The sequence below is a fragment of the Salvelinus namaycush genome, chromosome 24 (assembly GCF_016432855.1).
Source record: "Salvelinus namaycush isolate Seneca chromosome 24, SaNama_1.0, whole genome shotgun sequence".
NCBI classification, from domain to species: domain Eukaryota; kingdom Metazoa; phylum Chordata; class Actinopteri; order Salmoniformes; family Salmonidae; genus Salvelinus; species Salvelinus namaycush.
Window position 1 is genome coordinate 27,969,224 of NC_052330.1, and position 72,089 is coordinate 28,041,312.

Consider the following 72,089-nt stretch of genomic DNA (forward strand, 5'->3'; position numbering starts at 1 on the left):
TTTGTACACCACCGGTCAATTTAAAACGTTCAAAAGACAGTTCACAGAATTGTAAATGTAAAGAAATGTAGCCAATTTATTTATTACTAAATTTAGCTAACAGATAGTTAATCCAGAGATTCTTACCTTTGCCTCAATTTGGTTAGTCTAGTCCAGATCATCATGGCATTTGTAGTTCTTTATGATAGCAACATTAGCAACTAATTAGCATTTAATTTTGGGGGATTAAATAGAGGCGAATATATTGATAAAAGTCACCTTGTCCTAGAGAGATTTACACTTATCAAAACCTCACACCAGGGTTAGCCTACATGAAAGACAGCCCTTATTTTAAGTGTTTCTAAAATCCCCTATAGGAAAAATGAATGGTGGAAAAACAATTGGAACCATTTCCTTATTTGACCTCTAGGTTTTATGGGTATTATGACTCATACTGTGGTACTCTATAGGGGTAGAGAATGGGACAACAGTCTGACTGGTCTTACAGTATAAAGGAGAATAACTAGGAGAGAAGGTTCATCATCATCATCATCATCATCATCACCGCCATCCTACTACAGGAGTAAAGATCACAAAAGGAATTGTTTTTGCCACTCTGTGTCACTTAAATATAACCTGACAGTTTTTATTTAAAGCTGCTTTTTTGAACAATAGATTTCTGTTAGATACAGAGCCCCAAATACAGACAAGAAAAACCCCTCATGAAAAATAAATTACTAAAATCACACTGTGTCCCAATCCAAATAAACATTTGGTTGATCTGTTTATTTCTTATGGCACATACTGCCTTTTCTGTCATTTTCTTGCCAACAAAGCACAAAGTCCACCAACTTACTGAGAACACGTTATATGAAAGTCATCACTTTTTCCCCTCAACGCTTCCCTTGCTAAATTCCAAACCAGCCACTACTCCCTAGGCACTCTTGTAGATAGGAGGAATGAGTATGGTTGAACAATCTTCACCTTGCCATCCACAAGAGTTGGGAAGACAGGACAAACCGATCTGGAACATGGGGTGTATTCATTAGTCGGATTCCTTTGCAACGGAAAACACTTATTTCAATCGGAAAACGTTTTGCAAAAGAAACAAGAGTTTCTATTGGACACATGCAGGTAGGTCCCTCCACGTTTGTTTCCGTCTGCTCTGTTTGTTTCCGTTTAGTTGCTGCAGTAAACGGAATCCGACTAATTAATACACCCCAGGATAGGAGTTGATTTGGAATTCATGTTTTGTTGACACAAACCACAGATGAAGCGCCTTTCATTCGCCCGCTCACTCACAGGAACCAACCAGAGTGCTTGGCTCAGTCACAGGACCCAACCAGAGTGCTTGTTTCTCCAAACGCTACTTGCCAAGCTCAGTTTGTAAGGCTGAAAGGTATGTTAACATAATAACAGAGAAAGGCAAATCATTTTTCAGAGTAAAAGATGTACGTTCTATAAGTTTCAGTAACTTGCAGGGAATGACTATGTAAATACACAAGTATTAACATCCAGTCTTTTAAATTATGTAAACATATACATCTTTCGTTGAGGTCAGTACATTGATCCTCTTCATATAAAAACGTTACTGAAGCATGGAGCGGATGTTTTTTGGAGTGGACTCGTCGTGCAGGTGTTTGGTGGTGAACCTGAAAGACAAAGCAGGATGAAGGCATAGGGCTGAAACACCTAGCTGGCGGTTGTTTTTAACCTTTACCAAAATAAGCCAATTTAATAAAGGTTTTTTAAAAGATATACAGCAGTGCCTTGGGATTGTTTGCTGTATTGCTGTGGGAGCTATCCAGAGAGCACCCTCTACCATTCAGTAATATTGGAAGCTAAGGAGCACTCCTACCACAATACCATTTATAAATCATCTGGCATTTCAACTGAATAAGGTGAGACATCAGAGAAGTACCGTCTCATCAAAGAAGTACCGTCTCATCAGAGAAGTACTAAACTAAAGCGAGGATAGAGACTTACTTGAGGGCGTTCAGGAGACCTTCAACATTATCTGCTGGCTGTTCTTTGAGGACCTTTATGCATCCCTTCATCTGATGAAAAACACAAAAATGCACAATTAGAATACACGTGTAAAACATTCAGACATCCACACACATTTTCCATTGGCATGACTTAGACAAAACAGCGAGGTACACATGATGCTAACGTCAGGCTTTCAGTAGCCACTGTATGTGTTGAAGATGTAGTTTATTATTCCATACGGGATGGGAATTTGTTTCCTGCTTTAACCAACTCCTCAGTACTGGGATTTGAACTGGGAGCCTTCTGTAACCTCGAGGTTACCGTCCCCTGTAAACAGCCCAGTAGTATCAGTATAGGTGAGAGAGGAGGTTCTCACGTCTATCTTGGAGGACTTGTTGAAGGCTCCGTTGGGATGGACGTGGTCGTACAGGATGATGACTCCAACCATCACTCTCATACAGAACAGCAGCGTGTCCTCACTGTTGAACCGGCACGTGTAGTCTCTGGAGGGAGAGAAATACGCACACACACACACGCCAATTCACAGTACACGTTGAACAGTTGTTTATAGCGTGGCATTGATAGACAGACTCACTCTGGATATAGTCACTCTGCTAAAGGTCTACAGGTAAAGTAAATCAAGTCAACTCACGGTGTCTCCAGCATGACTTTACAGACACTGGCCATTGTACTGAGAACGTCAGTGGTGTTCTCCAGGGGTAATGTCTTGTTCTGGAGATATAACAAGGTAACACAAACCATCATCAGACTGAAAATGATGAAGAAATGAGGGAACCAGACTTAACTTACAACGATCAACTATTTTCACAGAGCAGCTAACAATAAGAAGGACGTCTCTTACCTCTGTTACGAAGTTTGTCGTAGCTGTGCTTAAAGTTTTCAGCATGGGCGTCGCCTCGGCGTAGAACAGTGACATTCTGTTGGCCATCTCATTGTTGACCTCTCTCTCTATATCCAACTAAAGACAAAACAGGAAGAGGGTCAACATCTGATCCATCTTTAGCTTCAAGGCAGAGGAGAGTGGATGTCAACAGAGGACTGCTAACCAGGCCAAACACAGACAAGCTATTTTGTCACATTCAGACTAAAACAGACATGACTAGGGTCACAAAATTCTGGTAACTTTCCAAAAATTACCAGGTTTTTCAGAAATTCCTGTTGGAAGATTGGTAAAGTTAGATGATTTTTTGCAACCCTAGACCGACATAACAGTTCCCTCTGACTCACATTCATGTTGTTTATCCTGTTTCGGCTGATGGTCCTCCTGTAATAACTGAAGTCATTCTGGATGGCAGGAATTCTCATCTGAAAGTTAAGAGGACATTCATTTAGTTCCAACAGACAACATGGGAACTGTTATTTGTCAAGAGGAAATAAAATAGGTGCTAACTTTGCACTTGTGTACAGAAATTAACAGTTTGAAATGACGTGTGTATGTGTGTCTGACCTTGAGTTCGTCGAAGCGCAGGGTAAAGTGAAGGATCTCAGCAAACTGTTTGGCCAGAGCCTGCTCCTTCTCTAGGTGCTGGGTGGGGGTGTACGGGGGGCATGTCAGGGACTCCAGCAGGCTCTGAAGGGCCCTCTCTACAGGAGAAGAAACACAGTTAATACATTACAAACACAAGTTAAGATTTAAACACGCCAGGATCTCCAGCAGGCTATGGAGGGCCCTCTTCAAACACCTGAAGAAGGAAAATTTTAAGGTTGTAAACATTTTTATTAAAAAAAAAATACATGTTTCATGTCTCCAATGTGAAAAAGATTACATACAAAAAATATATAATATACTAATAATAGTATACCAACATTTGGTTGATTGGCTTTTGATAGTAATTAAAATGTCATCCCCCTCCGGGCTAAGTGCTTCTACGTGGAGGGATAAAGGTTAAACTTACCTAGTCTCAGCGAGAAGCCGTACAACTTTTTGAGTCGTATGACTAAGGGACAGACTGAGTTCCAGGCTCTCTCCTGTAGGATCATGTCATTGGGGTTCTGAATGGCCTGGGCGGAAACAGTGACAGACGCCATGGTTAAATATACATCATCTATATGGAATATAAAAAAAATGGGTAATGGAAACAATTCTGAGATGCCTGGTATGAACTCATCAATTGAGCTTTACATTTATAGGTTTGTTTGAGTGCACGCACATTTGTGAGTGTGAATATGCATAGCCTGTGCCTACGACTGTGTGCGTGAAAGCATATCCAGTAGATATACATACCTCTCGTATCTCCTGTCCGGCTCCCTTGTAGGCCTGTAGGCCAGAGAGGATGCTCTCAGATTCCTGGAGCACCGCATTCACCTGGTTCCATACATCTCTCTCACAGTCTGTGGGCTGTGCATCTGACACACACCACAACAACAGTTAGCCTGGCTAGCTAGCAGGCTGCATATAGACAACACAACAGTTAGCCTGGCTAGCTAGCAGGCTACATATAAACACAACAACACTGTACTGAACATTAAACTCATACACATTCTGACCATTTGGTTTTCAATGATTATGTGATACAAACTGTCCTTTAACAGGAATTGGGAACTATGTGTATGCCTATATTTGGTTGTCAAAAAACAATCATGCATAGGGCATTTTCTTACACAGTAATACAACTTCTAAGGCTTAGAATCGCAGCAACAAATAGCATGATACAATATACTTTGGTGAGGGAATTGTAAAACATTCAGCAAGCACGACATTAACATGAATATCTCTAGGTTCAAAGATAATCTAAGCACGAGGGGAAAGGCTACTCTGTGGTAAACAGAAGAGCAGCATGGCATCTGCCAGTATAATAGCAGCACGACCTGCTGCTCCCTACAAGGCTACAGAAGGCAGTGGCTTATAGCTCTGCCCTTTAGACGGCAAACTCTTAATCATACTCAAGGCATTTTCATATTAGAAGCTGCAGCTAACACACATACAGTCAGTCAGTTACCTACATTATTTCCCGACAGACTAAACATAGAACATCAGTTGATGTCAAAATACTATGAGTGTGGAGAGTAAATGCAGTGTAAAACAATCCCTTTCTCTATGGAAGAAAAACAAGTGATGGCGCTATGACAACGAGAGTGAATTAGGCTACTACTAAGGAATATGCTTGGCGTGCGTGGAATAGGCTACTACACTGCTCAAAAAAATAAAGGGAACACTTAAACAACACAATGTAACTCCAAGTCAATCACACTTCTGTGAAATCAAACTGTCCACTTAGGAAGCAACACTGATTGACAATACATTTCACATGCTGTTGTGCAAATGGAATAGACAAAAGGTGGAAATTATAGGCAATTAGCAAGACACCCCCAATAAAGGAGTGGTTCTGCAGGTGGTGACCACAGACCACTTCTCAGTTCCTATGCTTCCTGGCTGATGTTTTGGTCACTTTTGAATGCTGGCGGTGCTTTCACTCTAGTGGTAGCATGAGACGGAGTCTACAACCCACAGAAGTGGCTCAGGTAGTGCAGCTCATCCAGGATGGCACATCAATGCGAGCTGTGGCAAGAAGGTTTGCTGTGTCTGTCAGCGTAGTGTCCAGAGCATGGAGGCGCTACCAGGAGACAGGCCAGTACATCAGGAGACGTGGAGGAGGCCGTAGGAGGGCAACAACCCAGCAGCAGGACCGCTACCTCCGCCTTTGTGCAAGGAGGAGCAGGTGGAGCACTGCCAGAGCCCTGCAAAATGACCTCCAGCAGGCCACAAATGTGCATGTGTCTGCTCAAACGGTCAGAAACAGACTCCATGAGGGTGGTATGAGGGCCCGACATCCACAGGTGGGGGTTGTGCTTACAGCCCAACACCGTGCAGGACGTTTGGCATTTGCCAGAGAACACCAAGATTGGCAAATTCGCCACTGGCGCCCTGTGCTCTTCACAGATGAAAGCAGGTTCACATTGAGCACGTGACAGACGTGACAGAGTCTGGAGACGCCGTGGAGAACGTTCTGCTGCCTGGCGGTGGGTCAGTCATGGTGTGGTGTGGCATTTCTTTGTGGGGCCGCACAGCCCTCCATGTGCTCGCCAGAGGTAGCCTGACTGCCATTAGGTACCGAGATGAGACCCTCAGACCCCTTGTGAGACCATATGCTGGTGCGGTTGGCCCTGGGTTTCTCCTAATGCAAGACAATGCTAGACCTCATGTGGCTGGAGTGTGTCAGCAGTTCCTGCAAGAGGAAGGCATTGATGCTATGGACTGGCCCGCCCGTTCCCCAGACCTGAATCCAATTGAGCACATCTGGGACATCATGTCTCGCTCCATCCACCAACGCCACGTTGCACCACAGACTGTCCAGGAGTTGGCGGATGCTTTAGTCCAGGTCTGGGAGGAGATCCCTCAGGAGACCATCCGCCACCTCATCAGGAGCATGCCCAGGCGTTGTAGGGAGGTCATACAGGCACGTGGAGGCCACACACACTACTGAGCCTAATTTTTACTTGTTTTAAGGACATTACATCAAAGTTGGATCAGCCTGTAGTGTGGTTTTCCACTTTAATTTTGAGTGTGACTCCAAATCCAGACCTCCATGGGTTGATAAATTTGATTTCCATTGATAATTTGTGTGTGATTTTGTTGTCAGCACATTCAACTATGTAAAGGAAAAAGTATTTAATAAGAATATTTCATTCATTCAGATCTAGGATGTGTTATTTTAGTGTTCCCTTTATTTTTTTGAGCAGTGTACTAAGGAATATGCTTGGTGTGAGTGGAATAGGCTACTACTAAGGAATATGCTTGGCGTGAGTGGAATAGGCTACTACTAAGGAATATGCTTGGCGTGAGTGGAATAGGTTACTACTAAGGAATATGCTTGGTGTGAGTGGAATAGGCTACTACTAAGGAATATGCTTGGTGTGAGTGCTTCCCCCATTTCTCTGTGTCATTTTTTAAGCCAAGAGTATATTTTATTATGTTAACAGTTCAGCTGCTGTCTCTAGCCTATATCATGTGTAGGAAGAGTGCAAGGCAATGAAGCAACGGACATACAGCCTAGCCACATCCAGATGTTACATGAGTTACGAACACTATGTTAGCTCTAACGACATCTGGACCTAGTTCTGCTTTCTACTCCAGGACAACTAAAATCAGGAAAAGCACAGCACTGAAAGGTCAGGACATCATCAGGACATATTCAACGTCAAATAGGATAACATCAGTTTTAGTTTTTTTGTTGATAATGCATAATTTGCTGCCATTAGACATGAGGAAATGGTGCACGCAACAACAAAAAAACTGCTTGAAACAGATGTCTCTTGATTAGACGATAGACAATAGGCAAGCAATGGGCTGTTCTAGGAGCATAGACTATGAAGCATGCAGGTAGCTTAGTAACAGGGTCAGAATTAATTCCAGTTCAATTCGGCCAAATAAAAAATTATCCTAATTGAAAATAACCGTTACTTCTCGGTTGTGCAATTGGAAGCGTATTGAAATGGAACTGTCCCCAAACCCTGGTTAGTAAAGGAGCTCTACAGAAGTAAAGCTCTAGAGAAGGAAGAACAACACAGGCCAGGCAAAAGCAGTGCTCACTTTCAAAGTCAAGGAAAAAGTTTGGTCCCTGCTCAAGTTCAGTGCAAGTGAGCACTTTTAACAGATTCCCCATTTGGTTTCTGAAAGAGAGGAAAGCCAGAGAAAAAAAGAGAGAGAAAGAGGTGTGGTGTGTTAGAGAGATAGAGACAGGTACAGACAGACACCTACACAGCTTTATGTCCAGAGGGGACCCATAGATATAAACCACTGACTAGGGGAAGCGTTTCATGGTCACACCTTCAGTCAAACTCCCGCACACTCCTCCTTCAGACTTACTTTCAAAGTCCAGGAAAAAATGTGGATAGTTCTCTATTTCCCTTGTAAGGACTTTTAGAAGATTACCCATTCCAGCAAACCTGATCAAAAATGATAAAAACACAAATAAACACTATTAGATACATTTAAATATATTCACAAATGCAATGTGTCAAATGATTCAAGAGAACAACTACAGTAGAAATAACATTCAAGGATTAAAAAGAGAATGCATTTATTTGTAATCCCCTTTGAATACATTTCACAATAGCACACCAACAAAAGGTTATTTCAACTTGTTTCTCCCTTTTAGAGAGACTTGGATACTTTCACTTTATTGTCACTGTGGGTGACTACATCTCAGAGGCAGGACCGGTAATATTGGATCCCTCACAGAGACACTCTGCTAAAGGCTGCTGTCAAACATTCAGTCCACTAACATTCTCCAACCCAGGGTTTCACAAACTTTGTCCTTGGGACACGTTTTGGTTTTTGCCCTAGGACTACACAGCTGATTCAAATAAATCAACTAATCATCATGCTTTGATAGTTTGCATGAGCTGTGTAGTGCCCTGGGGTCCCAAGGACAGAGTTTGGGAAATCCTGCTCTCACCAGCGCGTGTCAACGTTCCACTATTAGGTTCTCTCAGTGCGCGTGTCAACGTTCCACTATTAGGTTCTCTCAGTGCGCGTGTCAACGTTCCACTATTAGGTTCTCTCAGTGCGCGTGTCAACGTTCCACTATTAGGTTCTCAGTGCGTGTGGTAACGTTCCAGTATTAACCGAGGGTGTCCTCTACACAACATCAAGATATAGGCCTAGTGATGTGATTTAGCTAGTCTAAATTGTGTGGTTAGGTGTTCATGGAATGCATGTACAAGGCCTGTGTAATGGAATAGCAGTGGCTCCTCCATGTCTCACAGTGTGTGTGTGGCTGTGCATGTGTATTTAAAGGCCTAAGGAAATGAAACAGAGGGTAGAATCACATTATTCTGATCAAGTCTTTAGAAGATAAAGTCCTTTAAGATCCCAGAAAGGGCTAGTTAAGTCTTAAACGCCGGTTGAACTACTCTTTAAACCGTTTCATTGGAGGCAACAAGACGGTAGTAATTTCCAGAGGATAGGCTACCTTAAGCAATGCTTAGCGGGTGGTCACTATAACACATAATTACACAGCGGCCTAGCTACATCAGAGGCTAGTGAACATGATTACTGCTTTAAGAGGGTGATCTGATGCGGTCCCTGCTGGACCAAACAGAACGGGGAGAGTAAATGAGTGCCAGATCTAGCGAGATGATCACAATTGGCCTATTGGCTGTGTGTCTACTTATGCCGGTGTTTTGATTGGTCCATAAGCTAAGGGTGTCAGTAAAACAGATATAATTTTCTATATTGTACCTATCCAGGTGTTGAATTCTAGAGAATTTACACAGTACAGTCACATATTAATGCTGCTCTTTACAGATTCCTGACCGTTAGATTGGTGATACAAAGAGAAAGGGTTAGTCTGCTCAGCATATGATCATCACAGCACACGTCTCCCTCATTTCTTACGGTTAGATCTTTACAGTGGTAGGCTAACACTTACACAGAACGCACACCTACACTGCCTTCAGAAACTATTCACACCCTTTGACTTATTTCACATGTTGTTATGTTACAGCCTGAATTCAAAATGGATTAAAACATGTTTAATCCTCACGCATCCAAATACAATATTGCATATTGACAAACTGAAAACATGTTTCTTAATTTTTTCAAATGTATTGAAAATTAAATATGTTGTTTACAGAAGTATTCACACCCCCGAGGGTCAATACTTTGTAGAAGCACCTTGGGCGGCAATTAAAGATTTGAGTCGTCTTGGGTATGTCTGGATCAGTTTTGAACATCTGGATTTGGGGATTTTTCAATGGGATTCAAATCTGGGTTTCGGCTTGGCCACTCAGACGTTCACATTCTTGTTTTGAAGCCATTCCAGCTGTGATTTGGCTGTATGCTTGGGGTCATTGCCCTGTTGGAACATAAATCTTTGTTTGCACTCTGAAACAGGTTCTCATCAAGGATTTGGCTCCATTCATTGTTCCCTCTATCCTTACCAGTCTCCCAGTCTCTACCTCCGAAAAGCATCCCCATACCATGATGCTGCCAACGCCATGCTTCTTGGTAGGGATGGTATTAGATGGATGATGAGCTGTGGCCTGGTTTTCTCCAGAATAGTTATTCGCATTCAGGCCAAAGTTTGTCTCATAAGACCACAGAATCTTTCACATACTTCTCCCATCTCAGCCAAGGAACTCTGTATTTCTGTCAGAGTGGTAATTGGGTTCTTGGTCAACTCCCTGACTAAGGTCCTTCTTGCCTGGTTGCTCAGTCGCCCAGAGTCTGGGTCGTTACATATTTTTTCAATTTCCCACTGTGCTCTTGGAAACTTTCATCACTCTGGAAATGGATTCATCCCATTCCCCAGATATATCCCTAATCACAATTCTATCTAGGAGATCTATGGACAGTTCCTTGGACTATAGTTTCTGCTATGACATACACTCAACTGTGGACCTTATATAGACAGGTGTGTTTTTCTAAATCATGTCCAAACAATTGAATTGGTCACAGGTGAACTCCAATCAAGCTGTAGTGACATCAAGGATGACCAAAGGAAATTGGATGCACCTGAGCTCAATTTGGAGTGTCATAGCAAAGCGGTGTGAGTACTTATGTCAAGAGTTCTCTCTATTCATTTCTTTCAATATATTTGCCAAAAGAAATTCACTTTTTTTTTTTCACAAACATGTTTTCACTTTGTCATTATGAGGTAGTGTGTGTAGATGGGTGCATTCAGGCTGTAACAACACAATGTGGAATAAGTCAAGGGGTCTGGATACTTTCTGAAGTCAGTCAACCGGTCAATACTCCATTTGCCATCTTTAGCCCCTCACATATTCCTGGGAATGTAATCCACAGAAAATATGGTAATAAAAAGCAAAATTCACATATCTGCATGAGAGCCATCACACTACAATTCAAAAACAGAGCACCACTTTTGCTGCTAGGGGGTGGTGTTGCATCATGGTGCTTATTCCCAGTACAATCCAGTCCTTCTGTGAATAGGGCAGGCTATACTAGAGTATACCACTAGGTTTGCTTCTCTCCACCATCCACACCTTCATTCATCCAATCATGGTCTCAGTTGTAGAGATTCCTGAGAACATGATTAGAGGAATCAGTCGTGTTAGTGCCGGGCTGGAACAAAAGCCCGTACCCTCTGTTTCCTCTCTGGGAATAGAGTTGGAGAGCCCTGCAGTCATCCCAGCGAGGCCTGGTAAAGAGGCAGAGGAGGACGTGGAACACAATGGGGTTTCTGCCTTGGCTTGGCTGGCTGGTTATCAGTTAGACGGTGGATATTCCCTAGCGTTTCCTGTCTCAGTCTCATGTGTCGCACAGACAAATGAAGAGTCAACAAGTCCAGGGCCAGTCTAAACAAGCACAAGCTAATAATTCAGAGAAGGAGAGGGGAATAGTGGGTATCACCATAGTAACAACAATGTGCTGACTAGCTGTATTATTAGTGTACTATTAATCACCTTTATGGTGCCTAGTTTCTCGTTTGTCACATGAACAGGATATAGCAGGTGTAAAACAGTACAGTGAAATGCTTACTTGCAAGCTCTTTCCCAACAATGCAGAATAAAAGTGTTAAAATAGATTCTTATCTAATGAGAATCCAATAAAGTTACATACAGGTCAGTGGCTGTACCATTATTCCAATGTGCAGGGATACTGGAGTGGCGGAGGAAGGTGTACATATAAACAGGGGTAAAAAGAGGCTGGTAGCACAATAAATACCAATGGAAATTGGCCTCAAAATGACCTGAAATGTTCTGCATAGAAGGCCTAATGTCAGGAACACTGAAAAATCCAGGAATATGACATGTTTAAACACACACTCTCCCTCCCCCTCCCTCTGCCGTGAGCTGACAGTAATAATGAATGACGACTCCTTGGCGGTCAGGATGTGTCTGTGGTAGTCTTCAGAAGACCTCCTGCTACCAGACTAGGCCTTCCCAGTGTAACCCTAAGAAGCCTCTCACTGACAGAATGGTACATATGTAGAGTAGGGGGATTCAGAACGGCTTGGTTCCACTTTCATAACTATTTATCTGCGTGTTTGAACCTGAAAACCAATGATTGAATCTCTCTGATTCCTGTCTTGGACTGGGTCAACCTGGAAACATAATACCTCAATAAAGAGGTCTTATTTCACCAGCTTTATGAAAAGAGCCATTGTGTAACATCATAACCTATATTTTAAAGTTAAGTATTTTAGAAAGGCAGAAATTAATACTGCTTTAAGTCTGTTTAAATGTAAAGTCTAAATGGTTGTTTTACTTCAGTGAGTTGTTGTCCTCAGTAAAGAGGTGCTGAATACGTTCCACAATACTTTCCTGTTGTGGAAACGGGGATAAATGCTTCACGCATTGTGCTTTGTAATTAAACTCGCTCAGTGCAATTAAAGTCCAAACGAGCAGCATGCTAAAACGGCATATCTCGCTGCGTTAAGATCTGAAACAACCTCCATTAGGGAAAAGAGTCCAGAGAAAACAACACAAACCACAACATATTCTGCTCTGGGTTGAAACCAGGAAATCATTTTGGTGTACATACTTCATAACGGTCTTAAGTTACTAACTAAACCCTGAAAGGTGGTTGCACAGACCAACATTAAGTCCTACTCCCATGTTGTGTTATAAAACTGAGGATGTGCAACAGTAAACTTGTGCAATAAGAACCTAGATTTATATTCTACTGTTGCAAAACTGCTCTACTGAACCAGACCCTGGCCTTAAACATTACATGGACTCTGAAGTGGGTTTTACTGCAGGAGTAAGCTTCACCTGGGTCTGATCAACCACCTCATAAACATGTTTCGGTCTTCATTACCCTAAAGCTGTGACAACATGGCAACAGACTGAAAGAGAAAGTCCTGTATTTTAAATAACAAATAGAGGCTAATCTTAGACATGGTAAGTACCATGTTATCATGATAACCACAGTAGCATTGTTACAGGGTTGTTAGGCATCACTGAATGAGTAAAGTGCGGTGGTGTGGTTAGGGCCAGGTTTCACCAAGCCTCAGAGTAGCAGTGCTAATCTAGGACACTTTCTGAAAGGCACAACGGATCCTAGATCTACTTCTCTGACACTATGAATCTAGGCATGTCTACACAATGTGATGAAGAAATGTGTTACTGTACCGTATCTGGAGGAGGACGTTGCTTCCCTTCTAGAGCACCCACTTCTTCTTGGTTTCTGAAAAACAATCCAGAACACTCCATCTCATTGTCTTGCCGTGTACAGAGCTCGGAACATCTAAAAGTAAGCACTGTCAATGAGCGTTAGATCAACAGTGAAGGGTACGTATGACCACATATTGTTCTCGTTGTGCCTCTGACTAGGTGTGTATGTCTGTGTGTACCAACAACGAACAGTACTAGGATTCCGTTTCTCAACTTTCTCCTGGGTTGAACACGTACCTAAATTATTCAGGAGTGAAAGTCATAGCGCCATTCTAAAACAACAAAGCGGCAGGCGGAAGGACGATAATTAATAACGCATCTCTCGGCTGTCCCATGTTAACTGGGCTATTAAATATCCAGCAGAGACATCTTCCAAGTTCTAACCCCCTGAAAACCCAGACCGCAGGGCAGGAGCACACGTGCCCACACACACACGACAAGGCCTATCACCACTACAGGGACTGCCACAGAGCAATGACTCAAATGTGTAGAGCAACAATGTCACTCTGTATTTGTCCCACATACTGCAGGCCTGTATGGCTTACTGTAAAAAGAGGCATGGCATAGGCTTACTGTAAAAAGACACTTCAAAACAAAAGGTCCTGTGTTGCGTAGGGCAGTGCTGATACCAGTATCGCAATATTTTTTACATGGCAAAAAGGAAAACATGAAGCAGACACGTTTGTCCTTTAAAAACCTTCTGTATGTAAAATTGTGTGCTATAGATTGGAAAATAAATCAAATGTGACTCTGGATGACAACATGACGTTTGTTTTCAACATTAGGGCTGTTATCCTGAATAAGTTAAATCCGCTTTGTGTTGTGTTCTTGTTTCCTTGCCACGATACTAACGGGCATCGTGATACTGGTCCCAGCCCTAGTGTTATGACAGTGTTGTGCATCTAGACTAGTAACACACAGCAGTAATGTGCCAGGAAAGATCAAGATTCTGATTTCCATGACTGTCTTGTTCACCATCAGATCTGACAAATGTAATATTGAGGAATTTTAATGGAAATCAGGCTAGACTAAAAGACAGATGTGCAGGAGTAGCTAAATATGGAAGTACTAAATGTAAAAAAAAAAAAAATCCTCAATACCCACAAAGGCCATTTATATGTTATGCAGCTGACATTTGTCAAGCAACCATTTTCTCCCACCACTGTGTGCCAATGTGTAGGCAGGGAAATGAAGTCACCAGAAAAGAGGAGCTGCAAATCAACTGAACAACCCTGTCCACACAGCCCAGCCAAGGAGAGACGTGCTGACCTGGTTTCACTGATGACAGAAAACACCAATCCTTTGTTGACTTGCATTGTTCACTCAAGTACACACACACACTCTACTGGGTTTCCCTTAGACCAGCTCCTCTTCTAAGAAGGCCCCAGATTATAGCTCTGCTTTAGGGCCTCTGGTCCTAATGACAGCCCCTTAGCCTCCAATGCTCTGGTGGTTCACAATACACCTTTATCACTCTGGAGTGGACAGAAAGAGACATATCTGCTCCTTCTACGTCAATTCCCATCTGTCACAGAAAATATTCCTCACTCCCTCCACCAAACCTGCCTGGCTGTGGAGCGAGGGAAGAGAGGATGAATGGAGGGATGGATGGGGAGGGCTGGTCTGGTCCCATGGGGATTGTTGTAGTGGTGGAGCTGAGCAGCACTCCTTATATGGTCATAGTGGAGCGCAGGAGGATCCCCATGGTTCAACACGACTGGTCTTTTTTTCACACCATAGACACGTGTTGCACAGTATACCAAAACTTCAGAAAAACGGTTTGGTACTAGTATTTTTGTTCCTTTCGGTACTTCTGTCAAATGTCTCACGGATCAACTGTCTATTAGCGTAGCCGGTGTGTCTCTTATAGCGTGTATGAAACCAGAAAGAATATAAGCCCATTTCAAAGCTAATTGCCAGCAAAACGGTACTCGTTCACTTTAAAAACATATACATATTTTTAAAATCGGTCTCTCTCACATCACTCCCAAAGGTTATTTAAGCAATAAGGCCTGAGGAGGTGTGGTATACGGCCAATATACCACGGCTAAGGGTTGTTCTTAGGCACGACGCAATGCCCTTAGCCGTGGTATATTGGCCATACAGTATACCAAGCCCCGAGGTTCCTTATTGCTATTATAAAAACTGGTTACCAACGTAATTAGACTAGTAAAAAATGTTTTGTCATACCCGTGGTATACGGTCTGATATACCACAGCTGTCAGCCAAATCAGCATTCAGGGCTCGAACCAATCAGAGTATAACTTCTTATGGCTGCAGGGGCAGTATTGAGTAGCTTGGATGAAAGGTGCACAGAGGTGCCCAGAGTAAACGGCCTGCTCCTCAGTCATAGTTGCTAATATATGCATATTATTATTAGTATTGGATAGAAAACACTCTGAAGTTTCTAAAACTGTTTGAATTATGTATGTGAGTATAACAGAACTCATATGGCAGGCAAAAACCTGAGAAGTTCCACTTCCTGTTTGGATTTTTTCTGAGGCTGCTAGATTTTCAACCAAGCTCCCATTGAAATTACAGCGAGATATGGATGAGTTTTCACTTCCTACGGCTTCCACTAGATGTCAAGTCAATAGAACTGCTTTTTGTGACTGCTATATTTCGCTGGAAAAATGGCTGTGCTTATTGTGGTTTGGTGGTGACCTAACAATCGTTTGTAGTGCTTTCGCTGAAAAGCATATTTGAAATCGGACACTTTGGTGGGATTACCAACAAGATTACCTTTAAAATGATATAAGACACATGTATGTTTGAGGAATTTTAATTATGAGATTTCTGTTGTTTGAATTTGGCGCCCTGCACTTTCACTGGCTGTTGTCATATCGATCCCGGTAGCGGGATTGCAGCCATAAGATAACTATCTATAGACAGGTTGGTTGCAACAAAACCGACCTGTGCGCAACTATGAGGCAAAACAGATGGGGTTGGCTTAGATTGTTGACAACATGTAAGTTATATTGTCTTCAATAATTATTGAAAACAAATGCATTTGCAAAATGAGCACTTGTCTCAAATACATCGTTACAGATGTTGGTTAGCTAGCTAGAAAATGTTTTGCAATATTAGCATAGATATGAAATCAGTCAAAACAGGACATGGCATCAAGAACATGATGAAACAAAGTGAAACAAGTCACTTACGATTCCCACATGGCAGTTTGTCATTCTTGTAGCAATCTGGCCATCACAACATGCTGACTTCTCGCCCATGGAAGCGTGCACATCGTTTTAGTGACGTTGTCAGCTAACCCATCTATTGCCTCAGCAAACTGACTGCCTCCTGAATGAAGCCATCACTGGTTAAAGAGACAGCGCACACTTTTAGAAAATAAGCTTCCTTCATGCTTCATGTTGTTGATCAGTTCAATAAAATAAGTCCCAAATGGAAGGGAAACAAATTGTATGTCATCTGTAGCCCGATGAAATCAGCCAAAACAAGCTCAATAACTCAATGCACACACACACACACTTCTATTGAATATGCATTCACCTGTATTGTGAATAGACCTAGGCTACTTCTAGATTTACCCAGTTTATCAATAGAGATTTACCATTCAAATAAATTATTACCATTATGTTGTTATGTAGTTTGTTTTTACAAATCTAAGTATTATATAACTGATTCATGAATGCATACATGGCTGATGTAGAAAATGTCTAATGTAATGATATTGAATTCAAAACATGCCCGACGATTGAACAGTAGCTGAGTTTATGTGTCTGGATCATGTGCCATATTAGACTTTGGCTAATATGATTTCATTTTTTGCAGTGATATCAGGGACGTTGCTAGGCCTGGAATATTAATTAACCCCCCCTAAATAAATCAATACATCAGTCAATATATTTTCTGTGTGAGCTTTTTCCCCGTCAACCGTTCCATCGCATCTTAAACTTCTTAACGGGCGGGCACTAGGACCTGGGGGCATCCTCTGTCGCACGCGCTAGTGAGAGTTAGGTCTACTTGTAGCTAACATTTTGGTTAACGTTAGCTAGCAGTCTACTGCCACAGCAGGACCTAACAGTAAACTGACAGGAAAAGTCTCTGACAGAACAGATTCATGCAGATAGGCTACGATGTGAATTTGTGGTAAGTTAGAACAGAGAGAGAGAGAGTATTCACTACTATAGACTTCGGTCATCATCAAAGCTTTGTTAACCAATACGTTTTTATGTGACTCAAGTTACAGTGTAATAGATGTTGCGAGCTAACTAACGGTAACGTTAACGGTGTCTTTTAAATTCAACACAACTAGATATCATCGCCACATAGCAAAACTATATTAAATACAACGTTAAGTTATCTATGCCAGGCTATAAATGAGACATGACGTAACATCATGCACATATCTTTTCATACTCAATTGCTTTCATTCAGGAGAGAGCGAGAGAGCGCGAGAGAGAGAACAACAACAACAAACAGATCCAGAGAGAGAAAGTAATCAAGCCGCTGCAGCAACTCCTTCCAGAAATGAGAGCGATTTAGGTAACAAAGACACTGGGCCCAGACAAGTGAAGCTGAATAGCTACCCACACGAACGTTTTGGTAGACAGAAAAGGGCATTTCAGCACTGCTGGTTTGAGAAATACAAATTGGGTAGAGTACTCTGTCCACAAAAACGCAGCTTTCTGCTTTCCATGTGGAGCTTTTGGCAAAAACATTCAATTTGATTATTGTCAGTAATGGCTGTAAAAATTGGGGGGGAAAAAAGAGTTGTTTATCTTCAGTTAACACGAAATGGCACAAACACACAGAGACAGTGTTGTGGCATGGCAAAGCTACCAGGCAACTAGCAGTCATGGGAACATTGCTCAGATTTTAACATCTGCCCATGCTAGTGATATTGCAGAGAGAAGGGAGTATCTGAGGAGAATTGTTGCGGTCACCTCAATGTTAGGAAGACAGGGACTCTCTTTCCGTGTCAATGAGGAATCTAGTGAAAGCACAAATAGAGGGAACTGTCTTGAATGTATGGAGCTTTTGAAGGAGTTTGACCCTTTCCTGCAAAGGTACAATACTCCATCAAATGCGACATCTCTCTCCAGAATCTCAGAATGACATGATCGAATGCTGTGCTCAAGAGATTATGGACACCATGGTCTCTGATGTCAAAATCTGGAATGGATGCCATTCTGGCGGATGAGGCCAGGGATGGGCAGTCTGAACAGTTCGTGTTAGGTATGTAACAGAGGGGACAGTTAAGGAGCGTTTACTAGCACTAGCAGAAATCAAGTCATTTGATGCCCAATCGATAGCAAATGAGTTGCAACAGCAGCTTCAAATGAGAGGGGTAGCAGGGCTAAAGTGCGTTGCACAGACCTATGATGGTGCAGCTGTCATGAGAGGATCTAAAGGAGGTGTGCAGCACATTTCAGAGTGCTGCATCAGGAGGCTATTTATGTACATAGCTTTACTCATGAGCTTAATTTGGTGTTGTGTCATACTTGCAGGGCTATTCTGGAGGCTGCTGAGTTTCAGTTTCTTAGAGAATGTGTATTCGTTTTTCACTACATCCCTAGTTAACCACCACAAGTTCAACGAAGCTCAGTACAAACTTGGAATAGCATCAGCTGAACTTGTACAACTCTCAAACACTCGCTGGGCATGCCAGTTGCGGTCCATAAATGCAGTCCTGGACACTAACTGCTATTTTTGATTGTCTATCTGCCATTGGATCCCCCATGGCTGTTGGTCTGAGAGCAAAGCTTCATAAGTTCTCCACCGTGTATTTGCTACTGATGTTTCAGTCCCTTCTTTCTGTAACTGAGGGACTACATAAGTTTCTCCAGAAAGAGACTGTAAACCTGGCAGAAGCTTGTTTTGGCAAACAAGCTGTATGTGACACACTGATAAGCAAACGCACAGATGCATTTGCCACAGAACTTTATGACCGAACCAAATCACTGAAGTTCACAATATTCCAGAGGCAGATGCAGCAAGAAAGTGCAAACAAAGGAAAAATGGGAGATTATGGTGGAGACCTCCTTGGGTTTAGGCACAGAATTTTCATGTTCCCAAACAATGAAAACAGAGTTGTTGCTCCCCTGCCTGGACATGATGGTTTGTGAGCTTGACCAGCAATTCTCAACTGTAGATGCAGGTCTGCTCAAAACACTTCCTAGAAACATCATGCTGAACTGAGTTTGCCAAGCACTACGGCATGGATGTTAAAACAGAATAGGTGTTGGTGGCCAGAAACTTTCTTGCCCAGAAAAGAGAGGCTGGATGTCCTCCCAAAGATATGCTTGCTGTGCATAACCTCCTGGATGATGATGTGTTTCCTTCTCTGAAGGAAATCATTCAGGTTGCCCTCACCAATCCTGTGATCAGCTGCTCCTGTGAAAGGTCCTCTAGTGCACTGCGCCGGCCGCACTCCTGGTTGCATAAGACAATGGGTCAGAAAAGGCTTGCAGCCATGTGCATTGAGGGTGAAGTGCTTGGGCCACTAAGTCACAATAGTGTTATTGACAGCTTTGCCACCTTTAAAATAGGATGTACACTTTGATGTGTCCACCCACAAAATAAGCATCAACAGAGAGAAGCAGGAGGAGCAGTTCTGTAATATTTGTTTGGGATCTTACTTTTTTTTTTAAATCAGATTTTATTCCTAATTCTTTTTTACTTTTTAAAATGTTATTTAGCTCATTAGTTGAATTTAGTCTTGCCGCATTGTGGATGATACTGTTTAAGATGTTCCATGTGTCTGAATTATTGGGTTAATTTTGAGCAACAAATAACAAAAGGGTGAAATTTAAATAACATTTTTAGCTAATGGTATAATATGACCTGCATGTCTTCACATTTCTCTGTCTCTCAAAATAACATCCCAAAAGTATTTTGGCTCGATCGTACAGCCATTTTTGTGCCTTTTGTTGGTGTTGGATGGATGGGGACAGAGGGGACTTTAATATCTTTATTATATAATCTTTATTATATCTTTATTTAAGTAAGTCATATCAGATCAGTGTCTAACACAAACTATGAGACAGGTACACTTTTAGCCAACCTTGACCAAAAATAACCTTATTTTGATAGATTTTACACCCATTGTTACTCTAAAAATACATGATGAAAAGACATTTTGGGTGCTTTAAAACAAATCCTGGGGGAGTATGCCCAAACCCCCCTAAAAGAGGCTTAGCCTCCCTGTCCATGAATCTCTAGTGACGTCCCTGAGTGGCATCATTTAGATACTAAACCTGGTATCATGACACACACAAGGATCACCCATGGCTTAACACGAGTGGTCTTCTCTTCTCCAAGCTACACACCCCTCTACTCATCGCACGTGATACACTTCACTGACCAAACAGCCTCTCTTCCTCTCTCTCACTCTTTCTGGAATGATAATGGAGAGATTCAGTTTGCGTTTCCGCTGACAGACACAGAAGGTACTGGAATCAGCAAGAGACATGGGTAGCGTCCCAAATGGCATCCTATTCCCTTTTTAGTGCACTACATTTGGCCAGGTCCATAGAGCCCTGCACTAAATAGGGAGACATTTGGGACGCACACAGAGTTCTAGAAAATAAACATGTTTTTCCCAGCAGAGTGGAATTTTCCAGCCCAGTGAACCTAATACAGTAATAACACAAGCACCAGTGTTGCACCTCGTCAGAAGAGATAGGATAGTGTCTCTCTCCATCAGAGGGTCTCTGAAAGGCTTTGGTCATTCAATGGAGGCCGAAACATGGCCCGTCCCTTAACAGTGATGTGGTGTTGCTCATAGCATGATGTAGTGGCGTCTACAGGAAAAGCCTGCCTCCTGCTTAGACATACAGACTAGTGCTGTGCAGGGTGTAGGCTAAATCACAAGAAAGGCTACTATCTAGATAACAATGTGATGGAGTGTCAACATGGAGAAAGACTTCCAGCATGTATGTGAGTCTGGTGATAATGCGATGCTGATTGATCGGGCAGTCTGGAGCTGTGGTAGTGTCACGGTGAAGAATGGGTGTTTCCCTTGACCTCTAACTTTCAGGTATCCTATCCTGTCAGGAATTATGGACAACGCGATCCATCTAGTCTCCTCAGTCCTTCTGAACACACCACTTGCTAACCGCCTGCAGCCTCCTGCCGTCTGGCCACTAAACTGTTGCCATGGATACCACGGGTTGTTGGACAGGGGGGGAAGCACATGCAGATGGTACTTCTGTAGTGGAACCCCACAGGGCTTCCTCACTGCCACAGTGACTGTTAGCAAAAAGGGAAGGTTCATTGGTGTTAAGTGAACTGTCACTTGTGGCCAGGATTCCTGCTAACAGTATTTTCAACGACTGCTGTGAAATTCTGTAGAGACCGAAGAGTCGGTGCCATCCTGTAAGACAAGTCACCCGCTTCTGTGAGAGATGACATTCACAGACCAATGGATTCCTATCCAACATTTACATAAGAAAACACCCAAGACCACACTACTCATTGAAATAGAAGCAGGACATTCAGTCAGATATTCTACTCAATTCTGATTCTACTGTAGGTGTTCTAAGCCAGCCAGACAAAACCCCTCTTATCTTGCTTCTAATTCAGACCAGGGGGAACTTCCTTTCAGTCATCCCAGAAGCAGAAGAGACAATTGAGGAACATCTTTCTCTGTCACGTTCAGTGAGGAACTAGAGTGAATGTGTGAGACAGACTTAGAGAGAACGGCTGGGGCTGTGTCGTCTAGGTCTAGTAAGTACTTAAAAAGGCTCTGTCAGAGTCAAGAAGACAATTGCAACTGCATTGAAACAGCATGGAAGTCTAGCCCGTCTCCTCTCAGTCCACTGAAAGAGTAGATTAGATTTAGTGTGAAAGCACACCATTTATCTTCAGGAACATTTTTTATTTGACCACTGGTTTACCAGACACATTGACAGAGAACATATTCTGAGCCATTCAGAAGCTGGGGATTAGTAGGTGTTTAGGGTCAATTCCATTTCAATTGAGTTTTCCAGATTAGAAAAAGATCATCGTATTTATTCATGATTTGGGGAGGGGAACCTGCCTACCCACCCAACCACCATGGTTGCCTTGCTTCTGACTGACTGACCGACCGACCGACCAACCGCCACGTAGCCTAGGCCTCCTCTGTAGGCCACTCAGCTACACATACTCCACTAGCACTTAAATGAAAAGACTGGTGCTGAACTCATACACCTTCACTGACTAGCCCCCACATGTGGTTCTGTAGTCCGTGAGAGACATCTGATGAAAACTGACTAGAAGTTAAAGGGTCATGCCATTGGCATTTTAGACTTCGCATTAGAATTTTAGACTTCTCCCCCCTTTGTTTACCAAACAGCGCAGGCCTTAAAGTTAAAGCACACCGTGTGGGGCATTCACTTACAGCTCTAGAATCTACATTTGACATTATAGTCATTTAGCAGGACTTACAGCAGTGAGTATTTACATTTTCGTACTGGTCCCCCGTGGGAATTGAACCCACAACCCTGGCGTTGCAAATGTCATGCTTTACCGACTGAGCCACAAGGGACCAGTAGTGAAATACGATTCATTTCAAGAGGGAGCTACTAAATGAATGTCTACACCTAGTTCTTTAGCCGATGTCATTATGAATCACATACAATTTATCATTCAATTGTTCTCTACAATATTACAACCTTAAACTGCTTGTACTTAACAGTGTTGATTGAATAAGAACGTTAGTTTGTTGTGACGGTTGCTAGTTTAGACCTCGCAGTTCTTGGTTGCATCTCTCCCATATTTCGGTGTTAGGAAGGTAGTAACATTAGGAGGCATTTCTGTGCTTTGGACCAATCAAAATCAACTTGCTACTCTCGCCATTTTCATCTCCAGATCTGTGGCTATCTATTCCTCTAGCCCTGGTAAATCAATGTTGAGAGGGGCAGTTTCTATGGCAACTTAAAGGGGAAGACTCAGAAACTCACAGTGAAAACTGGAACAGATTTTTATTGTGGAGGGTAGATACAGTTGAAGTCGGAAGTTTACATACACTTAGGTTGGAGTCATTAAAACTCGTTTTTCAACCACTCCACAAATTTCTTGTTAAACAAACTATAGTTTTGGCAAGTTGGTTAGGACATCTACTTTGTGCATGACAAGTAATTTTTCCAACAATTGTTTACAGATTATTTCACTTATAATTCTGTATCACAATTGCAGTAGGTCAGAAGTTAACATACACCAAGTTGACTGTGCCTTTAAACAGCTTGGAAAATTCCAGAAAATGTCATGTCTTTAGAAGACATAATTTGAGTCAATTAGAGGTGTACCTGTGGATGTATTTCAAGGCCTACCTTCAAACTCAGTGCCTCTTTGCTTGACATCATGGGAAAATCAAAAGAAAATCAGCCAAGACATCAAAAAAATTGTAGAACTCCACAAGTCTGGTTCATCCTTGGGAGCAATTTCCAAACGCCTGAAGGTACCACGTTCATCTGTACAAACAATAGTACGCAAGTATAAACACCATGGGACCACGTAGCCGTCATACCGCTCAGGAAGGAGACACGTTCTGTCTCCTAGAGATGAATGTACTTTAGTGCGAAAAGTGCAAATCAATCCCAGAACAACAGCAAAGGACCTTGTGAAGATGCTGGAGGAAACAGGTACAAAAGTATCTATATCCACAGTAAAACGAGTCCTATATCGACATAACCTGAAAGGCCACTCAGCAAGGAAGAAGCCACTGCTCCAAAACCGCTATAAAAAAGCCAGACCACAGTTTGCAACTGCACATTGTTTTATTCACCTTTATTTAACCAGGTAGGCTAGTTGAGAACAAGTTCTCATTTACAACTGCGACCTGGCCAAGATAAAGCAAAGCAGTGTGACACAGACAACAACACAGTTACACATGGAAAAAAACAATAAACAAGCCAATAACACAGTAGAAAAAAAAGAAAGTCTATATACAGTGTGTGCAAAAGGCATGAGGAGGTAGGCAATAAATAGGCCATAGGAGCGAATAATTACAATTTAGCAGATTAACACTGGAGTGATAAATGAGCAGATGATGATGTGCAAGTAGAGATACTGGTGTGCAAAAGAGCAGAAAAGTAAATAAAAACAGTATGGGGATGAGGTAGGTAGTTTGGGTGGGCTATTTACAGATGGACTATGTACAGCTGCAGCGATCGGTTAGCTGCTCAGATAACTGATGTTTAAAGTTGGTGAGGGAAATAAAAGTCTCCAACTTCAGCGATTTTTGCAATTCGTTCCAGTTACTGGAAGCAGAAAACTGGAAGGAAAGGCGGCCAAATGAGGTGTTGGCTTTGGGGATGATCAGTGAGATATACCTGCTGGAACGTGTGCTACGGGTGGGTGTTGTTATCGTGACCAGTGAACTGAGATAAGGCGGAGCTTTACCTAGCATAGACTTACACATGGGGACAAAGATCGTACTTTTTGGAGAAATGTCCTCTGGTCTGATGAAACAAAAATAGAACTGTTTGGCCATAATGACCATCATTATGTTTGGAGGAAAAATGGGGAGGCTTGCAAGCCGAAGAACACCATCCCAACCGTGAAGTACGGGGGTGGCAGCATCATGTTGTGGGGGTGCTTTGCTGCAGGAGGGACTGGTGCACTTCACAAAATAGATGGCATCATGGAAAATTATGTGGATATATTGAAGCAACATCTCAAGACATCAGTCAAGAAGTTAAAGCTGGATTGCAAATGGGTCTTCCAAATGGACAATGACCACAAGCATACTCCAAAGTTGTGGGAAAATGGCTTAAGGACAACAAAGTCAAGGTATTGGAGTGGCCATCACAAATCCCTGACCTCAAGCCTATAGAAGATTTATGGGCAGAACTGAAAAAGCGTGTGCGAGCAAGGAGGCCTACAAACCTGACTCAGTTACACCAGCTCTGTCAGGAGGAATGGACCAAAATTCAGCGTGTGTAAGGCTACCTGAAACGTTTGACCCAAGTTAAACAATTTAAAAGGCAATGCTACCAAATACTAATTGAGTGTATGTAAACGTCTGACCCACTGGGAATGTGATGAAAGAAATAAATCACTCTACTATTATTCTGACATTTCACATTATTAAAATAAAGCGGTGATCCTAACTGACCTAAAACAGGGACATTTTAACTAGGATTAAATGTCAGGAATTGTGAAAAACTGAGTTTGAATGTATTTGGCTAAGGTGTATGTAAACTTCCGACTTCAACTGTATGTAAGGGATAATCAACAAGGGGCTATGAGTTCTAGGAAAAGAATGAATGACGTGGAAGGTGTGTCCCACGATGAGAAAGCGAGGTGGAAATGACCTTCCACAGAGATGTATTACTTTCCAGAGAACGCATGGAGCCCCGAGCTGATTATCCCTTCAATACCATGGCTATAATTTAACACATTTGCCGTTAGAAATGTGTTCAACATCCACTGAAGTAGCTGGCAAATATACTAGATAGTAACAGTAGTTGCCTTGGTAACCAAACAAACAGACTTGCTTGTTTAGCTAACCAAACCATCAGTCCTAGGTTGCTATTATGAAAAACTAATTCAACAATGTCAGTAATGTTTTCAATTCAACTTTTTCTTTCAAAAGCACCTCAAAACATGTAAGGATGAACTATTGCCATTGAATTCTACCATGTGGATAACCGTGCGTTATTAAGGAATCAGGTATTCAACAATACATTTCAGTCCGTTAGCTTTGAGAGAGCGAGATCTATATACACACAATTTTGATTTGTATTCCGCAGATTTAATTTAGAAAAAGCCTATGTTAAATCACACAAACCTGCAGCCACTAGCTAACTGTCAGTTGATGTTCAAAGTTATCGGCGTTCTGCCGAGGGAGCAGTGACAGCTCTATTAAACAGCAAACACTTCTTGACTATGGCCGTAATGACATTCTATTCACTCTAATCATGCTAAATTCTGAGTAAATCTTCTAACTTTTAAACTATATAAATGGTAGAGACATAGGTCTTGGACTAATTGTTTTTCTCGTGCATTTCTCTATTGAATGAATCATGTTATGGATGAACACCCTACACAGAGAGACAGAAGATATGTTGTGTTTCAGTATGGACAGTCTTAAATGGATGAAAGAGGAAGTGGGGGTCAGGAGTATTCAGATGACATAACTTGGTCAGTGTAATCTCCCTTGGCTGTATTCAATTGCTGTTATGAAACGCTGTATATTCCCCCACTACTGAAGAAATGGAAGTAGCATCTAGCAAGACACACACAAACAATATAATGTATTTTTCACTTTTTCAAACCAAGGCTACAAAACCTGTTATAAGGCCAAGGAAGATCACATAAATTCAACACTAGTTAAAAAATACCTTCTGTTCGGAAGAGTTTCATAGAAGGTCTGGCAAGAGCAACAACTACTATTCAGACCATATTCAAACATCTTGTCTTTGGACAACCATCACATACAGTGAGTAGATCTATGTTGGAGGGGAATTCATGCCCCGAATCCCCAGTAAGTTAAATTCCATGTTTGGCCCATTCTAAGAACCCAAAACATAAACCACCCTCAAAGCCAAATCCCCCAATCAGGATCAAATTTCATGGAGTTTTAGCTTCATAATGACAGAAGAACCATAACAGTCCTTTTTTTAGCAACTAGTAGGCCTAACATCTGGCCTTGGTTTACATGTCTAACCTCAGAGGTGAATGTTACGTGAGGACAGCAACAAATACTACTCACTGTAGTACAACAGTAGTAGAGTACTGTAGACCTGATAATGTAGCAAGGCAAGTGTGTTTCGGGGTCTGTGCGACAATGCCTATCCTACTCATCCTCTATTACGGTAACCTTTAAAAACAGTGGTCTCCACCTTTTACTGGACATAAGTCATAAGCCTTACTTATAAGTAGAACAATGCCATATACAGCACCTTCAGAAAGCATTCATAGAGATTTTGTTGTGTTACAGCCTGAATTCAAAATGGATGAAATATATATATATATATATATATATTTTTTTTTTTCACCCACCTACACACACACATATTGACAAAGTGAAAACATGTTTTTAGAAATCTCTTGAAATGTATTGATAATCAAATACAGAAAGGTTATCAATGAACATCCATTCTGGAAAATGAATGCTCAGGTTGTCACAAGGGGCATTGCGCTACCGCTAGCAGCATTTTTTGCCAAATAATTTTTTTTTTTTTTTTAATGCCCTTTGTCAGGACCCTGTCTTTCAAAGATAATTCATAAAAGTCCAAATAACTTCACAGATCTTCATTGTAAAGGGTTCAAACACTGTTTCCCATGCTTGTTCAATGAACCATAGACAATTCATGAACATTCACCTGTGGAACGGTCGTTAAGACACTAACAGCTTACAGACGGTAGGCAATTAAGGTCACAGTTATGAAAACTTAGGACACTAAAGAGGCCTTTCTACTGACTCTGAAAAACACAGGAAGAAAGATGCCCAGGGTCCCTGCTCATCTGCGTGAAAGTGCCTTGTGTCCTTGCAGCATGCCTAAGGACTGCAGATGTGGCCAGGGCAATAAATTGCAATGTCCGTACTGTGAGACGCCTAAGACAGCACTACAGGACGGACAGCTGATCGTCCTCGCAGTGGCAGACCACGTGTAACAACACCTGCACAGGATCGGTACATCTGAACATCACACCTGCAGGACAGGTACAGGATGGCAACAACTGCCCGAGTTACACCAGGAATACACAATCCCTCCATCAGTGCTCAGACTGTCCGCAATACACTGAGGGACGAGGGCTTGTAGGCCTGTTGTATGCAGGTAGACAACCAGACATCAGCGGCAACAACGTTGCCTATGGGCACAAACACACCGTCGCTGGACTGGCAAAAAAGTGCTATTCACTGACGAGTCGCAGTTGTCTCACCATGGGTGATGGTCGGATTCGCGTTTATCGTTGAAGGAATGAGCGTTACGCCGAGGCCTGTACTCTGGAGCGGGATCGATTTGGATGTGGAGGGTACATCATGGTCTGGGGTGGTATGTCACAGCATCATCGGACTGAGCTTGTTGTCAGCAGGCAATCTCAACGCTGTGCGTTACAGGGAAGACATCCTCCTCCCTCATGTGGTACTGTTCCTGCAGGCTCATCCTGACATGACCCTCCAGCATGACAATGCCACCAGCCATGCTGCTCGTTCTGTGCGTGATTTCCTGCAAGACAGGAATGTCAGTGTTCTCCCATGGCCAGCGAAGAGCCCGGATCTCAATCCCATTGAGTACGTCTGGGACCTGTTGGTTCGGAGGGTGAGGACTAGGACCATTCCCCCCAGATATGTCTGGGAACTTGCAGGTGCCTTGGTGGAAGAGTGGGGTAACATCTCACAGCAAGAACTGGCAAATCTGGTGCAGTCCATGAGGAGGAGATGCACTGCAGTACATAATGCAGCTGGTGGCCACACAAGATACTGACTGTTACTTTTGATTTTGATCCCCCCCCCTTTGTTCAGGGACACATTATTCAATTTCTGTTAGTCACATGTCTGTGGAACTTGTTCAGTTTATGTCTCAGTTGTTGAATATTGTTATGTTCATACAAATATTTACACGAAGTTTGCTGTAAATAAATGCAGTTGACAGTGAGAGGATGTTTCTTTTTCTGCTGAGTTTAGCTGTCTAGTCTGCATTTTAAAAAATGTGCAATAAGCATAAAACAATTATATAAGGAATTGGCAACTTGTTCTCATTCTGAGAAATAAGGTAAGCCATTTGATTTCAACATCTAAACAAAGTGGACAGGCTAGCCTGCTGTTCAAACAGTTGGAGACAGACAGAAGGGTGTGTTAATAACTCAACTGTTCTACCTTATCTAGCAAAAAGATCCAAGGTGGCTAAATATAAAGATTAGTTGGCTATTCATTGGCACGTGGACTTGTGCTTGAGAGACTGCTGACTGTTCGAAATGCACTGTATTTGACCTTTAATTGTAATTGAGAGAACACAGTGTACAAAACATTAAGAAGACCTGCTCTTTCCATGAAAGACTGACCAGATGAATCCAGGTGAAAGCTATGATCCCTTAAAAATGTATCCTGTTAAATCCACTTCAACTAGTGAGGAGACAGGTTAAAAAATGATTTGTAAGCCTTGAGACATGGACTGTGAATGTGTGCCATTCAAATGGTGAATGGGCAAGACAAAATATTTAAGTGCCTTTCAATGGGGTATGGTAGTAGGTGCTAGGCACACCGGTTTGGGTCATGAACTGCAATGCTGCTGGGTTTTTCCACGTTCAACATTTTCCCACGTGTGTCAAGAAAGGTCCACCAACCAAAGGACATCCAGCCAACATGACACAACTTGAAGCATTGGAGTCAACATGGGCCAGCATCCCTTGACACCTCGTCAAGCCCACGCCCCAACAAATTGTGGCTGTTCTGAGGGCAAAGGGGGGGGTGCAACTCAATATTAGTATACTCAGTGTATATTGTGAATCGCCCATTAGTTTGAAACAAATCCTAATTGGCATCAAAAGGAACATTTTAATTTTAGATATCGGCCAACTATTTTTTGAAGAACTTTGTTTACCAAAACGGTGCCAGCCTTAAAATGAAAGCACGCCGTGTGTGGGGAGAGACAAGAAGTAAAGAGTTCCTTAGTCAGTCAGCCCAGCCAGTGACAGAGAGACTGAGGGCTGCTGTGGTATTCAGAGCCAGATAGGACAGAGAGGAATGCACTGCCCTGCCGTACCCACCCTTACTACCAGTTTATTACCGCGTGGGACTCCAGGCGTAGAATGCCTCCAACATGGACCTCAATAGCACCTCTGTTCTGGTGGTGTTTGAATGTCAAACACACTGCGATACAAAGGAGCCATGTCTCAGTATGTGTGTGAGGGGGGAGAGGCATCTACACTATTAGGCATCTTCTTGTGTGGGGGCTACTATGGCTATGCTAGCTAGGCCCAACATAAGCAGAGAAATGTTAGGCCTATTTGTTGTAAGCTTTCGATTAGATGTGAAGCCATAACATTGTGATTTAACATGGTGGATCTACTCCCAGTAGATAATGTGTGGCCCATGTAATAATCAGACCAATCTGACCTGTGATGACATTTCACCTCAGGGATGAATAAAGTACTGTACCCATCTGGTTTTTGCAGTACGAAACAGTATGCACTCACTACTGTAAGTCGCTCTGGATAAGAGCGTCTGCTAAATTACTCAAATGTAAGCAACAGCGACTGAAACCACTTCGCATCACTGTATATTACTAGTACAGTATGGTCTGAGGGGACAATGAATGACCATCACAGGGTGTTGTCTAAATGAGATATAGCCTAGGTCTGATGTCACAGGTCCCGACTCCTGCCTGTCTACTTATGGTTCAGAGACACATGGTTATGGAGGAGAGGTAACGGACCTGCCGTTTGGCTGTGGTCCATATCGGGCTGTCAAACATATCTAGGCATCCTCACCTCATTACTTCCTCCTCAAATGGTCCGAATTCATCGTTTTTGCACTGCGGCTGCTGGCCAGCAGGTTGTCCTCAGCAACACAGAGTTATATACACTACCGTTCAAAGGTTTGGGGTCACTTAGAAATGTCCTTGGTCCATTAAAATATCAAATTGATCAGAAATACAGTTTAGACATCGTTAATCTTGTATATGATATTCTAGCTGGAAACGGCTGATTTTTAATGTAATATCTACATAGGCGTACAGAGGTCCATTATCAGCAACCATCACTCCTGTGTTCCAATGGTACGTTGTATTAGCTAATCCAAGTTTATCATTTTAAAAGGCTAATTGATCACTAGAAAACCCTTTTGCAATTATGTTAGCACAGCTGAAAACTGTTGCGCTGATTTAAAGAAGCAATAAAACTGTTGATGTTGAGACTGGTGTTTTTGCTGGTACTAATTTAATGAAGCTGCCTGTTGAGGAATTGTGAGGCTTCTGTTTCTCAAACTGTATTACTGTATTATCCTCAAAGCGGGCAAAGAAGGTGTTTCGTTTTTCTGGAAGCGTGACTGTGTCCATGACGTGGCTGGATTTCTTTTTGTAGTCTATGATTTCCTGTAGACCCTGCCACATACGTCTCGTGTCTGGGTCGTTGAATTGTGACTCCACTTTGTCCCTGTACCGGCATTTCACTTGTTTGATTGCCTTGCGGAGGGAATAACTACACTGTTCATATTGAGCAATATTCCCAGACCTCTTTCCATGGTTAAATGCGGTGGTTCGCGCTTTCAGTTTTGTGCGAATGCCGCCATCCATCCACGGTTTCTGGTTAGGGTAGATTTTAAGTCAGTCACATCTCCAATGCACTTCCTTATAAACTCACTCACAGAGTCAGCGTATAGATCGATGTTGTTCTCCGAGGCTGACCGGAACATATCCCAGTCCGCATGATCAAAATCTTGAAGCGTGGATCTGATTGGTCAGACCAGCGTTGAATGGTTCGATTTACTGGTACATCCTGTTTGAGTTTCTGCCTATGAGACGGTAGGAGCAAGATGGCGCCGTGGTCGGATTTGCTGAAGGGAGGGCGGGGGAGGGCTTTGTATGCATCGTGGAAGTTAGAGTAGCAGTGATCAAGTGTATTACCCCTGCGAGTACTGCAGTCAATATGCTGATAGAATTTAGGTAGCCTTGTTCTCAAATTTGCTTTGTTAAAATCCCCAGATACAATAAATGCAGCCTCAGGATATATGGTTTTCAGTTTACATCAAGTCCAGTTTAGTTCCTCGAGGGCCGTTGTGGTGTCTGATTATGTGGGAATGTACACAGCTGTGACGATAACTGACGAGAATTCTCTTGGGAGGTAAAATGACCAGCATTTGGTTGTAAAGAATTCTAGGTCGGGTGAGCAGAAGGACTTGAGTTCCTGTATGTTGTTATGATTACACAATGAGTCGTTAATCATGACGCATACACCACCGCCCTTCCTCTTCCCAGGGAGGTGTTTATCTCTGTCGATGCGATGCATGGAGAAGCCCGGTGGCTGAACCGATTCCGACAACAAATCCCGAGAGAGCCATGCTTCTGTGAAACAGAGAATGTTACAATCTCTGATGTCTCTCTGGAAGGCAACCCTTGCTCAAATTTCGTCTACCTTGTTGTCAAGAGACTGGACATTGGCGAGTAGTATACTCGGGAGCGGTGGGCGATGTGCACGTCTACGGAGCCTGACCAGGAGGCCGCTCCGTGTGCGGAGCCGTTGTTTAGGATCGGCTTCTGGGATTAGATCCATGTCCTGGGTGGTGGTCCGAACAGAGGATCCGCTTCGGGAAAGTCGTATTCCTGGTCGTAATGTTGGTAAGTTGACGTCGCTCTTATATCCAATAGTTCTTCCAGGCTGTATGTAATAAGACTTTAGAATTCCTGGGGTAACAATGTTAGAAATAATACATAAAAAAATCTAAATACTACATTGGTTTCCTAAGGACTGGCAGCGAGGTGACCATCTCTGTCGGCACCATTTTGCATCAAAATAGTGTTTACAGACGTGGGTATACGGTCTGATATACCACGGCAAAACGCAACGCGGAGTGCTAGGACACAGCCTTTAGCCGTGGTATATTGGCCATACATTACAAATCCTTGTGGTGCCTTAATGCTAAACTGGTTACCAACATAAGAGTAAAAATAAATGTTTTGTCATACCCATGTCAGCCAAGCAACACTCAGGGCTTCGAATCACCCAGGTTATAATAGAAAAAGACATAGAACACATAGAAAAAGTATGAGGGAGGAGTCAAATCAAAACATAACAAGATATCTGCAAAAGAGTCAAACAATAACGCTTAATGAGTGTCATGTTCCTAGAATTAGGATCTCTGTGGTTATGTTATGATTTCTTCTTAACGCTGTAGTTAGTTTCAGGACCTCTTTCACACTGCTGTCAAAGCGAGCACGCTCGCTCACTAGATCAATTCCTGAATGCTGCTCCTGATCCCTGGTCTTTTTTGGCTCCACTCTGTTACTAAAGCTATAGTACTCAGAAGCGTGACTGCGCTTCTTTCCTGCCCAAATAATATCCCCAGTGCTTTCACAGACTGTTCCCATGGACCAAAACAGGAGAAATCTCCCTCCTATTCCAGACTGTTCTCATGGACCAAAACAGCAGGAATCGCCCTCCTATTCCAGACTGTTGCCATGGACCAAAACAGCAGGAATCGCCCTCCTATTCCAGACTGTTCTCATGGACCAAAACAGCAGGAATCTCCCTCCTATTCCAGACTGTTCTCATGGACCAAAACAGCAGGAATCGCCCTCCTATTCCAGACTGTTGCCATGGACCAAAACAGCAGGAATCGCCCTCCTATTCCAGACTGTTCTCATGGACCAAAACAGCAGGAATCTCCCTCCTATTCCAGACTGTTCTCATGGACCAAAACAGCAGGAATCGCCCTCCTATTCCAGACTGTTGCCATGGACCAAAACAGCAGGAATCGCCCTCCTATTCCAGACTGTTCTCATGGACCAAAACAGCAGGAATCGCCCTCCTATTCCAGACTGTTGCCATGGACCAAAACAGCAGGAATCGCCCTCCTATTCCAGACTGTTCTCATGGACCAAAACAGAAGGAATCTCCCTCCTATTCCAGACTGTTCTCATGGACCAAAACAGCAGGAATCTCCCTCCTATTCCAGACTGTTCTCATGGACCAAAACAGCAGGAATCGCCCTCCTATTCCAGACTGTTGCCATGGACCAAAACAGGAGAAATCTCCCTCCTATTCCAGACTGTTCTCATGGACCAAAACAGCAGGAATCGCCCTCCTATTCCAGACTGTTGCCATGGACCAAAACAGCAGGAATCGCCCTCCTATTCCAGACTGTTCTCATGGACCAAAACAGCAGGAATCGCCCTCCTATTCCAGACTGTTCTCATGGACCAAAACAGCAGGAATCTCCCTCCTATTCCAGACTGTTGCCATGGACCAAAACAGCAGGAATCTCCCTCCTATTCCAGACTGTTCTCATGGACCAAAACAGCAGGAATCTCCCTCCTATTCCAGACTGTTCTCATGGACCAAAACAGCAGGAATCTCCCTCCTATTCCAGACTGTTCTCATGGACCAAAACAGCAGGAATCGCCCTCCTATTCCAGACTGTTCTCATGGACCAAAACAGCAGGAATCGCCCTCCTATTCCAGACTGTTCTCATGGACCAAAACAGCAGGAATCGCCCTCCTATTCCAGACTGTTCTCATGGACCAAAACAGCAGGAATCTCCCTCCTATTCCAGACTGTTCTCATGGACCAAAACAGCAGGAATCTCCCTCCTATTCCAGACTGTTCTCATGGACCAAAACAGCAGGAATCTCCCTCCTATTCCAGACTGTTCTCATGGACCAAAACAGCAGGAATCGCCCTCCTATTCCAGACTGTTCTCATGGACCAAAACAGCAGGAATCGCCCTCCTATTCCAGACTGTTCTCATGGACCAAAACAGCAGGAATCGCCCTCCTATTCCAGACTGTTGCCATGGACCAAAACAGCAGGAATCGCCCTCCTATTCCAGACTGTTGCCATGGACCAAAACAGCAGGAATCGCCCTCCTATTCCAGACTGTTGCCATGGACCAAAACAGCAGGAATCGCCCTCCTATTCCAGACTGTTCTCATGGACCAAAACAGCAGGAATCTCCCTCCTATTCCAGACTGTTCTCATGGACCAAAACAGCAGGAATCGCCCTCCTATTCCAGACTGTTCTCATGGACCAAAACAGCAGGAATCGCCCTCCTATTCCAGACTGTTCTCATGGACCAAAACAGCAGGAATCGCCCTCCTATTCCAGACTGTTCTCATGGACCAAAACAGCAGGAATCGCCCTCCTATTCCAGACTGTTCTCATGGACCAAAACAGCAGGAATCTCCCTCCTATTCCAGACTGTTCTCATGGACCAAAACAGCAGGAATCGCCCTCCTATTCCAGACTGTTCTCATGGACCAAAACAGCAGGAATCGCCCTCCTATTCCAGACTGTTGCCATGGACCAAAACAGCAGGAATCGCCCTCCTATTCCAGACTGTTGCCATGGACCAAAACAGCAGGAATCGCCCTCCTATTCCAGACTGTTCTCATGGACCAAAACAGCAGGAATCTCCCTCCTATTCCAGACTGTTCTCATGGACCAAAACAGCAGGAATCTCCCTCCTATTCCAGACTGTTCTCATGGACCAAAACAGCAGGAATCTCCCTCCTATTCCAGACTGTTCTCATGGACCAAAACAGCAGGAATCTCCCTCCTATTCCAGACTGTTCTCATGGACCAAAACAGCAGGAATCGCCCTCCTATTCCAGACTGTTCTCATGGACCAAAACAGCAGGAATCGCCCTCCTATTCCAGACTGTTCTCATGGACCAAAACAGCAGGAATCGCCCTCCTATTCCAGACTGTTCTCATGGACCAAAACAGCAGGAATCGCCCTCCTATTCCAGACTGTTCTCATGGACCAAAACAGCAGGAATCGCCCTCCTATTCCAGACTGTTCTCATGGACCAAAACAGCAGGAATCGCCCTCCTATTCCAGACTGTTCTCATGGACCAAAACAGCAGGAATCGCCCTCCTATTCCAGACTGTTCTCATGGACCAAAACAGCAGGAATCGCCCTCCTATTCCAGACTGTTCTCATGGACCAAAACAGCAGGAATCGCCCTCCTATTCCAGACTGTTCTCATGGACCAAAACAGCAGGAATCTCCCTCCTATTCCAGACTGTTCTCATGGACCAAAACAGCAGGAATCTCCCTCCTATTCCAGACTGTTCTCATGGACCAAAACAGCAGAAATCGCCCTCCTATTCCAGACTGTTCTCATGGACCAAAACAGCAGGAATCGCCCTCCTATTCCAGACTGTTCTCATGGACCAAAACAGCAGGAATCGCCCTCCTATTCCAGACTGTTCTCATGGACCAAAACAGCAGGAATCTCCCTCCTATTCCAGACTGTTCTCATGGACCAAAACAGCAGGAATCTCCCTCCTATTCCAGACTGTTCTCATGGACCAAAACAGCAGGAATCGCCCTCCTATTCCAGACTGTTCTCATGGACCAAAACAGCAGGAATCGCCCTCCTATTCCAGACTGTTCTCATGAACCAAAACAGCAGAAATCTCCCTCCTATTCCAGACTGTTCTCATGGACCAAAACAGCAGGAATCTCCCTCCTATTCCAGACTGTTCTCATGGACCAAAACAGCAGAAATCTCCCTCCTATTCCAGACTGTTCTCATGGACCAAAACAGCAGAAATCTCCCTCCTTTTCCAGACTGTTCTCATGGACCAAAACAGCAGAAATCTCCCTCCTTTTCCAGACTGTTCTCATGGACCAAAACAGCAGAAATCTCCCTCCTTTTCCAGACTGTTCTCATGGACCAAAACAGCAGAAATCTCCCTCCTATTCCAGACTGTTCTCATGGACCAAAACAGCAGAAATCTCCCTCCTATTCCAGACTGTTCTCATGGACCAAAACAGCAGAAATCTCCCTCCTATTCCAGACTGTTCTCATGGACCAAAACAGCAGAAATCTCCCTCCTTTTCCAGACTGTTCTCATGGACCAAAACAGCAGAAATCTCCCTCCTTTTCCAGACTGTTCTCATGGACCAAAACAGCAGAAATCTCCCTCCTTTTCCAGACTGTTCTCATGGACCAAAACAGCAGAAATCTCCCTCCTTTTCCAGACTGTTCTCATGGACCAAAACAGCAGAAATCTCCCTCCTATTCCAGACTGTTCTCATGGACCAAAACAGCAGAAATCTCCCTCCTATTCCAGACTGTTCTCATGGACCAAAACAGCAGAAATCTCCCTCCTTTTCCAGACTGTTCTCATGGACCAAAACAGCAGGAATCGCCCTCCTATTCCAGACTGTTCTCATGGACCAAAACAGCAGGAATCTCTCCCTCCTATTCCAGACTGTTCTCATGGACCAAAACAGCAGAAATCTCCCTCCTATTCCAGACTGTTCTCATGGACCAAAACAGCAGGAATCGCCCTCCTATTCCAGACTGTTCTCATGGACCAAAACAGCAGAAATCGCCCTCCTATTCCAGACTGTTCTCATGGACCAAAACAGCAGAAATCGCCCTCCTATTCCAGACTGTTCTCATGGACCAAAACAGCAGAAATCTCCCTCCTATTCCAGACTGTTCTCATGGACCAAAACAGCAGGAATCGCCCTCCTATTCCAGACTGTTCTCATGGACCAAAACAGCAGGAATCGCCCTCCTATTCCAGACTGTTCTCATGGACCAAAACAGCAGGAATCTCCCTCCTATTCCAGACTGTTCTCATGGACCAAAACAGCAGGAATCTCCCTCCTATTCCAGACTGTTCTCATGGACCAAAACAGCAGAAATCTCCCTCCTATTCCAGACTGTTCTCATGGACCAAAACAGCAGGAATCGCCCTCCTATTCCAGACTGTTCTCATGGACCAAAACAGCAGGAATCGCCCTCCTATTCCAGACTGTTCTCATGGACCAAAACAGCAGGAATCGCCCTCCTATTCCAGACTGTTCTCATGGACCAAAACAGCAGGAATCGCCCTCCTATTCCAGACTGTTCTCATGGACCAAAACAGCAGGAATCGCCCTCCTATTCCAGACTGTTCTCATGGACCAAAACATCAGGAATCGCCCTCCTATTCCAGACTGTTCTCATGGACCAAAACAGCAGAAATCTCCCTCCTATTCCAGACTGTTCTCATGGACCAAAACAGCAGGAATCTCCCTCCTATTCCAGACTGTTCTCATGGACCAAAACAGCAGAAATCTCCCTCCTTTTCCAGACTGTTCTCATGGACCAAAACAGCAGAAATCTCCCTCCTTTTCCAGACTGTTCTCATGGACCAAAACAGCAGAAATCTCCCTCCTTTTCCAGACTGTTCTCATGGACCAAAACAGCAGAAATCTCCCTCCTTTTCCAGACTGTTCTCATGGACCAAAACAGCAGAAATCTCCCTCCTATTCCAGACTGTTCTCATGGACCAAAACAGCAGAAATCTCCCTCCTATTCCAGACTGTTCTCATGGACCAAAACAGCAGAAATCTCCCTCCTATTCCAGACTGTTCTCATGGACCAAAACAGCAGAAATCTCCCTCCTTTTCCAGACTGTTCTCATGGACCAAAACAGCAGGAATCGCCCTCCTATTCCAGACTGTTCTCATGGACCAAAACAGCAGGAATCTCCCTCCTATTCCAGACTGTTCTCATGGACCAAAACAGCAGAAATCTCCCTCCTATTCCAGACTGTTCTCATGGACCAAAACAGCAGGAATCGCCCTCCTATTCCAGACTGTTCTCATGGACCAAAACAGCAGAAATCTCCCTCCTATTCCAGACTGTTCTCATGGACCAAAACAGCAGAAATCTCCCTCCTATTCCAGACTGTTCTCATGGACCAAAACAGCAGAAATCTCCCTCCTATTCCAGACTGTTCTCATGGACCAAAACAGCAGAAATCTCCCTCCTATTCCAGACTGTTCTCATGGACCAAAACAGCAGAAATCTCCCTCCTATTCCAGACTGTTCTCATGGACCAAAACAGCAGGAATCGCCCTCCTATTCCAGACTGTTCTCATGGACCAAAACACCAGAAATCTCCCTCCTATTCCAGACTGTTCTCATGGACCAAAACAGCAGAAATCTCCCTCCTATTCCAGACTGTTCTCATGGACCAAAACAGCAGAAATCTCCCTCCTATTCCAGACTGTTCTCATGGACCAAAACAGCAGAAATCTCCCTCCTATTCCAGACTGTTCTCATGGACCAAAACAGCAGAAATCTCCCTCCTATTCCAGACTGTTCTCATGGACCAAAACAGCAGAAATCTCCCTCCTATTCCAGACTGTTCTCATGGACCAAAACAGCAGGAATCTCCCTCCTATTCCAGACTGTTCTCATGGACCAAAACAGCAGAAATCTCCCTCCTATTCCAGACTGTTCTCATGGACCAAAACAGCAGAAATCTCCCTCCTATTCCAGACTGTTCTCATGGACCAAAACAGCAGAAATCTCCCTCCTATTCCAGACTGTTCTCATGGACCAAAACAGCAGAAATCTCCCTCCTATTCCAGACTGTTCTCATGGACCAAAACAGCAGGAATCTCCCTCCTATTCCAGACTGTTCTCATGGACCAAAACAGCAGGAATCTCCCTCCTATTCCAGACTGTTGCCATGGACCAAAACAGGAGAAATCTCCCTCCTATTCCAGACTGTTGCCATGGACCAAAACAGGAGAAATCTCCCTCCTATTCCAGACTGTTGCCATGGACCAAAACAGCAGGAATCGCCCTCCTATTCCAGACTGTTGCCATGGACCAAAACAGCAGAAATCTCCCTCCTATTCCAGACTGTTGCCATGGACCATAACAGCAGGAATCTCCCTCCTATTCCAGACTGTTGCCATGGACCAAAACAGCAGGAATCTCCCTCCTATTCCAGACTGTTCCCATGGACCAAAACAGCAGGAATCTCCCTCCTATTCCAGACTGTTCTCATGGACCAAAACAGCAGGAATCTCCCTCCTATTCCAGACTGTTCTCATGGACCAAAACAGGAGAAATCTCCCTCCTATTCCAGACTGTTGCCATGGACCAAAACAGCAGGAATCGCCCTCCTATTCCAGACTGTTGCCATGGACCAAAACAGCAGGAATCTCCCTCCTATTCCAGACTGTTCTCATGGACCAAAACAGCAGGAATCGCCCTCCTATTCCAGACTGTTCTCATGGACCAAAACAGCAGGAATCTCCCTCCTATTCCAGACTGTTCTCATGGACCAAAACAGGAGAAATCTCCCTCCTATTCCAGACTGTTGCCATGGACCAAAACAGCAGGAATCGCCCTCCTATTCCAGACTGTTGCCATGGACCAAAACAGCAGGAATCTCCCTCCTATTCCAGACTGTTCTCATGGACCAAAACAGCAGGAATCGCCCTCCTATTCCAGACTGTTGCCATGGACCAAAACAGCAGGAATCTCCCTCCTATTCCAGACTGTTGCCATGGACCAAAACAGCAGAAATCTCCCTCCTATTCCAGACTGTTCTCATGGACCAAAACAGCAGAAATCTCCCTCCTATTCCAGACTGTTCTCATGGACCAAAACAGCAGAAATCTCCCTCCTTTTCCAGACTGTTCTCATGGACCAAAACAGCAGAAATCTCCCTCCTTTTCCAGACTGTTCTCATGGACCAAAACAGCAGAAATCTCCCTCCTTTTCCAGACTGTTCTCATGGACCAAAACAGCAGAAATCTCCCTCCTATTCCAGACTGTTCTCATGGACCAAAACAGCAGAAATCTCCCTCCTATTCCAGACTGTTTCTCATGGACCAAACAGCAGAAATCTCCCTCCTTTTCCAGACTGTTCTCATGGACCAAAACAGCAGGAATCGCCCTCCTATTCCAGACTGTTCTCATGGACCAAAACAGCAGGAATCTCCCTCCTATTCCAGACTGTTCTCATGGACCAAAACAGCAGAAATCTCCCTCCTATTCCAGACTGTTCTCATGGACCAAAACAGCGAATCTCCCTCCTATTCCAGACGTTGTCATGGACCAAAACAGCAGGAATCGCCCTCCTATTCCAGACTGTTCCCATGGACCAAAACAGCAGGAATCCCCTCCTATTCCAGACTGTTCTCATGGACCAAAACAGCAGGAATCTCCCTCCTATTCCAGACTGTTCTCATGGACCAAAACAGCAGGAATCTCCCTCCTATTCCAGCAGCTGCTGAAATCAACGAGCACGCTGCGGAGCTCAGACAGGCAGCCACGCAGGCAACCAGAGGAAAACAGGCGGTAGCGAGCTAACTCTCCAGGATTATGTCTAGGCTATATCACTGACCCGTCTATTAAAATCATACGGAAGCTAACGAGTGAACTGTTTGACATTATTTGGCAGAGTGCAGGGCTAACTGACATGCCTGAATAAACCAGGGTTTTGGGTCATCATTGACATGTCATAATTTAAAACACAAGGGACTAACGACTGAACAGTTCCTGTGTATACGGCAGGGGAGATGGATTGGAAGGCAAGCCTAGGTCTATGACTAGGATAAGGAAACTGTCATTTGAAAACATTGAGGCTTACAGAGAAATAGGCTCTATAAATAGACTTATGACAAAGACTGTTTAAAGGCGTTTTCAACCACAGAGATGTTCAAATTGATATGAGTTCAGTATAGGCCTACTTTTCCCCAACATGATTCATGTCTCAGCTCTGGCTTCAACTTCATTGCAGAATGTGTCATTTTATTTTAAAATAGGCTACTATTGTGCGTAGTAGGCCGAATGTTTGTCCATTTCTCCACATTTCTAGGACCACTTCCTTCCACACAACACACTGGAACCTCCCTCTTAGATTTCAACACAAAGCCTTACAGTCTTCTACTCTCCGGATATCAATAAGAAAAATAAAACCGGAGCAGGAAGTGTGTGTGCTAACAGAGAGCAGCCATAGAACCGGGGCAGTTCAGTTCAAAACACTGTTTCCCAGACAGAAAGGTTGGGTGCAGCAGGAACAGCCTGGTGATGATTTACATAGCAGCAGTACAGGTCATATACAAATCATTTCTCCCAGACAGGAAATTAGTTAAGTGAAAAAATAAAATCTTGGAATGGCAATATTGAAAACAAATAAAAATCTGAAAAATGGCTACTATAGCATGTAGGCTAAGGCTAGTCTTCTGCTTTAAGGACCCTTCCCAGGATTCATCACCTAATGTCACAGTTTGACATGCTTTAGGAACACTTCCCAGGATTCATCACCTAAATGTCACAGTTTGACATGCTTTAGGGACACTTCCCAGGATTCATCACCTATGTACTCTGTGCAATAGTTATAACATGTCACGACTTTGGAACTCCCTTAACCTCATGTCACAGTTCGACATGCTTTAGGGACACTTCCCAGGATCCATCACCTAATGTCACAGTTTGACATGCTTTAGGGACACTTCCCAGGATTCATCACCTAAATGTCACAGTTTGACATGCTTTAGTGACACTTCCCAGGATTCATCACCTAATGTCACAGTTTGACATGCTTTAGGAACACTTCCCAGGATTCATCACCTAATGTCACAGTTCGACATGCTTTAGGAACACTTCCCAGGATTCATCACCTAATGTCACAGTTTGACATGCTTTAGGAACACTTCCCAGGATTCATCACCTAATGTCACAGTTCGACATGCTTTAGGAACACTTCCCAGGATTCATCACCTAATGTCACAGTTCGACATGCTTTAGGGACACTTCCCAGGATTCATCACTTAATGTTACAGTTTGACATGCTTTAGGGACACTTCCCAGGATTCATCACTTAATGTCACAGTTTGACATGCTTTAGGGACACTTCCCAGGATCTATCACCTAATGTCACAGTTTGACATGCTTTAGGGACACTTCCCAGGATTCATCACCTAATGTCACAGTTTGACATGCTTTAGGGACACTTCCCAGCATTACCAACATGCATCACCTAATGTAACAGTTTGACATTGAACAATGTGGCTGATTAAACTCAACTCCACAATGTACGATGGAGTTGAGCGGCGACTAGAGTGGGTGGACAGGAGCGCCGACGTAACAAAATTAAGTTATCAAAAACGCCTGATTTCAGCATCCAAAGAACAGCCTGTAATTACACACGACATTGGTCTACTGATTTCAGCATTGGTCTGTGTAATTGTGGGCTATTCTTTGGGTGCTGAAAAAAATAAAATAAAAAAGGTTACCACTTTATTTCAGCACCCAAAGAATAGCCCATCGTAAGTTGGTGGATATAGAGTTTAGCTGTCTATGAACAAGGTAGGCATAGAGCTATACACGGTGGTTCTGAGGTAGCCTAAAGGCTGGTTCACAGATTAAAGTGTTCAGTCAACCTATCTAGGCCTATCCAGAGGGCAACACAAGCTGCTCATCCCAGTCTGAACAATGAGGCTCTGGTCTGTGCTGCTGCTGTCTGAAGCGATTCCAGGTGGCCCTTTAGCTGACTCAGCATGTTGCTGCACCATGGCAAACTGCCTGATCATCTGTAGAGGACATCTGAGAGGGTTTAAAACGTGGTGATGTTGCTACCCGTCCTTATGGAAGTCACGCTTTAGGCTAAAGCAGACAGCAGTCGCTAGGCTATATGATAAGTTTGCTAGGCCAATATATCATAGGATAGGGTATTTAATGAGGATCCCCATGAGCTGTTGCAAAAGCAGCAGCTACTCTTCCTGCGGTCCACACAGAACATGAAACACAATACATAATACAGAACATTAAATAGACAAGAACAGCTCAAGGATAGAACTTTTTTTTTTTAGGCACAAGTAGCCTACACACACCATCTAGGTGAACTAGGGGAGAGGTGTTGTGAGGTGTTGCTTTATCTGTTTTTTGAAACCTGGTTTGCTGTTTATTTGAGCAATATGAGATGGAACGGAGTTCCATGCAATAATGGCTTTATATAATACTGTACGCTTTCTTGAATGGTGTGTTAACGTGTTACTGAGATGGTTATGTTAAACACTTCTCTAGGCGTTGAATGATCTGATCACCTGAACAGCACAACTGTGATTGCAACCCTTAAGCATATGTCTTGAATAAAGCTCAGAGGAATTAGGCTACTTTGTTAGTTTGGCCTATTACCAAAATAAAATATTATTTAGGCTATTGGAGGAAATGCTGTGGAATAATGAATTTTATGCCCCAAAGAAGCTTGTGACGCAAAGCTCGATTTAGACTTGAACGAATGACTACCAAAGCCAAATGTAGGCTCTCTCTCTATAAAAAAAGCTGTTTTATAAAGAATGGGTTTTAATGAAACGGAACATGATGAAGACTAAAAGAACCAACAAATCATACAATAATTCTGGCAAAGGTTTAGGGCAGCTAAAACACATAAAGCACTTTTGTGCTAAAATATCCAAATCAGACAATGTGTAAGGTATGCTTTTGCTACTGCTGATTGTTAATTCACCCTATAGCAGAGGCTGAAAAACACAAACAGCAACCCTCACTGGTTATGGAAGTGGCAAGCAAAGGCATCCTGTTTTCCAGACAGTCAGATGTAGGGCTGGGCGATACGATTACCAGACTTCGTAGCCACCTGTTTATTGATATATCGCCCAGCCCTAGTCAGATGTAGTACAAAACTGAGCGGAGGACGTTTGTGGATTAGCTAAGACTTTACACACCCCAGTCCCTTTTCTGCCAGCTGGAGCGGCAAGGGGAGAATTTTGGGTGGGAAAACTATGCCGATATTGTTTGCGATGAGACAATAGTTTACTTCAAATTGTCTTTTGCACTCTGTCCATAAAGCCTAAAGCTACATGTTAATAAGGTCAAACATTACTCAGCATAATATATGGCTTCTATGGAATGTTTAACAAAGTTCTCAGAGTAATTGATTAGTCATGGTTCAGCAACCGCTCTACAGGAAACAATATCATGCATTGCTCCAATTAGGCTACAGAATTGTAGGTATGATTCTTTAGCTTTTCAAACTGCCTGAGGCCAAGCAAGGGTCAAGAGGAAGTTTAGCCTACTCGGTTCAGTCATTTCCAGGTACAAATGGTCCATATTCACAAAACCCATCTGCCATAACAGTGACAGCACTGACTGAAGAAATGCTGCAACAAGATGCCTTGCATTCCAACTGAAACAAAGCACACAGGCAGACATCAAAATGCCCCGCTCCCAGCTGTCCACGTATATCTAACAACAGGCATCGTTTCACAATGGATCAGGGACAGTAATGGATCAGGGGATGAAGGAATATCTCAGGCTGGTCTGGGCACAACATAAAAATGCCAAGTTTTCAGGTGGTCCAGTCAGCTAGTTATGTTCCCAATTGTACTTCACTATTTTTTATTTCTGACAACTTTTACTCCACCACTAAGAAAATAATGTACATTTTACTCCATACATTTTCTCCGACACCCAAAAGCACTCGTTACATTTTGAATGCTTAGCAGGACAGTAAAATGGTCCAATTCACACACTTATCAGGAGATTATCCCTGGTCATCCCTACTACTACTGATTTGGTGGACTCACTAAACACAAATGCTTTTTGTAAAGATGTCTGAGTGTTGGAGTGTGCCCCTGGCTATCCGTAAATGTAATGTATAGGGTGGCAGGTAACACAGCAGTTAGAGCCTTGGGCCAGTAACCGAAAGGTCGCTGGTTCGAATACCCGAGCTGACAAATCTGTCGATGTGCCCTTGAGCAAGGCATTTAATCCCAATTTGCTCCAGGGACACTGTACTTTGGCTGACCCTGTAAAACAACACATTTCACTGCACCTATCTGGTGTATGTGACAATAAAACTTTTTGAAAGCAATGGAATTTAAGTCATGAATAAGGGTTAGCGCAATGCCCGTGCTAAATGGAGAGCTGTTTGAATTCAACAGGTTATCAAAAACTATTTTGAAAGTAGCGTGTCGTTATTTTGGAGTAGGGTAGATTTAAACTCAGCAAAAAAAGAACCATCCCATTAAGTCATAAAAATCCAAATAACTTCAGTTCTTCATTGTGAACAATTAATGAACATTCACCTGTGGAACGATCGTTAAGACACTAACAGCTTACAGAAGGTAGGCAATTAAGGTCACAGTTATGCCTTAGGCATGCTGCAAGGACACATAAGAACTGCAGATGTGGCATGGGCAATAAATTGCAATGACCGTACTGTGAGACGCCTAAGACAGCGCTACAGGGAGACAGGGGGGACAGCTGATCGTCCTCGCAGTGGCAGACCACGTGTAACAACACCTGCACAGGATCGGTACATCTGAACATCACACCTGTAGGACAGGTACAGGATGGCAACAACAACTGCCCGAGTTACACCAGGAATGCACAATCCCTCCATCAGTGCTCAGACTGTCCGCAATAGGCTGAGAGAGCCTGGACTGAGGGCTTGTAGGCCTGTTGTAAGGCAGGTCCTCACCAGACATCACCGGCAACAGCGTCGCCTATGGGCACAAACCCATCGTCGCTGGACCAGACAAGACTGGCAAAAAGTGCTCTTCACTGACGAGTCGCGGTTTTGTCTCACCAGGGGTAATGGTCGGACTCGCGTTTATCGTCGAAGGATTGAGCGTTACACCGAGGCCTGTACTCTGGAGCGGGATCGATTTGGAGCTGGAGGGTCTGTCATGGTCTGGGGCGGTGTGTCACAGCATCATCGGACTGAGCTTGTTGTCAGCAGGCAATCTCAACGCTGTGCGTTACAGGGAAGACATCCTCCTCCCTCATGTAGTAACCTTCCTGCAGGCTCATCCTGACATGACAATGCCATGAGCCATACTGCTCGTTCTGTGCGTGATTTCCTGCAAGACAGGAATGTCAGTGTTCTGCCATGGCCAGCGAAGAGCCCGGATCTCAATCCCATTGAGCACGTCTGGGACCTGTTGGATCAGAGGGTGAGGGCTAGGGCCATTCCCCCCAGAAATGTTCGGGAACGTGCAGGTGCCTTGGTGGAAGAGTGGGGTAACATCTCACAGCAAGAACTGGCAAATCTGTTGCAGTCCATGAGGAGGAGATTAATGCACTTAATGCAGCTGGTGGCCACACCAGATACTGACTTATTTTAGATTTTGACCCCCCCCCCTTTGTTCAGGGACACATTATTCAATTTCTGTTAGTCACATGTCTGTGGAACTTGTTCAGTTTATGTCTCAGTTGTTGAATCTTATGTTCATACAAACATGTACACATGTTAAGTTTGCTGAAAATAAAACGCAGTTGACAGTGAGGACGTTTCTTTTTTTGCTGAGTTTATGAACATGCAAGGGTCGGATTAAGCAGCCAGCTAAATAACATTAGCTAGCACCTATATCAATTAGCAAATTATCTTGCTAACTACTAGTTAGCACAATAGCTAGCTAGTTGTCTGGCTCACTCAATAGTAGCACTTTAGCTTTCGAAAACCTTTCTCAGTGGTTATTGACAATATAGTCAAGTGACCCCTCTAACAATGGAAATAAATGTCCTCAAAGATGGAAGGCAAGCAGGAGGAGGCGAGAACAGGTGGGACCCTTCTAGCCAATGAGGGCAGATACGTGTGAACTAGGGTTGGGCAGTATCCAGATTTTCATACCGTAGTATACGGTATTACTGGAAGTACACACAAGAGGCACTATTATTTATTTTATACATTTTTTTATGCACAAAACAATTTAGGCAGCATGGATCTTGATCCAGGTGTAACAGTATAACTTTAAACCGTCCCCTCGCCCCGACACGGGCGCGAACCAGGGACCCTCTGCACACATCAACAACTGACACCCACGAAGCGTCGTTACCCATCGCTCCACAAAGGCCACGGCCCTTGCAGAGCAAGGGGAAACACTACATCTAGGTTTCAGAGCAAGTGACGTAACTGATTGAAACGCTACTAGCGCGTACCCGCTAACTAGCTAGCCATTTCACATCCGTTACACTCGCCCCCCTTTCAACCTCCTCCTTTTCCGCAGCAACCAGTGATCCGGGTCAACAGCATCAATGTAACAGTATAACTTTAAACCGTCTCCTCGCCCCGACACGGGCGCGAACCAGGGACCCTCTGCACGCATCAACAACAGTCGCCCACGAAGCATCGTTACCCATCGCTCCACAAAGGCCACGGCCCTTGCAGAGCAAGGGGCAACACTACATCTAGGTTTCAGAGCAAGTGACGTAACTGATTGAAACGCTACTAGCGCGTACCCGCTAACTAGCTAGCCATTTCACATCCGTTACACTGGCAGGGATTGATTGGTTACAGCAGAGACAAGAAGCTTGATCTTGTCATCTAGCCACTTAGCTAGAAAGTTCACAAAACAAATTCAAAGCTTGAGCCCTGAGCTGGACATAACTATAGATGTGCCAAATAAATTAACTTATAAGCAGTGGAGTAGCATGCACCCCCGCAAGGCGTGGTGCCCACAACCCCCATTAAGAGAGGAAATCATACCGTTGGCATGTCTAAATACCCTGGCGTACAGTATATACAACAGGCCATTAATAGAGGACTCAAAATATATCACAATATTATTTATGCGCTTAGTTGGCTGTACCTGTACCAATACTTTTCCTTCAAAATGTCTGTAGTGTATGAACGGTTTGGCCTACAAACTTATGAACCACTCTATGAAAATGGGAGACTAACGAACACGACCGAGTTCGTGAGACCCCTACAAGTGTCACGGGACTCATCTGAAGGTAACCCATACAAACGAATTGAAGTATAGCGGAAGTTGTGCTAACAACAATATGAGGTTAAATGGGTAAAAATATATATATATATTGTAATGAAACAGGCCGTTCAGGTCGCAGTCTCCCTTGGAGGCATGGGTTGAAAGGAGAATGTAATGAAACAGGCAGGGAGCAGGTCTCGAACCCTCGACCTTCTAGCCCGAAGTCCGGCGCGCTATCAACTGTGCCGCAAAAGCATGCTCGTGCGGCAGAGTCGATTTCCGCGCTTATAAACCCAGGGTCGTTACAATATATATATTTCCTGAGCTTTCTTACATCTCCTAGATATTGGACACTTCAATATCTTATTCCTTGTGATTTATTATTATTTGCCATCTATGAATTTGTTTTTCGATGCTTCTCTTTGGGTTATAGTAGTAAGGGCCAAATTCAATATTTTATCAAAGATTTTTTGGGATAACTAAAGGGGTCCTAAAATTCAAAATCAAATAGCTAAATGAGCCATGGTACGACCAACGTAAAACAATTCCGTACGTTAGCTTAGTACCCCCCGGTGTTGGTTGGTTGTAAATTTGTATTTAGACCTTTTTTGGAAGTATATACCGGCCATAACGGGAGTAAATTAAGTTAGTTGCTCAGCGAAACTCCATATTTGGTGATCAACGAAAGTATGTTGACGTTATAAGCTTGCAGAGCTTTCGGGGCGTTAATACTTAACGCACAGATACAGCAGGTTCAGTTATCGATGAATGAGTTAACGGCACTCATGTCACGCTCATGACCAGAACCATTTAATTGCAGAAAATAACTCCGTTTTTGGAAGTTTTATGATTATTATTTGATACATTGAAATTGTAATTTGGCAAGTGTTAGTTAATGTACTAAGGTAGCTAACTAGCTAACGCACCATGCATGAAATCAGATTTGGGCTAACACGAGTAGGCTAGCTAAGTTAGCAATATCACTACCTGCGGCTTATTCAATCCATGTGAACTCGCTTGACGGTGAATGATTCTGCGTCGCTAACGTTGGCTACCATTTTCAGCCACTATCGTTTCTTTATTAGCCACAAAACGGTTTTTGAAAGTTGACCGGTCACTTACACTTACCAGTGATTTCTTCGAATACAACTTTTGAATGGGAGATCCGACGTCTTTGCACCCCGATAGCGCCACTTTCACCCCCAACTTTCAACGGTACAACAACAAGTGTACCCCTCCCTCCAACGCAGTAAAAATCGTGTCTTCCATACACAAATGTCATTGGTTAGTATGTAGGACCCGTACGATATCGACCAATAAAACATAAATTAGCTTCCTCTTTGGCCAATAGTGACGTTGAAACAGTATTGTGGGCGTGTTTCACTCTACTGCTGAAATTAAACCGGAAAATTGTTAAAAATAATTACATGATACTGGAGTGTAAGAGGTTGGAATTCATTTTTAATATTGTTAAATCTAGATTTTTCATGTTTCTATATTTCCTATCTGTATATGTGATTAAGGTACTCATAAAATGGCAAGATGTTGACCTATACGAATTATATTTTAAAATTTAGCAGTATTATATACGTTTTAAGAAGACACCACATTGCCATGGATTCACAGCTCTGGGGAAATTCGAATCCACTGTGTAAAGTAATACTTCCTTTGTGCAATGCCAACTCTATAATCAGGCTTTATAAAGATTGATTGATGTGCTCACAGGCATGTCAGAACATAGGCAGAGAACATGCCCCCAGGGTTGCGATTTACAATGCAACATTCTCCACTATGGACATAAAAAATGACATTAACAGCCTTTGAGAAATATCAAGGCCATAGAGCATAACAGCTTGCCTCTCCAAGAAACGTATGTTGCCTACTGTAAAACTTATCAACCTCGTACACCTAATACCATGCATTCATTACAAACCATTATTATTTGAGGCATCGGATCCTTGAAGTTGATGACATGACATGACAGATTTGTAGAGCCAGTATGATGGCCATCCTTGCAATAGAGAGTTGTTAGAGCGAGCTTACAGTGCCCGGGGACTTAAATACAACAGTATGTGTAGTCAGTTGGCGTATGTCTTACCTGGCCTTGAATAGGAGGACATTTCGTTATTTGAATGATGGGACAATGTGCATAGTTCATATCTTATCATACTCTGCTATATGTCTTGCTGTCCCTGGCATGTCTAGTGTCACCTGTGGATATTGCACCTACAGTGGCTCAGACGTTGGCCAGTTGTAGATAAATTCCACCAGAGGGCAGTCATTTAATACATACTGACCGATGGAAGGTGAGGGGTTACTTTGAGGCACAGGCACTGCATACTAGTCTATGTTTAGTCAGTGGCAAATGTAAATCTTGGTGGGGCAAAAAAATAAAACTGTTTAAGATGCATGCCAGCAAAGTCATTATACAACACAACACTAAACAATACATTAATTGCACTATAACGGTGACAAACAGTGCCCACAAACTATTAGGGCCTACATAAAGCTGTCTCTACAGCAGTTCCAACACCTTACCGCTGCTACACCTGGCTATCAGCCAGTGGTGTAAAGTACTTAAGTAAAAATACTTTAAAGTACTACTTAAGTCGTTTTTTAGGTACCTGTACTTTACTTTACTATTTATAGCTTTGACTAGTTTTACTTGACTACATTCCTAAAGAAAATAATGTACTTTTTACTCTATACATTTTCCCCAACATCCAAAAGTACTCATTACATTTTCAATGCTTAGCAGGACAGTAAAGAGGTCCAATTCACTCACGAACATCCCTGGTTATCCCTACTGCCTCTGATGTTTCGTTTGTAAATGATGTCTGTGTTGTAGTGTGCCCCTGGCTGTCTGTAAAAGATGTCTGTGTTGTAGTGTGCCCCTGGCTGTCTGTAAATGATGTCTGAGTGTTGTAGTGTGCCCCTGGCTGTCTGTAAAAGATGTCTGTGTTGTAGTGTGCCCCTGGCTGTCTGTAAAAGATGTCTGTGTCGTAGTGTGCCCCTGGCTGTCTGTAAAAGATGTCTGTGTTGTAGTGTGCCCCTGGCTGTCTGTAAAAGATGTCTGTGTCGTAGTGTGCCCCTGGCTGTCTGTAAAAGATGTCTGTGTCGTAGTGTGCCCCTGGCTGTCTGTAAAAGATGTCTGTGTCGTAGTGTGCCCCTGGCTGTCTGTAAAAGATGTCTGTGTTGTAGTGTGCCCCTGGCTGTCTGTAAAAGATGTCTGTGTTGTAGTGTGCCCCTGGCTGTCTGTAAATGATGTCTGTGTTGTAGTGTGCCCCTGGCTGTCTGTAAATGATGTCTGAGTGTTGTAGTGTGCCCCTGGCTGTCTGTAAATGATGTCTGTGTTGTAGTGTGCCCCTGGCTGTCTGTAAAAGATGTCTGTGTTGTAGTGTGCCCCTGGCTGTCTGTAAATGATGTCTGTGTTGTAGTGTGCCCCTGGCTGTCTGTAAAAGATGTCTGTGTTGTAGTGTGCCCCTGGCTGTCTGTAAAAGATGTCTGTGTTGTAGTGTGCCCCTGGCTGTCTGTAAATGATGTCTGAGTGTTGTAGTGTGCCCCTGGCTGTCTGTAAATGATGTCTGAGTGTTGTAGTGTGCCCCTGGCTGTCTGTAAAATATGTCTGTGTTGTAGTGTGCCCCTGGCTGTCTGTAAAAGATGTCTGTGTTGTAGTGTGCCCCTGGCTGTCTGTAAAAGATGTCTGTGTTGTAGTGTGCCCCTGGCTGTCTGTAAAAGATGTCTGTGTTGTAGTGTGCCCCTGGCTGTCTGTAAATGATGTCTGTGTCGTAGTGTGCCCCTGGCTGTCTGTAAAAGATGTCTGTGTTGTAGTATGCCCCTGGCTGTCTGTAAAAGATGTCTGTGTTGTAGTATGCCCCTGGCTGTCTGTAAAAGATGTCTGTGTTGTAGTGTGCCCCTGGCTGTCTGTAAATGATGTCTGAGTGTTGTAGTGTGCCTCTGGCTGTCTGTAAAATATGTCTGTGTTGTAGTGTGCCCCTGGCTGTCTGTAAAAGATGTCTGTGTTGTAGTGTGCCCCTGGCTGTCTGTAAATTATGTCTGAGTGTTGTAGTGTGCCCCTGGCTGTCTGTAAATAAATAAAAAAAACAGATTTTCTTATTATAATCAATTTGAAATGATTTATACTTTTACTTTAGATACTTAAGTATATTTTTGCAAATATATTTACTTTTGATACTTAAGTATATTTAAAACCAAATATTTTTTGACTTTTACTCAAGTAGTATTTTTCTGGGTGACTTTCATTTTTACTTGAGTTATTTTCAATGAAGTTATCTTTACTTTTACTCAAATATGACAATTGTGTACTTTTTCCACCACTGCTATCAGCGAAGCCTTGTCTGGCAGCTAAACAGTTCATTCAGCCTCATTTACTGCCTTTTTAAAACACATAGCTGATGTGGCTGACTTGCTGACTTGCTGAAACAAATGTGGTTTCTACTGACAGTTGAGATGTACAAACTATGGCATAAGGGGACAATGAGCAGATAAGAGGCAATCCGTCTTTTCGATTAAGACATTAATGAGCGAGCTAGGACGGACGTAGTCAATATAACTATTTGTTCAGGACTTTTGAAATGTACAGCGAGAGAATTCAGAACATGTGACCTCTTACAGTATCCTCCCTGTACACCAAGTCAGAACCGTAGGATAAATAAAGGGGGCATATAAGCAGACAATGAAAGCTCTTACAATATTCAATGATTACATTTCTATAAAACAGGCTATACACAACACCACCAAGTCTGAACAGTACACAAAATTATGAGGGGAAAAGGGACCAAATTATTAGGGTGAGACACATGGGCTACTTACAGCTTACTACACAACATACACTTAGTATTACTTTATGAGCTGCAGTATACTTATCTCCCTGGCATATGCAGCAGCATACAAGACATTTTTGGACTCACCTTGTTGTGCTGTGCTCACTTGAACAGGAAGGTGGCGAGGCAGTCGTTCGTGGGCAAATTTTGTCATGAAACTTTGTCATCAAAGTCTGTCATTCTCTGGATTTATGGTGCTTTCAAAACAACTGGGAACTCGGGAAATAAACAAGGTTGAATCCACTGGGATTCTCTGCCTCTAACCCTATTACAGGGGCTGAGTCACTGGCTTACTGGTGCTCTTTCATGCCGTCCCTAGGAGGGGTGCGTCACTTGAGTGGGTTGAGTCACTGACGTGATCTTCCTGTCTGGGTTGGCGCCCCCCCTTGGGTTGTGCCGTGGCGGAGATCTTTGTGGGCTATACTCGGCCTTGTCTCAGGATGGTAAGTTGGTGGTTGAAGATATCCCTCTAGTGGTGTGGGGGCTGTGCTTTGGCAAAGTGGGTGGGGTTATATCCTTACTGTTTGGCCCTGTCCGGGGGTATCATCGGATGGGGCCACAGTGTCTCCTGACCCCTCCTGTCTCAGCCTCCAGTATTTATGCTGCAGTAGTTTATGTGTCGGGAGGCTAGGGTCAGTTTGTTATATCTGGAGTACTTCTCCTGTCTTATCCGGTGTCCTGTGTGAATTTAAGTATGCTCTCTCTAATTCTCTCTTTCTCTCTTTCTTTCTCTCTCGGAGGACCTGAGCCCTAGCACCATGCCTCAGGACTACCTGGCATGATGACTCCTTGCTGTCCCCAGTCCACCTGGCCGTGCTGCTGCTCCAGTTTCAACTGTTCTGCCTGCGGCTATGGAACCCTGACCTGTTCACCGGATGTGCTACCTGTCCCAGACCTGATGTTTTCAACTCTCTAGAGACCGCAGGAGCGGTAGAGATACTCTTAATGATCGGCTATGAAAAGCCAACTGACATTTACTCCTGAGGTGCTGACTTGCTGCACCCTCGACAACTACTGTGATTATTATTATTTGACCATGCTGGTAATTTATGAACATTTGAACATCTTGGCCATGTTCTGTTATAATCTCCACCCGGCACAGCCAGAAGAGGACTGGCCACCCCTCATAGCCTGGTTCCTCTCTAGGTTTCTTCCTAGGTTTTGGCCTTTCTAGGGAGTTTTTCCTAGCCACCGTGCTTCTACACCTGCATTGCTTGCTGTTTGGGGTTTTAGGCTGGGTTTCTGTACAGCACTTTGAGATATCAGCTGATCTACGAAGGGCTTTATAAATACATTTGATTTGATGATGACGTCAGTGATGACGACGATGATGACGTCATCTTCTAGAAAGAGACCCGAGTTCCTAACAGATTTTTAAATAACAACATGTTTTTCCATTGCAGATGGAAGACACTTTAATCCTCTGGGGTGCTCAGCATTTACCACAATATGATAAAACATAATTGAGGGCTTCAATTCAGATGGGCTACAGCAATAGTGCATCAATTAGTTCCAATGCAGAAGACTTTGTGGTGGAAACTTGACGTTGACATGTTTTGGCCTCATCAAGAAGAGGTTTTTGTAAAAAAAATTAAAATGTAACTAGGCAAGCCAGTTTAGAACAAATTATAATTTGCAATGACAGCCTACCCCAGCCAACATTGGACTCCCAATATGATGCAGCCAGGATTTGAACCAGGGACTGCAGTGATGCCTCCTGCACTGAGATGCAGTGCCTTACACTGCTGCGCCACTCGGAAGCCCAGGTTGAGGCAGTTGTGTCCTGGAAAACCTTGCAGAACAGAAGTTATTCTTCAAATCCCAGACAATATGGTAAGCAAAAAACTTTCCTGAAAATGCTGTCAGTGGGCCTTTTCGGCACAATTCATCATTCTAGCTAAGCACAGCAGTCTCCAATTTTACTGATTTGAATGGCCTCAGACACAGGGGAAACCTCACCTGTTTTTGGTTGTGAATTAAAGGAAAAATACCAGTGTGCAGTATATTCAGATTACTCCCTGGTACATACTGTCCTGAATGACTTGAATGAGTGATGAATGCAGACATTTTTCTTCCAATGTTTCATTGTTTTCCACTTTGAACATGGGAGCCTTTCACCAAAGTTTCTTGCTTTACTGAAGTAAGAAATGTTAAATGACATGTCTACATTTCCATTTGGTGGGTCCCAATATAAATGTTTGTAACCAACTGAGTAATAGGCCAACAGATGTATGCAGTGATCTAAAATGTCACCTTGTTTTGAAAGCTGAATTCACAGCCCAAGTGTGTCTCTCTCTCAGCAGCTTGGCAAACGACGGCTGTGCCAGAGGGAGGACACATGACAGTTTGAGAAATGAGAGTATTTTCAATGAGAACGCCACGAAAAGAAAGATTCTTTGCTGGGCCAGGAGGGATCTACAGGGTCATCCGTTTGGGTAAATTGCTGCTGTAATTCAACCAAAGTGACAAGAATGTGTAGTGTCTCACACCAATGTGTAGGATGACCGCTGTTCTTTGAAAATAGCATTTCCTGAAATATGGTGTGAATTTATCCACTCAGACACACCAGGCTTCAGCTTGTCTTTTACACATGCACCAGGGTTTCCCTTAGGAAAATGTGAATTTAATTTACCTGCCATTTCAGAAAACTACCAGATTCTTCTACGTTAGGGCGTCCACCCACAGTGCTCCTAATGACAGAAATCACATTTGGATTATGGTAATGCATTTAGGGCTAGACGTCCCGCTAGCGGGACAACTTCCGGTGAAACTGAATAAATAATCATACAAATTATGGATATTAAACATTTAGGTACATGTAAGTGTCTTATAACGGTTGAAAGCTTAAATTCCTGTTAATCTAACTGCATGGTCCGTTTTACAGTAGCTCTTACAGCGAAAACATGCCATGAGATTGTTTGAGGACGGCGCCCCACATCAAAATATTTTTCCACTGGCACTGGTTTCATAAATTAACAAATAGCAATGAAATATTCACTTACTTTTTGAAAATCTTCCTCTGATTTGTCATCCAAAGGGTCCCAGCTATAACAGGTAGTGTCGTTTTGTTAGATAAAATCCTTCTTTATATCCCAAAAAGTTTAGTTGGCGCCATCGATTTGAGTTATCCACTCGTTCAACATGTAGAGAAAGGAATCCAAAAATCTACCCCTAAATTTCGTTTCAACAAGTCAAAATATGTTTCTATTTACTCCTCAGATACTCTAAAATGTAATCAAACTATAACATTTCTTACGGAAAGAAGTATGTTCAATAGGAAACCGATTTTAGCAGGTGCGTTCTGTCTTCATGGCGCGCAAACACGAATTTCCAAGACTGTGTACTTCTACTAAAACTGTTATTTCTAATTCGTTTTTGAAGTTACAAGCCTGAAACCTTGAACATAGACTGCTGATACTCCATGGAAGCCATAGGAATTGCATCCAGGGAGCTAATTTTCAGTATGACCTTGGTCTCTCAAAAAAAACAAATATTCAGTTAGTTTTTCTTTGGATTTTCTCCTACCATATCTATTGTGTTATATTCTCCTACATTATTTTAACATTTCTACAAACTCCAAAGTGTTTTCTTTCCAATGGTACCAATTATATGCATATCCTGGCTCCAGGGCCTGAGCAACAGGCAGTTTACTTTGGGCACATCAGTCAGGCGGAAATGGCTCCACAATGGCTCAGCTGTCTATTCTTGTACATTCATCGTTTCATTGTGTGAATGGTTTGCCCTTTGATGAAACATTTAAAAAATATATTCCCCATTACATGTCACCAGTAGTAAATTAATCGTTAATCTCTGTAATTTGGTTACGTTAATTAATGTTTATTTATCGGCTTTAAAAAAATATATGGCTAACGGAAACCGGCTAACGGAAACTGACACGCACGCAGGCACACACAGACACTTACCTGCACACACATGCACACACTATACTACACCCACCCCACACACATACACTATTGTCCAACTAATTGGTTTCTGTTTCTGCATCACATCCTTGACAGAAGACAGCCGTTCTCAGATCTGCCAAGCATTTGAGACTCCAAAGCTCTCGTTAGGTCTTCCTGGGCATCTGATCTCATTAACATTATCATAGCCTCTGCTACTTCATTACCCAGACTCCCTTGGTAAAGAACACTCAGATTGACTGCATTTGTTGTTTGTTTACTTAATGCTTCCTCTCTCACCTCACACATAGAAATGGGAAACTAGAGGTGTGTTTGTGTGTGTGTGCTTGCACTGCATGTGGCTGTGTGTACACGGACTGCACTGCATGTGGCTGTGTGTACACGGACTACACTGCATGTGGCTGTGTGTACACGGACTGCACTGCATGTGGCTGTGTGTACACGGACTGCACTGCATGTGGCTGTGTGTACACGGACTGCACTGCATGTGGCTGTGTGTACACGGACTGCACTGCATGTGGTTGTGTGTACACGGACTGCACTGCATGTGGCTGTGTGTACACGGACTGCACTGCATGTGGCTGTGTGTACATGGACTGCACTGCATGTGGCTGTGTGTACACGGACTGCACGTGCATGTGTGTATGCATGTGTTTGGGTGTGTGTGTGTGCACCTGTGTATGTGGGTGTATGCACGTTTGTATGCACGTGTGTGTGTGTGAACCTGGGTGTGTTATTGCATAGCGGCACACTTCCTAAGAAAGCAGGCCATAAATGGTTGGGGCGGCTGGCTGTAAAGGATTCCTGGGTTATTGATGGCAACACAATCTCCCTTTGTGTCCCGATCGATGGCTGGGCCACAGCCAAATTATTGGCTTGGTGCTCTGTCAGAGATGGCAGTAGCTGATGGGACTGGCTGACGTGTCTGTGGTGCAGGAAAAGTGTAGGGAGGTAGAGCGAGGAGGGGAGAGAGTAGGGGGAAAGAGGAGAGACAGGGAGAGAGAGAGATGATGAGTAGAGACAGGGAGAGAGAGAGATGAAGAGGAGAGAAAGGGAGAGAGAGAGATGGAGAGGAGAGAAAGGGAGAGAGAGAGATGAAGAGGAGAGACAGGGAGAGAGAGAGATGAAGAGGAGAGACAGGGAGAGAGAGGGAGAGATGAAGAGGAGAGACAGGGAGAGATGAAGAGGAGAGACAGGGAGAGAGAGGGAGAGATGAAGAGGAGAGACAGGGAGAGAGAGGGAGAGATGAAGAGGAGAGACAGGTAGAGAGAGAGATGAAGGGAGAGACAGGGAGAGAGAGGGAGAGATGAAGAGGAGAGACAGGGAGAGAGAGAGATGAAGAGGAGAGTCAGGGAGAGAGAGGGATGAAGAGGAGAGACATAGAGAGAGAGATGAAGAGGAGAGACAGAGAGAGAGGGAGATGAAGAGGAGAGACAGAGAGAGAGAGAGAGATGAAGAGGAGAGACAGGGAGAGAGGGAGATGAAGAGGAGAGACAGGGAGAGAGAGAGATGAAGAGGAGAGTCAGGGAGAGAGAGGGATGAAGAGGAGAGACAGGGAGAGAGAGAGATGAAGAGGAGAGACAGGGAGAGAGAGAGATGAAGAGGAGAGACAGGGGGAGAGAGAGATGAAGTGAAGAGACAGGGAGAGAGAGATGAAGAGGAGAGACAGGGAGAGAGAGAGATGAAGAGGAGAGACAGGGGGAGAGAGAGATGAAGTGGAGAGACAGGGAGAGAGAGAGATGAAGAGGAGAGACAGGGAGAGAGAGATGAAGAGGAGAGACAGGGGGAGAGAGAGATGAAGTGGAGAGACAGGGAGAGAGAGAGATGAAGAGGAGAGACAGGGAGAGAGAGATGAAGAGGAGAGACAGGGAGAGAAAGAGAGATGAAGAAGAGAGACAGGGAGAGAGAGAGAGATGAAGTGGAGAGACAGGGAGAGAGAGATGAAGAGGAGAGACAGGGAGAGAGAGAGATGAAGAGGAGAGACAGGGAGAGAGAGAGAGATGAAGAGGAGAGACAGGGAGAGAGAGATGAAGAGGAGAGACATAGAGAGAGAGAGAGATGAAGAAGAGAGACAGGGAGAGAGAGAGATGAAGTGGAGAGACAGGGAGAGAGAGATGAAGAGGAGAGACAGAGGGGAGACAAGGAGAGAGAGAGAAGAAAAGGAGAGACAGGGAGAGAGAGAGATGAAGAGGAGAGACAGGGAGAGAGAGATGAAGAGGAGAGACAGGGAGAGAGAGAGATGAAGAGGAGAGACAGGGAGAGAGATAGATGAAGAGGAGAGACAGAGAGAGAGAGGGAGAGATGAAGAGGAGAGACAGGGAGAGAGAGATATGAAGTGGAGAGACAGGGAGATATGAAGAGGAGAGACAGGGAGAGAGAGATGAAGAGGAGAGACAGAGGGGAGACAAGGAGAGAGAGAGATGAAAAGGAGAGACAGGGAGAGAGAGAGATGAAGAGGAGAGACAGGGAGAGAGAGAGATGAAGTGGAGAGACAAGGAGAGAGAGATGAAGAGGAGAGACAGGGAGAGAGAGATGAAGAGGAGAGACAGGGAGAGAGAGATGAAGAGGAGAGACAGAGGGGAGACAAGGAGAGAGAGAGATGAAAAGGAGAGACAGGGAGAGAGAGAGATGAAGAGGAGAGACAGGGAGAGAGAGATGAAGAGGAGAGACAGGGAGAGAGAGAGATGAAGAGGAGAGACAGGGAGAGAGATAGATGAAGAGGAGAGACAGAGAGAGAGAGGGAGAGATGAAGAGGAGAGACAGGGAGAGAGAGAGAGATGAAGTGGAGAGACAGGGAGATATGAAGAGGAGAGACAGGGAGAGAGAGATGAAGAGGAGAGACAGAGGGGAGACAAGGAGAGAGAGAGATGAAAAGGAGAGACAGGGAGAGAGAGAGATGAAGAGGAGAGACAGGAAGAGAGATGAAGAGGAGAGACAGGGAGAGAGAGAGATGAAGAGGAGAGACATAGAGAGAGAGGGAGAGATGAAGAGGAGAGACAGGGAGAGAGAGATGAAGAGGAGAGACAGGGAGAGAGAGAGACAGATGAAGAGGAGAGACAGGGAGAGAGAGGGAGAGATGAAAAGGAGAGACAGGGTGAGAGAGAGATGAAGAGGAGAGACAGGGAGAGAGAGAGATGAAGAGGAGAGACAGGGAGAGAGAGAGATGAAGAGGAGAGACATAGAGAGAGAGGGAGAGATGAAGAGGAGAGACAGGGAGAGAGAGAGATGAAGAGGAGAGACAGGGAGAGAGAGAGACAGATGAAGAGGAGAGACAGGGAGAGAGAGGGAGAGATGAAAAGGAGAGACAGGGAGAGAGAGAGATGAAGAGGAGAGACAGGGAGAGAGAGAGAGAGATGAAGAGGAGAGACAGGGAGAGAGAGAGAGAGATGAAGAGGATAGACAGGGAGAGAGAGAGAGAGAGAGATGAAGAGGAGAGACAGAGAGAGAGAGAGATGAGAGGAGAGACAGGGAGAGAGAGAGAGAGAGAGAGATGAAAAGGAGAGACAGGGAGAGAGAGGGAGAGATGAAAAGGAGAGACATGGAGAGAGAGGGAGTAATAGTGTAAGGATAGAAGTTGAAATGGCACTGCAGTGTCACAGCCCATAATTTAATCTGACTGCACCCCTAATCCTCTGGTAATCTCTAATCAGATTAGTGTCAGACATTAAGGAAAACATTATTGACTTTAATAAGATAGATAGGCTAGGTGGACTTGTGAATGCTGGAAATGAATCCCTAATTTGCGTCACTAAATCCTGGTGGCTATATGTATATTGATCTATTTGTTGTGAGACCTGGAAATAATTTGCATATCAAATTGACTGTCAAATCAGAGTAAGACAATAATTACATGAGATTATCAAGATTAGAATTTTGAATCAGTTATTTCCTAGCAAGCTGTCTACTCAGACATGATGGTTGCTGTTGTTGTTGTTGTCGTCGTCATGGTGCTTCCCACCGGTGGTGACGGTTACGGAGTTTAGTTTATCTCATTAATTCGACTATTTTGAAAAGAAGCACACATAAAACTTGTAATAGACATAAAATCATTGAGGATCACAGAGGGCGGTCGTCAACACATTGAGGATACCAGAGGGCAGTCGTCAACACATTGAGGATACCAGAGGGCGGTCGTCAACACATTGAGGATACCAGAGGGCAGTCGTCAACACATTGAGGATACCAGAGGGCAGTCGTCAACACATTGAGGATACCAGAGGGCGGTCGTCAACACATTGAGGATACCAGAGGGCGGTCGTCAACACATTGAGGATACCAGAGGGCGGTCGTCAACACATTGAGGATACCAGAGGGCGGTCGTCAACACATTGAGGATACCAGAGGGCAGTCGTCAACACAATGAGGATACCAGAGGGCAGTCGTAAACACATTGAGGATACCAGAGGGCGTTCGTCAACACAATGAGGATACCAGAGGGCAGTCGTAAACACATTGAGGATACCAGAGGGCGTTCGTCAACACATTGAGGATACCAGAGGGCAGTCGTCAACACAATGAGGATACCAGAGGGCAGTCGTAAACACATTGAGGATACCAGAGGGCGTTCGTCAACACAATGAGGATACCAGAGGGCAGTCGTAAACACATTGAGGATACCAGAGGGCAGTCGTCAACACATTGAGGATACCAGAGGGCAGTCGTCAACACAATGAGGATACCAGAGGGCGGTCGTCAACACATTGAGGATACCAGAGGGCAGTCGTCAACACAATGAGGATACCAGAGGGCGGTCGTCAACACATTGAGGATACCAGAGGGCGGTCGTCAACACAATGAGGATACCAGAGGGCGGTCGTCAACACATTGAGGATACCAGAGGGCAGTCGTCAACACATTGAGGATACCAGAGGGCAGTCGTCAACACAATGAGGATACCAGAGGGCGGTCGTCAACACAATGAGGATACCAGAGGGCGGTCGTCAACACATTGAGGATACCAGAGGGCGGTCGTCAACACAATGAGGATACCAGAGGGCGGTCGTCAACACATTGAGGATACCAGAGGGCAGTCGTCAACACATTGAGGATACCAGAGGGCAGTCGTCAACACATTGAGGATACCAGAGGGCGGTCGTAAACACATTGAGGATACCAGAGGGCGGTCGTAAACACATTGAGGATACCAGAGGGCGGTCGTCAACACATTGAGGATACCAGAGGGCGGTCGTCAACACATTGAGGATACCAGAGGGCAGTCGTAAACACATTGAGGATACCAGAGGGCGGTCGTCAACACATTGAGGATACCAGAGGGCGGTCGTCAACACATTGAGGATACCAGAGGGCGGTCGTCAACACAATGAGGATACCAGAGGGCGGTCGTCAACACATTGAGGATACCAGAGGGCGGTCGTCAACACAATGAGGATACCAGAGGGCGGTCGTCAACACATTGAGGATACCAGAGGGCGGTCGTCAACACATTGAGGATACCAGAGGGCGGTCGTCAACACATTGAGGATACCAGAGGGCGGTCGTCAACACATTGAGGATACCAGAGGGCGGTCGTCAACACATTGAGGATACCAGAGGGCAGTCGTCAACACATTGAGGATACCAGAGGGCGGTCGTCAACACAATGAGGATACCAGAGGGCGGTCGTCAACACATTGAGGATACCAGAGGGCAGTCGTCAACACAATGAGGATACCAGAGGGCAGTCGTCAACACAGTGAGTGTACCATTAACACACTGTAAAGTCTGGGATGTGGCAACATGGTTATAAGATAAGATATAAAAAGCCTGAAAACAAATATAAGAAAACATATTTTTTCATCATTGTAGTTAAACAGGAGGGGACATTCATATGGGCACACAGACATCAGACAGTTTTTAACATTGGCCACTGACGCCATGTTCTTATGCAATCAGGCGAGGCATTGGAGCGTGGAGGCAGAAATGGAGCGTCAGGTGCCAGCCCATTCCGCTAGCATCTCTCTCCAGTGTAACCTCCGCACTCACAGAGAGAAGGCCTGGGTCCCAGATGGCGCCCTATTGCCTATGTAGCGCCCTCGGGTCCAAAGTAGAGCACACCATAGAGAATAGTGACATTTGGGACACTGTCAAGAAGCCCCGCTGCCGAGGTACAAAGACCTGGCACTGTCTGAGCAGCTCCAGGGACATGCGTACAGCCCAGCCGACCCAGCACAACATGGCTACACTGCAGCACTCCTCTGGCCGCCGGGATCTGTCCTGCTTTATTCAGCAGCCCACAGTACTCAGCTAGTAGACTACAATGGTTTGATAAGGTTATCGTGATCAAACAGAACATCTATCTACGGTTACTGTCTATGATGTGTTTCTCATACACACCTAAATGGCTATGCTAAAATTATTATTACTGCAGAGAGAGGTAGAGAGAGGGAGATTGAGGGAGAGAGAGAGAGGTACAGTGAGAGCACAGGAGGCTGCTGAGGGGAGGACGGCTCATAATAATGGCCATAATGGAGCAAATGGAATGACATCAAACACCTGGAAGTAACCATGTGTTTGATGTATTTAATACCATTCCACTTATTCTGCTCCAGCCATTACCACGAGCCCCAGTTAAGGTGCCACCAACCTCCTGTGAGTGAGAATAGTGGAGAGAGGTAGAGAGGGAAGGAGAGTGAGAAAAGGTAGAGCGAAAGAAGGAGAAAGAGAGAGCTAAAGTTAGAGAGAAATGAGAGGTAGAGGGAAACATAGCTACACCCACCATAATCATAGGGGATGAAACTCATCTCAATGTGTTTGTAACCCCAGCCATCTTCCTGGTCTGTCTATAAGTGAAACATGTCCAGAAAAGTCCTATGTGTGAAGTTGTAAATTACCAAAAGGATGTGGCATTGCATCTTATATTGCCATTGCTTGTATATTACCACAAGTTGTCTTTGTCATTTAAACCTGAGAGGTAAAGAGAAAGAGGAAGAGAGATACTGGAAGAGCGAGAGAGAGAGAGAGAGAGAAGGAGATAGAGAGTTCAAATGTGCGCCAAATACAACAGGTGTAGACCTTACAGTGAAATGCATACTTACAGGCCATAACCATAGGTATTAGGTGGACAATAGGTGGATAAGTAAATAAATAAAAAACAATAGTAAAAAGACAGTGAAAAATAACAGTAGCAAGGCTATATACAGTAGCGAGTCTATAACAGTAGCAAGGCTATATACAGGCACCGGTTAGTCGGGCTAATTGAGGTAGTATGTACATGCAGATACTGTATGGTTAAAGTGACTATGAATATATGATAAACAGTGAGTAGCAGTAGCGTAACAGAGGGGTTAGCGGGTGGCGGGTGGCGGGACACAATGCAGATAGTCCGGGTAGCCAGTCGGTCTAATTGAGGTAGTATGTACATGAATGAATAGTTAAAGTGACTATGCATATATGATAAACAGAGAGTAGCAGCAGCGTAAAAGAGGGGTTGGGGGGGGGGGGGGGGGGGGGGCACACAATGCAAATAGTCCGGGTAGCCATTTGGTTACTTGTTCAGGAGTCTTATGGCTTGGGGGTAAAAGCTGTTGAGAAGCCTTTCGGTCCTAGACTTGGTGCTCCGGTACCGCTTGCCATGCAGTAGTAGAGAGAACAGTCTATGACTGGTGACTGGGGTGGCAGGGGTCTTTGACAATTTTTAGAGCCTTCCTCTGACACCGCCTGGTGTAGAGGTCCTGGGTGGCAGGCAGCTTAGCCACACTGGGCCGTACGCACTACCCTCTGTAGTGCCTTGCGGTCAGAGGCCGAGCAATTGCTGTACCAGGCAGTGATGCAACCAGTCAGGATGCTCTCGATGTTGCAGCTGTAGAATGTTTTGAGGATCTCAGGACCCATGCCAAATCTTTTTAGTTTCCTGAGGGGGAATAGGTTTTGTCGTGCCCTCTTCACGACTGTCTTGGTGTGTTTGGACCATTCTAGTTTGTTGGTGATGTGGGACACCAAGGAACTTGAAGCTCTCAACCTGCTCCACTACAACCCCGTCAATGAGAATGGGGGTGTGCTCGGTCCTCCTTTTCCTGTAGTCCACGATCATCTCCTTAGTCTTAGTCTTAGCAATGCAGGTGTAGCCCTCCTCCCTATAGGATGTCTCGTCGTTGTCGGTGACCAGGCCTACCACTGTTGTATCGTCTGCAAACTTAATGATGGTGTTGGAGTTGTGCCTGGCCATGAAGTCATGGGTGAACAGGGAGTACAGGAGGGGACTGAGCACGCACCCCTGAGGGGCGCTGAGTGTTGAGGATCAGCGTGGCAGATGTGTTGCTACCTACCCTCACCACCTGGGGGCGGCCCATCAGGAAGTCCAGGATCCAGTTGCAGAGGGAGGTGTTTAGTCCCAGGATCCTTAGCTTAGTGATGAGCTTTGAGGGTACTATGGTGGTGAACGCTGAGCTGTAGTCAATGAATAGCATTCTCACGTAGGTGTTCCTTTTGTCCAGGTGGGAAAGGGCAGTGTGGAGTGCAATAGAGATTGAATCATCTGTGGATCTGTTTGGGCGGTATGCGAATTGGAGTGGGTCTAGGGTGTCCGGGATGACACGCTAGACCCCAACTGATTGTCTTTGTTAGGTTGGATTGGGATTTGGACTGGTGTATGTATGTATGTATGTATGTGTGTGTGTGTGTGTGTGTGTGTGTGTGTGTGTGTGTGTGTGTGTGTGTGTGTGTGTGTGTGTGTGTGTGTGTGTGTGTGTGTGTGTGTGTGTGTGTGTGTGTGTGTGTGTGTGTGTGTGTCTGACTCACACAAAGTGGAGTCCTGAGGTGCATCTCTTAATTATGCCAGAGAGTTTAATATTTGCTTACGCCAGTTATTCATGGTCTGACTGGCTCAGACAGTTGTGCATTTTTATTTTTTTTATTGAACCTTTCCTTTACCAGAGTGAGAGGTTTCAGAAACCGCTGGGGGAGATAGTCCTCTTTTCAGTTGGGTGATTGGTGGTTTTATTGTATGATTGAGCATTAAGATCGAGCATTGTATTAGGAGATGAATCCATAATTTCTTTATGATCAAGCATTACAGATAGCTGTGGTTTTGACCAGTATATAGATGCAAATAATGTCCTAGCCCTGGTTAGCAGGGTTGGGGAGTAACGGATTACATGTAAGGGATTACAAAATAACGGTTACTGTAATCCTTTACATTACCAGCAAAAATATTGTAATCAGATTACAGATACTTTTGAAAACCTAGATGATTACTTCAAGGATTACTTTTAAATTCAGAAAGGATGTTTGCGGGAAAAAAATCTTTGACATTTCTCTGTTTTCTCAATGACAATCAAATCAGCATTTTTTTCCCTTATATAATGCACTTTAATACGCCTTAAACATGTCAAAATATTACACAACTTATCCCTTGCCTGGCCATACAATCCTTTTTTTGTTCTTATTAAAGTTTTTTCACACAAACAAACAAACAAATAAAAAATTGCACAGCATAAAAATATTGAGCATGACATCCAGACATATCCTCCAACACAGCACATATACACAGTCAAATAGTATCTCACAAGCTATAATACAAAACTAAATCGATTCACAAGCATAAGTCATCACCTCCCAGTCTTAGAAACATGACAAACAAAATGTGTCCAGCTTCTAGAATAGTCGTTTCTACCAGTGATCCTAGCAAGCATTTGTTCATAAGATGCGACCTCCAACATTAATTCTATCCACTGTTTCAGAGTAGGAGTGGCATGACCCTACTCTAGCTGCTGTAACCATACCAACAGTGATCATTTGTTTCATTAGGTAACTCTGTTCTATCGCCCAAGAGACATATTCTCTGTGAAACTGGAATTGTTAACCCCAACCATTTCTCCAAATATTTCAAAACATCCTTCTAGTAAGATAGCATTAATGCCTAGAGATGAGTGATGAAAAAGCTGCGGCATTGGAGAAGGAAACACACGCGCTAAAAGGGACAGTCAATAAGATTGAAACCGAAATGAATGAAATTAAAAAGGAGAACACCGTTCTGAAGGAATCCTTACTGGACATACAAACTAGATCCATGAGAGAGAATTTGGTACTTACAAATATCCAAGAGAAAGAAGGAGAAGTTCCTGAATCTGTAGTTAGAGAGTTCCTTCTTGCAGCGCTTCAGATTCCACGCGAAGTTATCGACAAGATCCAACTTGAACGTGTACACCGCCTCGGACAGAGAGGGCAGAGGTACGAACGCCCAATCGTTGCCAAATTTGCTTCATTTAAAGATAAAATAATGGTTAAAAGCCTGGGTAAAAGACTTGCTGGGACCAAAATTGGCATGAATGATCAGTTTCCGAAGGAAATTGCAGAACGGCGCAAAGTTCTGTATCCAATTTTCAAAGAAAATAGATTAAAAGCGAAACGAGTAGCTCTCGTCGTTGATAAACTATATATTGATAACCAGTTGTTCAGAGACACAAAGACTACTCCATGGTTATTTTAAAAATTACAAAGTTCTCATAGATGAGGAAAATAAACACAATTCAAGCCCGGTTATTGATTGTAACAATACAATACAAAATATAGCTTTTCTATAAATCTTCACATATAACTAATTGAACACAAGCACTATTTCTACATAGTAAAGATAAAAACTAAGTAAACAGAAGGCACAGTATGTGTGGATGGTGTGGTGTGTGTTTATTTTATTTGTTATGTTTGGAAAGTTGAGTGAGTGAGTAATGAAATGGTTGCATATCCCAGAGCCAATGTATTGCTGTGAGCCGGGTATGAGAGGGCTTTCAATGTTGTTCAGATGATGGATATACTTTTATAATGAATTATACGTCTTATTTATTTATTGTCCTATCATGGGGAACTACATTTTTAAAATAAATTATATCTAATTATTTATTATCCTATTTTAATGGTACGGTCCATGGCCCTATACCCTAGACACCCACATGAAAGGCCCAGATACTAAGGAGAAGTCCCTAACTGTTTTATGTGCATGCTGTAAGCGGTCTGTATGCAGCCAAAATGAGGTCAGAGACCAAGAGCAGCACTGCCCCCTCAAGATTCTGAGCCTGCTTGGCAGGGTTGGTCCTGCAAAGCCAAAGCCCCCTAAAGGGAGAGCATAATAAACAAGGAAATTCTCAAAGCTGCTAATGAGAACCTTGACGACCTTGTACCTAGCCGGTGGGGATTCCGGTGGGGTGCCCCCACCCAGGCAGTGGCAGTGCTGGCAACACTAGCTGCAGTAACCCATGGGGAGGGGGTCACACTCGGACATTCAGAGAGGGGGTATATTATTGTGGCCCTGGTGGCACGAAATCAAAGTCGGACTGCATGGAGATGCTTGGGAACATGGTCAAAACGGATGACCGTATTGTGGGTGTTTCAGGAAGAAGGTGTACATTTGACCTCCATCATCTAGGATGTGACAATGGTAAATAAATCTCTACATTTATGCTCATTTTTTGCGCGGTCTTGCAGGCCTTCTCATGCAGCTGCAACTGCAAGTACATTTGTAAATCATGACCCATCTTGAGTTGGGCTCTGGGATGGTGCAATTGTTGAGAGGGTGAGCTTATGGTTGTGTGGGGGTAAGGGCTGAATGTGTGTGGGTGTATGTGTGTATCCCACAACTGTTGCGAAGGAAGAAGTAAAAGATGTTAGGGACTATAGAGGATGATCCACAGCTATATATAATAAAAATCGAGGTGAGGGCGATGGAAATGCATTTGGCAATGGATCTGCTTCGGTTCGGTGAATGGCGCTGTGTGTACTTTTCGAAGGATGGATCCCAGTCGGTCCGGGGCTGTGGGATGCGGGGGGTCGGGGGTGGTCTGCCGGGCATTGGGATGACAACCCAACTCGAGATGGGGGCTTTTGGCGGGTGGAATAGTGGGGACCAATTGGAGGTTTGCTTAGTGGAGATGCAAATGTCATGGTACAACTATATAGACACTCAATCATTATGTTACTTTTTAATAGGACGTTTACAAACATATATTTTGATAAAAATAATTGAAAGGTGTGTCTCATTATGGTAAGTGGTGAAATAAGTATAGCCAGTTACAATTGTAATGGCTTAGCAGATAATAAGAAAAGACGATCAGTATTTACCTGGCTAAAAGAGAAGGATTATAATATCTATTGTTTACAGGAAACCCATTCGACAGTTTTAGATGAAGTTTTGTGGAAAAAGAACTGGGGGGGCGAAATATATTTCTCCCATGGGCAAAGAAATTCAAAAGGGGTGATGGTTTTAATTAATAATAACTTTGATCCAAATGTGCAACTTGTCCAAACAGATCCTCAAGGTAGATGGATTATTTTAAATATGTTATTGGACAATAAACATATATGGCTTATTAACCTATACGGTCCGAATAATGATGATCCAAGCTTCTTTGACAATATATATAAGAATGTATCAACTCTACAAGCAACACTAGACTCTATTATTATAGTGGGAGATTTTAATACGGTCTTAAATACCTCTATGGACCGGAAAGGAAATCACACTACAAACTATCACCCTCAGGCACTTAAGGAAATCAGGAATGTCATGGATATATTGGAATTAGTGGATATATGGAGACTTAAATACCCTGACCTAGTGAGATATACATGGCGGAGGCTTAATCAAGCTAGTCGCCTTGACTACTTTCTTATATCATTCTCTCTGGCACCAAAAGTTAAAAAGTGTTTGATAGGGGACAGAATGCGGTCGGACCATCACATAATTGGCATATATATTACTCTTACAGAATTTCCACGTGGGCGAGGATATTGGAAATTTAATCAAAGCCTACTAGATGATAAATTGTTTAGAACTAGGACAGAAGAATTTATAACTGACTTTTTTAGACATAACATAGGTACAGCAGATCCCCATATTGTATGGGACACTTTTAAGTGTGCCTTTAGAGGCCATGCAATTCAGTACTCATCTATAAAACAAAAGCAATTTAGATCAAAAGAGTCCATATTAACAAAGGAAATTGAAGGACTAACAGTACAGTTAGATAACAATAAAAACGGTACCATAGAGGCACAGAATAAGTTAGAGGAAAAACAAAAAGAAATGGAGGAACTTATTCAAGAAAGATCCAGTGTAATATATTATAAAAATAAAGCGAACTGGATGGAATATGGGGAAAAATGCACCAAATTCTTTTTCAATCTTCAATATAGAAATGCTACCAAAAAAAACGTATTAAAACTTGTTACAAATGATGGAGTCACGCATGATTCACCAAATGATATTTTGAAAGAGGAAGTAAAGTACTTTAAGAATATGTTTTCGTTTCAGGCTCCTCCATCTCCACTAACTGAAACTAATTGTATGGATTTTTTCCCTAATAATAATGTAAAATTAACATCTGTACAGAAAGACTCATGTAAAGGCCTAATTACAGAGGAGGAACTACTTGAGGCAATTGGGGCCTTTAAGGATGGGAAAACTCCAGGACTGGATGGCATACCAGTGGAAGTATACAATTTTTTTTTTGATATACTCAAAGGACCATTATTAGCTTGTTTTAACCACTCCTATATAAATGATAGATTATCAGACACGCAACAAGAAGGTGTGATATCATTATTACTGAAACAGGACCCAAGTGGTATATATAAAGATCCAGTCCATTTAAAAAATTGGAGACCTCTTACACTTCAGTGTTGTGATGCAAAAATCCTAGCAAAATGCTTGGCGCATAGAATAAAAAAAGTTTTGTCAGATATTATTCATCCTAATCAGACAGGTTTTTTACATGGACGATACATTGGAGATAATATAAGGCAAGTACTGGAAACAATAGAACACTATGAAATATCCGGGACACCAGGCCTGGTTTTCATAGCTGATTTTGAAAAGGCTTTTGATAAAGTACGACTGGAGTTTATATATAAATGCCTAGAATATTTCAATTTTGGGGAATCTCTTATAAAATGGGTTAAAATTATGTATAGTAACCCTAGGTGTAAAATAGTAAATAATGGCTACATCTCAGAAAGTTTTAAACTATCTAGAGGAGTAAAACAAGGTTGTCCACTATCGGCATATCTATTTATTATTGCCATCGAAATGTTAGCTGTTAAAATTAGATCAAACATTAATATTAAGGGATTAGAAATCCAGGGCCTAAAAACTAAGGTGTCATTGTACGCTGATGATTCATGTTTTCTTTTAAAACCACAACTAGAGTCTCTCCACGGCCTCTTAGAGGATCTAGATACATTTGCTATCCTCTCTGGATTAAAACCAAATTATGATAAATGTACCATATTACGTATTGGATCACTAAAAAATACACATTTTACATTGCCATGTAGTTTACCAATTAAATGGTCTGATGGAGATGTGGACATACTCGGTATACAAATCCCAAAAGAAAGAAATGATCTCACTCCAATAAATTTTTATAGAAAGTTAGCAAAAATGGATAAGATCTTGCTACCATGGAAAGGAAAATACCTGTCTATTTGTGGGAAAATCACCCTGATTAACTCTTTAATCATATCACAGTTTACCTATTTGCTTATGGTTTTGCCTACACCTAGTGACCTGCTTTTTAAATTATATGAACAAAAAATATTCAATTTTATTTGGAACGGCAAGCCAGATAAAATTAAAAGGGCCTATTTATATAACGAATATGAATTCGGAGGGCAGAAATTATTAAATATTAAAGCATTAGACCTCTCACTAAAGGCATCAGTCATACAAAAGTTATACTTAAATCCAAACTGGTTCTCTAGTAGATTGGTACGAATGTCTCATCCTATGTTCAAGAAGGGCCTTTTTCCCTTTATTCAGATTACACCTGCTCACTTTCGGTTGTTTGAAAAGGAAATAATCTCCAAAATATCTTTATTTTTTAAACAAGCCTTAGAAAGTTGGTTGCAATTTCAGTTTAATCCACCTGAAAGGACGGAACAAATAGTACAACAAATATTGTGGTTAAATTCAAATATAGTAATTGATAAAAAAACTGTATTTATCGAAGAAATGTTTAAAAAAGGTATAATTTTTGTGAATGATATCATAAATAGGACTGGTGGAGTAATGTCACACATGCAGCTAACACAGACATATGGAAATGTCTGCTCTACCCAAAATTACAACCAATTAATTGCAGCATTACCACAAAAATGGAAGAGGCAAGTAGAAGGGGAAAAAAGTAAGGAACTTGTATGTCGGCCCTATATTAAAGAACA

The 72,089-nt window shown here is 43.5% G+C and overlaps 1 protein-coding gene across 1 annotated transcript; it reads right to left on the reverse strand.

The window, feature by feature from the left end:
• Positions 1-420: 420 nt before the first annotated feature.
• On the reverse strand, positions 421-49,408 carry LOC120019141 (CYFIP-related Rac1 interactor A-like). Its single transcript, XM_038962418.1, has 12 exons — positions 49,301-49,408; positions 13,030-13,084; positions 7,796-7,875; positions 4,214-4,335; positions 3,885-3,990; positions 3,437-3,573; positions 3,217-3,294; positions 2,831-2,947; positions 2,621-2,700; positions 2,345-2,471; positions 1,966-2,036; positions 421-1,631 (listed from the first exon to the last, which is right to left on the reverse strand). The coding sequence occupies exons 3-12, from the start codon at positions 7,863-7,865 to the stop codon at positions 1,568-1,570; spliced, it is 972 nt and encodes a 323-aa protein (XP_038818346.1). The 5' UTR covers positions 7,866-7,875; positions 13,030-13,084; positions 49,301-49,408; the 3' UTR covers positions 421-1,567.
• Between the last annotated feature and the right edge of the window lie 22,681 nt (positions 49,409-72,089).

What these genes read in the sequence shown, in the direction of transcription:
- LOC120019141 (XM_038962418.1), bottom strand. Translation starts at nt 7,865, where the DNA reads ATGGGTAATCTTCTAAAAGTCCTTACAAGGGAAATAGAGAACTATCCA. An exon ending in CCGGACAGGAGATACGAGAG is followed by an intron (nt 3,991 to 4,213) that starts GTATGTATATCT and finishes GTTTCCGCCCAG; the next exon opens with GCCATTCAGAACCCCAATGA. An exon ending in ACAAGTCCTCCAAGATAGAC is followed by an intron (nt 2,037 to 2,344) that starts GTGAGAACCTCC and finishes GTTTTTCATCAG; the next exon opens with ATGAAGGGATGCATAAAGGT.